We start from the raw sequence: 64804 nt of genomic DNA, 5'->3' as shown, positions 1-64804 counted from the left end.
ATGAGGAAGAAGGGAATGAGAGACATAATATGTGGCACATGGGAAGACTGAGAGGTGATAATGACAGGGACAGCAGAGGCCAAAACCAACCTAGAGTTTCTGGTGGCATAAGAAGAAGAAGAAAAAAAAGAAAGAGAAACAAAAGAATGGACAGACTTTGGTCCTGGATGGGGAAACAAGGAGGCAAGGAAACAAGGAAGGGAAACATAAGCCAAGACAAACCATGGAGGCACACAGAACCTGTGGCTGAGGATGTACTGGAGAAGGTGCCTTCGAGAAGGAAGGATCTGTGTCACAGATACAGTCCCAGTGCTGGGAAAGAGCAAATAGGAATCCTCCATTCAAGAAGAGGAGAAGAGGGGACAACATGCTTTGGGCATGAAAGAGCAGGTGGAAGGACTTGCAGGGACTCCCTGAAACAAGACATGGAGTAAATGAAAAACAGAGCTGCAGTGGATGTAGCAGACGGGCCTCACAGGCTTCCTAAATTTTCCTTTACATAGGACCTATCTTTGCTCTGAGTTGTTGCTGACAGAGACTGGGTAATAGCTCCAAAGGAAACATTTGTAAAAACTGGGATGAATGAGATCAGTTATATCTCTCAAAAATAAATCGCCAGTTTTTTAAACCATAGATAAATAATGAAGTCAATAAACAATTAGGTGGAAGAAAGCGATTGGCTTGGTAGCTCTTTTTTGACACAGGTCAGAATACTGTGCACATCACACTGAACTATACTGGTGTAGGTAACTAATGTATATCACACCAGCGCTAACAGTAGAGGGCTCTAGGCTCACAGTTTACAAGCCTATACTGAAAAGGCTTTCTGTCAAAAGGGTTTCTTCCAAGGCACTTCGAAGTGAGCCACATTGTAACTATTGCCTTACTTTCAAATCATTAAGATAAACTTCGCCCTTACTTACTCTTGAATCTACAGGTATCCATTCCACATAACATACCAAGAGTTTATACATCACTTAATTATTTATTTTTTTTCTTCTTATCTGACCATCTTTGGAACACAAATAAATTGCAGCAGAGAAAGCATTCCCTTAGGACAGAACTTATTCCAGCTGTTCAAAAAACATTCAAAGGTTTTGGGTCTAATTTCAATAGTGACTGTCAGCAGTCCTTCCGTGGGCATTTATACACTTGCTCCCCAGTCAGGACTCCTGTTATGTAGCCTAACTACAGCATGACCAGCTTATTTTTTCCCCCTTTTCCACGCAGCATTTTAAAACTCTGCAGTGTAAATAACAAATCATTAATAATCCCTTTTCAACTATGCTCTGTAATTATCAGTAACATAAAATATGACCTGAAATTATATGTCTACTCAGATTTACTGCCTAGGAGTCCACTTCAAGTAATTCGTTTGACTGTTAAAGCACGACAGCCAGCTTTCAAGCCACATCACGTTGTGAAAACAGCTATGGAAAGACATGGAATTGTTTGTGGCACAACCCAGGAGCAGGGCTGATAAAAGACAACTCAAGAATGGAAACCACACTTGATAATAGCAAAACCCAATTCAGAGCTGGGAGCTTGCTTCCTCTTCAATAGGTTCTGTTCTACCATTGCAAAAAAGAGCAGCTCTGTTGCAACCAGACAAATTAAAATACAGTTTTATCATAGAACGGGAGACTAGTTCTATTTGAACATTATTAATGTAATAATAAAACAATTATAAATGCACAGAAAGTACATTTTTGCAAGTGATGCAGTGCTCATGACTATCACATTCTGTTTTGCTCCTTACTGTTTCAAAAATAATTTTCCTTCTTGAGTCTCAGATTTCTTTCAGCATTCATTATAACTCTTATTTATAACTACAATTGGGTTATAAGGAACTAGCAAAGGTTTGCACTGTTACAATAAGTGTTGCTACTAACAATTATTCACATAGTTAAAAATCTTTCAAACAGACAGAAACTTACTCTGTCAGCTAACTCCTCTCCTGCTGTTACAGCCATGCATGCAAATAAAATCTCACTTTTGCCTCCCCCTGTTTTAAGAAAGCAAAGGCTGTCCAGGCAGTCAAAAATGGAGCCATTAAACACAAGCAATTATAGACATCTCATGCACTAAGTCTCACAAAATGCTGTAGACAACTGCATGAGTCTAGTAGCCAATCCTGAAACTGAATCATTGCTTCTGAACTTGCAACAGTCTAAGCGCAAGGGTATCCCCATGGCTGTTACTGGTTTTCACTGACTTCAAAAAAATAAATGCTAGAAATATTTGAAGGGAGCCTGACTCCAAAGTAAAATTGGAACTGGCCTATGTTTTGGAGAATATCAGATGTGGACCCTGCAGCTGTTCCTTCACTAAGCAAGGAGCCAGTCAAAACCTCTCATTCCATTTTAGCTGATCTCTAGGGGGATTTGGGGCCAAACCTGAGCTTTATTGCATGGCTCAATGTCACACCTACCGATGCGCATGACTGCCAGCTGCAACACAAGCACAATATGAGAACTGGAAGACAAAATATGACAGTAGGTGATATAGAGTCTACAGAAAAGGCATAATAAACGCCATCATGGAATGACCTCCTGCCACAGCAGAACTAACTTTCTTATTCATATTAGTCGGTGGTTGCTCCGTATTCTGGAGAATGAGATTATTCTACCTGATGCAGCCCTATCACTTTAATGCTATTAATGCTTTTGTGCTTAATGACCTCATTCTAATGGGAATTCAGGTCCATTATTCAGATAGCTGCTATTTTACAGGAAATGAGCATTATAATTGCACTAAATTCGCGTTGACTGAAGATAATGCAAAACAATACTGAATCACATACCTCATGGCAAGGTGCAGTTGCATAGCATTCGTAACAGAGAAGTTGTCACAGGTACACTTGATCTAACAGAGACGTGTAAAAAACCTTTACCTTCAGCAAGGAAGCTACGGTATCAATACTATCCATCCCTCAAGTAATCCTAGACAGGATTTTAATGACCAATATTTCAACAAACAGTCTCTCAATCTCAGTTGAGATTCCATCAGAAGTAATTTTTCAACCTAAACCATTCCAATATACTCTGGGCTTTTGTAAAAGGAAAAAAAGTTTGTTAGTCACTGTAGATGTATATTATGCTGTTACAGATTCTATATTTATTTATATATACATGTCTGTGTGTGTGTGTGTAAACACCAGCAAATTTTTATATAGGACAAACTCATCAACAATCCTACCTCCCATTTATCTTTTATCTTCAGTCTGAAATCATCAGCACCAGAGGATTCACACACACTGCCTGTTAATTCAGAGCAATTACTAACCAGAAATAACAGAGTAGCCTGCAATTTTCTTTCAACCTAGTAAGCTGGAGGTCGTAAGGAAAAGGCATCTCTGAAGCAAGCTTTCCAGTAGAATACAAACATTGAGCAGAAAATTCACAAAATTCACAAAATCTGACTTTTTACATAAACATAAACAAAGAATAGCCCCTTACCGTGTTAGCTTATCATTGATCTATTAGATCTGGTCTTAAATTCTTTCCTGAAGAATTCCTCTATGTCACTATCTTTGTGAGAGGAACAGTGGCCTTGAGAGAAAAGGAGGAATGCCACCAAAAAGGGTATGAACTTCAGCCATCAGACCCCACAGATTCACATGTGCCTTTCCACCAGTGCAAGAACTCACCCATGAAAGGAAGCCCTTCCATAGCAGTGAGCGACCAAGGCCTCAGTTGTATCTTCGTAAAACCAGCACAGTCCCTGCTGAATCACACCCTGGAAAAGAGAGGAGACTTCTGTGGGATCACTAAAAAAAGCCAGGTAGGAGAGGGAACACAATAAAAAAGCACAACTCACAGGAATACTTAATCTTACAGACTGCCTTTATATGTTAAATGCAGAGATTTATTTGTGCAAAAATCTGGGCCAAACCTTTTGTTTATACTTAAACTCCTACCAGATCTCCTGTGACACAACCGCACTATAAAATTGATTTAAAACACCAGCAACTTATTTGGCTCAAGGAAGACTTCAGCTGATTAAAAGACTACATGATCTACTCTAATCTGCCCCTTCTCAGCACTCCAGGCTCGGAGTACACTGCAGGGACAGGGCGAAGAATAGCTCAAGTCTGCTCAACTCCTGCGAACCTCAACTCCTGCGAACCTCACAAAGCTCATGAGCTCTTCTGCCTCAGTTTCAAAGAAGCCATTTTTGCAATCCCAAAGGAGAAATTCACACAAACCAGCAATCCTAAGCCACAAGGCCATCAAAGCTAGCTTGCAACCCAAGAGACACAGAGAAACCTGTCAGCATGACACTGACGTAACTGCAGTGGACATGATATTAACAGGATCTCAATTTACCTCACAGGAAAATACAAATATGCCCTGTGACTAATCTCTGAGACTTTCAGGAAACTACAAAAATGGTTTGGAGACTTTTTTTACAGTTCATCTGCCCCAACTGAAAAAATTACTGAACATCCCAAATGTCAGCACACCTCACTTACCCAATTGAGGAAGCACATTTGAGCAACACAGGATGGTTAGAAATAAATAAATAGACAAAATTTACCAGAAAGAGACAGAGACTTTCTCCTACCTTGGTTCACTCATTCTGGTACAGTCACATTGGTGTTATTCCATGATTTTTCTAGCATACATGACAGGAGCATCAGGCCTTCATATGCTGGGAATCAAACCCAAAGCAGAGCATGAGGATTACGATCTTTCTTGCATTTATGATACAAACAATAAAGAAGGGACCATCTTTCTAAAGCCAGGTTTATTTTTTCAAGTTGTCAATTCACTTTAAGTTATTTGAGATTAATCTCATCTGGTGACCTGGCCAAGCTAAGCATTCTGAAACTGCCAATAATAAAGCTGCCTGATAGTAAATTGCTTCAATCCTGGCAACTGTGTTTTTTTAAAAGCTTCTGTCAAAAATAGCATTAATGAAATGCATTACCAATAATTTCTCACACATAATTTAGTCACAAATGCCATTAAATAATAAAGAATCAAACCACACCGTGCCCCACATGGATCTTTGAAAACTTCCTTTACAAGGGCTCAGAGTAAACAGTACGAGATGAAACAAATTTATCTGAATGTGCCACAACCTGTTCATCCATGATGTAAAAGCGTTTCAGGAGGGAGGAAGGAGAACAACCACCCACTGCCCTCAGAGAGCTTTTCCCGCTCAAAACACCACCACAGCTGTCACAAACCTTTGAAGATAATGCTGCAAAAAGGCAGCAGCATGGGAGCTGTGAGGGGCCGGGCAGAAGGAGGTTGCGTCCTTCCCAGGGCCTAACCCAAAGTCACCGAGCTCCAGGACTGTCCTCCTGAGAAATAGTGAGAAATACAACATAGAGAGGCCCCCCCCTTCCCGAGGTGGCCTTCAGGTACGCCATCTTAGAATGACAGGGCCACCACAGGACATGGGGTGCCAGCAGCAGGAAACACCTTGCTCCCGGGTAGCTGGCAGCTGAGCAGCTAAGGTGGCCGGCCTGAGGCGTGCCACGCTCCCCGGCTGCCGTCGAGGCTGGGTAAAGCCCTGGGGAGGATGTCTGCCCGAATGTGGGGTGTTTCCTGCCTCCCAGAGAAAGTGCCGCCCTTCACGGGGGGCCGCCAGGCGCGGTTTACCTCAGTGCAGCCCCCGGACAGAGGGGTGACTGGCACCAGCCAGGCAGTGCCCTGTACCACACACGCAGGGCGCCGGCAGCTCCGGGGATGGCAATTCACCATCATCACCACTTCGTCAGGAGAAAGGCAGTGAGGTATGTACCTGCAGCAGTACTCTTACCTCTTCGGGAAACCTATTCTGAGAGGACTTGGCAAGTTTGCTGCGTTTCCACTCGGGAGACAGGAACCAAAACCGTGCCTGAAAGGCCTGGGACTTTTTTTTCCCCCTTTCTTTTAGCTGTTCCTTTTTTTTTTCCCCCCACGACAGGAATTTGGGGTGGAACAACCCCCATCCCCTCACACAGGCAGGCACCACAAACGACATTCCAGCCTTTCCACCCCAAAATGACTTAGCGGAGCACAAGCTAATCCGCCTCAGCAAGGCAACCCGTTAACTCATACCTGAGATTACATGTAGAGGGTGGAAAAGCGCTGGTGGCAAACTGCTTCCCAACACCCCCCCTGTCCCGGTAGGGCTGGCCTGGCCCTGCCTCAGCCCCGGGGCCGGCCTCCCTCGGCCCTGCCTCAGCCCCGGGGCCGGCCCCCCTCCACCCCTGCAGCCCGGGCACGGCAATGCCCTGGCTCCCTCCTATATCCCCTGTGGCAAAGTACACACCCCGCGGTATTTATACAGGCGGTATAAATACACAGTATTTACACAGAGGTGAACAAAGCAAGTTACCCCACCATTCTCCATAAAGTCCAGTTTCTAACGTCACTGGGATTTGGTACAGGTTTAAGTTTTTTTAAAGGTTAAAAGAAAAGAGCGGGAAAAATGTCTCCAGCTGATTTTTGAAAGGATGTCCTTTTTCCAACCTCTTTTGTTTTTCTCATGGATGATCCCGGTTGTCTGACACAGCAAAGTTGTATAGGTACTGCATTTTACAGCCATCTGTGTGCCTTAGCAGATGCTCCCCCGGCTCTGCCTGGTGCACATTTCTGCTCTGTTCACAGGGCCTTCAGGCAAGGTGGAGGAGCCTGTTAATTTAGACAATGGGCTGAATCAGGACAATATAGGAAAGGCTCAAAGCTGTACATATTCCCCTCCGGAAGGTGTGCCAGACTGTGTTCTGGCACTGCTGAGAATCTGATGTGTCACACCAATGAATTCGGGTATCCTGATTGCAAAAGTAATGACTGTCAAGATCAAACAGGTTGCTTACAAGGAAACAGCAGCATGTATGCAAGGATAGCCTGCTTGTCACCTTACTAAAAGAGCAAATCTATCCCTGCTTGTATTTCTTGAGGCTATGTCTGTCATGTTATTTATTCTTTGTTTCATTCTTAATATCCATTGTATCATGCAGCTTAATGCATATTTGTACTGATGATTATATTGCATTTCTTCTGTTACATGATATAGGCTGTTTCATTCTGTTTACTGACATGTATATGTTTTCTTAAAGTTTCAAAATCCATATTTTAAGCATATTATTTGTTTAAATAATAATGTGTATTTATATTTTAAATTAAATCCATAAGCTTTCACTTTTCTGAAGAAACGATGTTATTAGTCTCCAGGAAATACAGCTAGCTGCTTTCGGAATCACACAAGAAGTTTCACAGCTGTGCATTTGATTTATTCACCTATCAGCAGTTGCATAGAAGATCATTGGTCTATCTTGTCAAACTTAAACTTCTGTACAACACAATAGCAAACAGAGTGTTTTGCTTGAGACAAGAGGTTATTTTGTTCCTTTCTCCCAAAAAGTTGTGTGTCGTCTAGGATGTGACTCAGGTATTTCAGCTGTGTTAGGCAATCTGCATTGATATATGTATGAACTCTCATATTAAATGTACTTTCTGTGGTTAGCGCACAAGGATCCCAAAGGGGACAGGATCCCCAGGGAAAGTGGAGATTCGTTGTCTGTTGTTGTTTGCTATTTCAACCAAATTTTTTCCTCTGACTTTCAGTAATCAGTCTGGACCTACTTGTACCATTACTTCTCTGAAGTCTATCCAGCCTTCTCTCTCCCAAATGAAGGTCATAGGAAAAAGAAGGTTTGCAGATAGAGATAATGTTTTATTGGCTCAGCTGGCATAATAAGAAAAATTAGGCAAGCTTTTTGGCACAGAAGCCCTCCAGTCAGCTTCAAAAAAAAGTGACTAAATATTTTCCCATCAAAGAGTTATTTCTTAGATAAGTCTACCTAAGGAAGTGGTGAAATCCAGCCAAATCTTTCTCTCCTATCCCATTCAGCTGAAGCCAGAAGGACTGCATTTGCACAGTCAGGACAGAATTTGGCCCACAGTCAGCTTCAGGAAAACATTTGCATCACTGACACTTGAAGAAAAATCCTGCATTATTTTAGCGATACATTTAAAGGCTTGCTTTCTCCATGTACTTCTATTCCACTATAGACACTCTAAACAACTAGTACTACTACTGTAATATATATATATATGTTGCTAGATGTAAAAGGGACTTGTAGGACTCACTCCCACTAGCTGTACTGGTGCAACATTGTTTTTTTACTTCAAGTAGAGCATACTGTAGTGTTACATTTACATGTCTCCACACTGCATATAAGACACATACATATGCAACAACCATGTAGACAAATTCTAAACAAGCAGTCAGTATTTTACCTGTAAACACATCCCAGCAAGGCTCCTGGGTCTTGAGGGATTGTTCCCAGCAGAAAGAATTGGTCTCTCTGGTATTAACATCAGTGTGTTTGGGACGGTGGTGGTTGGTTGTTTTACTGAATCTGGTTTTATGGTAGGTTGTTTCAGGGTCCTCCACTTCTACCCATGCATGTGACACCATTAGTTGCTGGTAGCAGACAAAGTCCTTATTCTAACTGGAAAAACTGCTTTGCCCTTGAGTTCTGCAAAGGTTGAGAGTAGTTGTCATTTTATCCCTGATAATAAATCTCCTATTCATTTTGACAAAGGCTTAGATATTTAACAGGCGTCACACAAACTGAATCCATACAGAGCAAACAGTCAGACAGAGACTGCCATTGTGGATAAGTTATACTACCTTCAGCCTTGTGCCTAAAAATGTTCTTGAGGTGTGGTCTTGGCTCTACCCCAACACAATGCACATGCTGACAGATCAGAGCCTTATAAAATAGTTACTGGTAGATAAAGTAAATCCTCATCAAAAATGCACTCTGATGAAAAATCAACACAAGTAATCAAGACACTCTATTTGGAAGCCATATGAAGGCTACAGGAACACAGAACAAGGACTAGGAGTTTTGGTTGAAGTATTTCTGTAAAAATCATGCAACAGCATGAGCAGTATTCCTTTATAGGAGGGAACAAGTAGCTAGGAAAGGGTGATCCTACTCTGCCTAGTCTCTCTCCCTCCGTTTTTTCTTTTTTTCCCCTTCCATTGTCTGTTGTTTTTTTTCTAGTTTTCTGATTGCATTTCATTAAGAATATTTCCATTTTGGGGCTGTGGGGTACTGGTTCATAGCTCTGGTTCTTAGGTCAACTTAGCAACATTTTTGAGACTTTATGAAACTCTAAACTTATGAAGAGCTATGTTGGAACAACCGTGATTACTTATGTCTGTAAAGTCAGATTCCATTTAATACCCAATTCCATTCCACATACTTATTCAGAAAGGTAGTTTAAGAACATATGCATTTCAGAATAAACTAAATGCCTGCTTTGGCATTAGTGTTACCCTAACAGCTAAGAACCGCACTCACACGGACCAGGATTTTCCCGTGTTAGGCACTATAATATACTATGGTCTGAATCAACTCTTTGAAACCTGCACATACATGATTTGCCAAACTAGATTAGAGTTTCATTTTGTCTACATCTCACTGCATTGTCCTATTATTATTTATCTAGATATTTATTAAGCCATGGTGGTGCTTGTAGTAGAATGGTATAGAATTACTCTCTGCTGTGCTGTACAAACATGAAATGTGAGAATTCTTAGAGATTTAAGGTAATATAAAGACACGGAAGAGAGGAGAGAGAGAACAGTAATAGGCATCTAAGGTTACCTATGCTATTTATGAAGCTTAAAGGAAACAGACAACTGCTTGCAACTGGGATTTTGCTAGTTATTTCTGTAGTAGTGTGGCCCCTGCTCTGCTAGTTTTAGGACAGTAGTCAGTGTTCATGGGATGAACAGTAGTCATCAGAGGGGAGGGATAAAGCTGACTAGGGACAGAAACTTTTCTTAAACTCCAGCAAGCAATGTCATTTAAAGGAGACTCTGAGACATAAGGATGTCCGCACACCACCTCCAAGACAAATAAAACTCAGAAGCATGACGTCCTTTCCATGACTTGCCCAGAACAGTACAGAAAGGAATTCTTTATACCAAGTTGTTTAACTCTTTCAGTCACAGAGGCCAGCCAGTATCTTTAGTTGTGTTTAATTTAGTTTACCTCCAGGATCTGGAGGTACAAATAGTTTTATTTTCCCATTCATGTTTTCACTTGCTACCTCACACATTCTTAGCTTCCTCACTCATCCATATGAACCCACTTCCCTCTGACACCTCTCTGCATTCTGTCTCCTCACTCATTCTTTCTAGCTATTCTCCCTTTATGATTCCCAAGTCCCACTTTCTTCCTCTCCCTTCTCTCCTAGTCAGTGCTCCGCTTTCCATCTCCCTTTGGCTTCTGTAAGAGGAAGCTGTCACACTCGTAGTCTAGTAGCAGCAACAGCAAAGGGCAAAAAGAAAAGGGGCAGTGAAGAGGAAGCTCATCTGCTGGCAACAGCTGAGCTGCGACAGGAAGTCATGAAGAGAATGAAAGTGGTCAGTCTTCAAGGTCTTTTAACTTCTATTTTAAGTTTGCTGCTTCTCCATACTGACTGCACCATGATCCATACGCCCTTTTAACTTAATAAAAACAACAACAAAGCCATAGAGATAGTGACCCCAAAGGCATCACATCAGGATCTCCTGCGCCACATATCTGTGGAGTATAGGAGGGCGTTCTTCAAAATTATCACTTTGTGCTTGCCCAGCTCTTTCCTTGACATGCTATGTTGGCCACTGCCACAGGTAGGGTACTGGGTTAGATGGACATTTCCTCTCATTTACTGTGGTCATTCTTATACTAAATGAACAGAGTGGAAGTAGGTCTTGTCTGGGTAAAACCAACACCAACTTACCTACTCTTCTTATTTTACGTTAGTGTTGGGGAAAAAACCCTCCAATATATTAGCAAAGCAAACAGGTTTTTATCAGAAAGGTTTGATTCTGTTTCCCAGTATCTAGTTTACTTTTCTGCTGGAGCACAGAAAGTTTAAGAGTTTGATTTGGCATCCATTAAATGTTTTACCACACAACAGAAAAACCGGGATCTCTAAGCTAAACGTAACACCCTAGGATGACATCAGCAGTTGTATGAAGAACTTGAGTTCCAGTAAATTCTAATGAACAGTGCTCTGCTTTTCAAGTGTAGTTGTCAAGACATGCTTTTTAAACAGAAGGAAGATCCCCCCCCCCAAATTCCCTTATGCTGTAACATGTTGATTTGTTAAATGCTATAAAGCAATTTATGCTCTTGCTACATTCTGAACAGCTGGATCATTCTGATTTAAATATTTCCACCTCCTCCTTCCAAAAATGCTTGGCACAAGTAGATCAAAAGTCTGTAAAATGTCAACTAAATGATTAAAAGTTTGACAAAGTCATAGTAATTGGAAAGAGGGTCTTAGCATGGAAAATGTTGTATAATTGCATCTGGCAGTGCTATAAGATAAAGATACAGGAAAGATTCAGGAACAAATCAAAACTAGAGTCAGTCATGTTCTAGCTAACGTGTAACTGATGGTTCAATATAATAATTCATTACCCAACTGTGAAGAATAGAGGATATCTAAGGTTAATCACTAAAATACAAGTGCAAATTCTTATGTTTTAGCAAATTAGCATAATTTAAGAAAAATATGAATTTGCATAGATCTTTGTCATCACTTTCATTATCTGGTTCTCTGGACCACAGAAAAAAATACCTGAAGAGAGTTCTTTTCCCAAGGTGTTCTTCATTAATCAATTCAGATAATCTTCCTGCCTGTAAGGCCACAGGAACAACTTTCCCACATTAACATTCAAGGGCCATTGAATAAAAAAGGTCTGAGGAAAATGATTTTTTAAATAAGCTTTTGTGTAGAACTGACTAAACTACTTACATAAATATACTTACGTTCCTTTCTCTTTATAAGCAAATATTAGCCAGGATAGTGACTAATTAGCAGGTATGCCCAAAAGAAGAACCATGAGACTTTCCTGACATTCTATTCTATTCTCCTTGGTTTCAAAACATAACATACCAAATGCTTTGCTCCATTCAGAACGTTTATATGGTTTTGATCCACAAATATCCTAGCAAATAATTCTAGAGCCAGATGTCGTCTTGGGTACAGCTAAAGTCTCTGACGTACAGAATGAGCTCATTCAGTTCTTTCATGAGTGGTCAAACTGGAAATTCTTTCCCAAAGTCCTACTTGTCTTTGATCTTGATATATACAGGATATTGCTTCCATTAGGAGCAAAGTAGCACAAAATGGAAAAACTCACTGGATTGTCAAGGGTGTATATACAGCATGGTCTGTGGTTGAGACCACCTTAGCCTTCACAATTAAGATGTGTCTTATGTTAATCCAGCAGTACGATTTATTACATACAAGAGTCCCAAAAGGTTGCCTCACAGTTGACATGATTACGTTCAAACTGAATACAATGGAAAAAACTCCTTATCAACTTGAAATGGAGCAGAAAAGAAGTCAATTTATCTCTCAAATGTATAAATTGTGCCTAGAAAGTCCTTGAGTTGGCCAAGTTTGTGACTTGAAACTTTAAATGTTACTTTGAAATTATCTTTTGAAATGTCACAGGACCTTTGTACCAACCTCAGGGCTGCTGTGATACTGACTTGTGAACCGAAAAGGATAGATGTAAGGCATTGCATATGCCTCCATGTATGGAAGGACATGGCAGAGCTGATGTTTGGCTTCATCTGAGCATTACTCAATACAGTCAAAGCAGGAGGTGAAACTACTTCCATGAGTGAGACAAGAGAGGACTAGTTCCTTTGCTCAGATTAGGACAACCCAAAAGATACTTTAATTTGCTCCTACTGCCAAGATATAACAAAGTCATTGCAGGTGGAAGACCCCATTCCTACCCTCTGCACACCAAAATCTGGGAAAAAGGGTTAGCATTTTTAATTAGCAGTTTTCAATAATTAGGGTTTTTTACTCCAGTAGCAACCAGTATCAAGTTCCTGTCATGTGAGTATGTAAATGTAGAATTTATTAGTTCCTTCTTGAGACATTTATAATAAAATTATTTTAGCCAGGCAAAAGATAGAAGGGAAATCAGGCACAGGGAGGAATTTGCACATTGGCATTCTGCAAGGAAATCATAAAGCTGTAAATAAATGCAAGGACTCCTTACTCTCAGCAAACTGCCATAGCCACTTCTGTAAGAGACCATAGCCCCACCAGATTCCTGTTAATGATCACACACCTACTTTGATTCTGAATTAGAGCCAATTTATTTTGATATCTTTTCTAATAACATTTCTTGCAATATACATCAAGATTCTTCCTGTGAATTGTGTCCTATGCACATTCGTACTCAGACATAAGCAGAAATACCCAGCTTTTGTTTCCTAAGTACTTTGAATGAGTTGCAAGTGGCTTGAAACAGTTCAACTGCTTTACCTACCCCATCAACACATGGGTTGGGAGAGCCTGACAGGGTGTTTAAAATACTTCATCTTAGTCCTAAGCACTGGGTATATGAATTTAAATATTATGCTCTACATAGACAATGAGCCATACTATCTCAGGATAGTATGGGTATGGTATACCCTAAGAAACATGTGATGAAAATATCTCTATCCTCCTTTTTTCATTATGATGGGAAATTTCAAGCACTTCTATATAATGCTATTTAATAAGCTACTTTGATATTTACTCATGACTTAGATGCTATCAAAAGAATAGAGTTAACAGGTTTGAGTAGTTACTTGCTCTACAATAAGCTGCAACTGGGAATTGTTGTTATCAGAGCTGGAAGACATGTCTTTATTGAACACGACCATACTTCTGCTTCTCCAATTCCTTTCCCAATATTTCCTCTTCTTTTATACCCATATTATACCCCTCTCCACTTCCGCTTTTCAGAAGGGCAAGACATGCTTCTGCAGCCAGAAACAGTGACTGAGAAAGAGGCTCTTCAGCTGTACACAGCAAGCATATGTCCAAGGATCTTCTTTGCATGAAGGGTCAGAAAGCATTAGATGCTCTTATGTGGAGGAGTTTACGAAGCAATAGGCAGGGTCAATACTGGAGTGCAAGTAGTGGTGTTCCAAGCAGCACAGGTTGAGTTTAAAAGGAAGTTGGAAGGCCATTTGGTAGGACATTTAGGTGAATACAAACAGCTTGGAGTTACAGAGGTGGCTGTTTGCTGTCTGTGGGTAACAGTGGGATTGAAGAGTTAGGCACAGGAGTGAGGGCTGCTGTAGAGTATGCAGCTGAGGTGCATGGAAATGCATCAGCAAAGAAAAAATGGAGTGGTGGAGAAAATTCACAGCAGTGTGTAGCCCTTCACACCATTGCCTGCTGTTTCCTGACAGAGAACCAACAAGCTCAGCAATGAGATGGCAGCAAGATTTTTATTCCCAGGGACTGGTTTTCATGTTAAAGTCTACCCTTCCTACATAGGATCCAAACAGTTCATACCTTAACCCACAAATTTGAAGAGATTCTCTGTGCAGTGACATGAGTTTCATAAAGGGCCTGTGATGGGCAGGTATTTGACTTTCAGGATCTCAGACCACCTTGTCAGCATTGTATAACCTCCTGTCTTCACTAAGCCACTTTAATACAACAATATCTGCATTTAATCTGATTCTCAAGCTTCTTATCTGTAAGCAGAGTACCTGAGTACCTTTATCTATGACATACAAGAATGTAAATGAGATCAGAATCTTGCTCATGATGTTTAGAAAGCTGCAAGAATAGTTTTTACTGTTCTTTGCAATGTTTCTACAGATCATTCAGCACCATTATTGAATGTGGTCCTAAAATACAGTTGAGTTTGGATGAAACAAAATTGCTGAAGTTGTGGAGACTCCTTTCTTCTTTACAGATGTATGACACAGAAATGAGAAGAAATTAAGCCTGGTCCATTTAAAATTCTCTTTGGGAACTGGAAACCAGAATTGAAGAAACAGACCCCATTACAGCTATCAGGATCACCTCCTTCAGCAGTTGCAGTATAGTTATTATGGTAAACTAGCAGAGCAGCATGCACATACGTGCATACACCAAAAGGTTATGATGTGCAAATAATAAATAGAATGGGTGACTTGCAGCCTCTCCCAGAGCAAAGCTTGACTGCGTGAGATCCATCAACATTCTGCTTTGACTGGCCCTTAAGTACTTTAAGCAGAATGGCAATTAATTTAAACCAAGTGCGAGCTGCTTTGCATATTCTTTCTGTTTGCAAGGAGCAATACTCAAAATTAAAATTCACCTCAGCAGTAAAAGAGTAACTAATTAATACAGCTCTATTACTCTGAAGCCTTTTGCTGCAACTAGAAGCAGTCAAACAGTACAGTCGGAGAAACACCAGGATTCTTACCATGAATTGTGTCCTATCCACATTCATACTCAGGCAAAGAAAAACTACTCAGCTTTTGTTTCCTAAGTACTTTGAATGACTTGCAAGTGGTTTGAAACTCAGTTCAAGTGCTTTACCTACCCCAGCAGTAGCAGGAAGCACTTTGCTGTCCCGTAATTCTTGCTTGGTCTTAACATAAAGGATGATGCTGCAGTCTGTGGAAAGCAGAAGCTTGCTTTTATGCCTATTCCTGCCTAGCTGCTTTGTCCGATTAGACTGAGGCGAGAGAAATAACATCAAATTCACATCCATTCTTTGCCTCTCTGATTCTGTTTACTGGCTGCAGAACATACTCAGAGAGCAGACGCTGCACTCGCCACCAGGCTGGACTGTGTTTTGAATGTCTAGTCCTTACTAGTGTTTTGACAGATAACATACGGCGAGCATTGTAACAGGGTAATACAGCCACAGCTACATGGCTCATAGCATCTCTCCCCCATGGATATGGCAGCCCTTGTGATGACTTATGTACAGGACAATGCCTAGGGATTCAGAAAATCCTACTTTTAGGAAGCATTTTGATGTAAGATGACTATATATAGAAAAAGGTATTAAACTAGAACACTGATTCCCTGTCCCTGAGCAGACAGAAGCACATTTAACAATCTTATGAAGACTTTTAAATATTAGAGAGGAGGTCTGAAATTGAAATAGGAATGAGTAGGAAAAGAAAGACTGAAACAGAATTAGTAGGAAGGGGGAAAGGCTTACAGGCGCTTGTGCAGCATCTAGATGTGTTACAAGAAGACAAGGAGGGCTTGTATGAAGTCCAAGAATCTCCCTCCAAAAAATTTCAAGCTGCAAATATGTTATCTATCAAAGGTATGTTTTCAGTTCATGTACCCAAGAATTTGGAGAAACAATAGATTATCAACCAAAAAAAAAGATTGATTCCTGTAATTATCAAAACTTTAGCAAATAATAAGATTCATGATGGATAATCTTGCACAAAAGGTGTATGAAATTTTGGAGCCAGGTCATTCACTGACCTGATTCACTGTGGGGGTCATTAGAGTGCCAAGGCTGGAGCAAGGGAGGGAGTGGGCATGTCTTGCCAGTGCAGGGAAAAAGGAGATAGCAGCAGCTCTGCTTTAGGTGCTTTTGAGCTTCTTGGGAACCACATCTTAACTAATGGGGTATAACAGGAGGTCACAGAGGAGAACAGCAGGAGGAACTGCTGTGGTCGTCTGCACTGACCATTAGCATCAGCCATCCCAAAATAGATGGGCTCTGCTGCACACTTGGTAGCTCACAACAAAACTATCTATGTTGAGCTTTTTTATGCAAATTGGGCTATGCCAGGAGTCTGCATAATACTTTTCTCAACTTGTAGATTTGTCTCATACTCTCTATTGGTGGTAGAGAGGGAAAGAGGGAGCAGAAGAGCCATGAACTGAAAACTGAATTGTTGCATTGTTGTTTGTCTGCTCAGGATGGATGCCAGGTAACGTCCACTAACCTGAAGAATAGGGCAGACAAGGAGATCAGGGATCATAAGCTTGACTCCTTAGGCAGAAGTTCAGCTGAGCCTCTAAACTCAGTCAGCACTACAGACAGGAGTTGAACTTAAAGCCTGGTCCCCACATACAGTCTTCAGACTGAACTTAAAGTTAGCTACCAATATGGGCATAAACTTAGTCTGTCAAGTGTTGAGGATATGTGCAGCATTAATGAGCATACTCAAATCCGAACAGTTTTTTGTGGAACAGATGCAGAAATGACTCATCAAATATCACTGAGAAAGTCTCACAATACAAGGAAGAATACACCAAAATGTGTTCAACAACAGATTCTGAAGTAGGCAAAGAAATGCAAATGAAAACTTGAGAGTGCTTTGGAAAAAGAGAATCATTAAACTGAGGGGCTACAAGCAATTACTGGGGCAGGAGAAATAATTATACCAAGCTTGTGAAGAAGAAAAACAAAAGGAAAAAATGAACTATATCAAGTCCCACCAAGGATTCAAAAGGCCAGATTTGGCTCATGTATGTTATTAGTATCCCACAGAATAAGCAGTTTATGAAATGAAGAAAAGATGCACAGGCAAGGCAAAAGCACAATAACATATAGTATAGCGAATGCCAAACAGGTAACAAAGCATCAGTGGTGATATTAGTCCAGAAAGGCATACTCAGTGCTACGGCAGAAGAGAAAAACAAAACTGAAATCCAGCCAGACAAACCAAATGAGAGCTATAAACATCATCCTAACACTGTGAGAACCAAGCAAATACTGAAGGTGAAAAATCTACCAGCTGAGTTTTCAGATAGCATGTACAGTGGAAAAGTTATGCTTTCAGCTGAATTAAGTGCACTATGAACCTAAGAATGTTAAACCTGGTAAAAATTATTCACCACATACACATCTTCCCAACTTAAAAAAATAGCTCCCATCAAAAATACTGAGCTAAGACAAGACATGACAGCTTTCTGGCAGCAAAGCTATTTAAAGTTTTTCCAGATATTTTTAAAGGATGGCAATTAGATAAAAAAGAAATGATTCAGCCAGTACAGCTGAGTACTCATATAGTTAAAGCCCAGGAGCAAGAATCACAATGAGAAAGAAGGTGTTGAGCTCACCTGGGTTATGTACTGTCCATGTAGAAGTCAAGCAAGCTGTGCGCTTAAGAGCTATTACATTTGAAAACCGCAACACAAATGACCACATTTCATTAATTCAATTTGAAATGCACAGAAGCCATTGTTGCCAAGGTATTAGACATTAGTTTCATTTATTTTCCTTGCATCTTTCATTGTCTGCCAACAGTTCAAGATACCAGTTACAGACTCCTCTTCCAAATGCTTTAAAACAGAATCAAGGAAAGGGAAGACAGCACAACCGTGCACTTAAGGTGTCATTCTGTAATTAAGGAACTATGACTAATGTCACTGACAGATGAGGCAAGTTACTTCATTTCTTCTAACCTTCACTACTTGTAGCTCTCACTTGTTCTGCATTTAGACAATCTAATCTCCACAGCCAGAGTTTTCTTCCACATTCCATAGTACCTTGCATAACTAGTTCTAAAGTTACTGTAACAAACTCAAAAGTGATAACAACCATATACAACACAGAGCTCATCTGCCATTCCCTGTAAGAGTTTAACACTCTCTCCACATGCTTTTCACAGTGAGGCTGTGTGCAGCTTTGTTTTCCATGGAGAAACCTCTCTGAGATATCTCAAGTGGTGTGACATGTTCTACTAAACAGAAAACAGACTACATCATCTATTCCAAGAACCAGGGAAAGGAGCCTATGGCCAGAGTGTGTCCACCATTTTCTTCCACAGTGGCAGTGCACATATTTATTAGGCAGAAGTTAACAGGCCATTGAAAAAAGGGTGGAGAGTGTGCATGACTCCCTGGGCAGGGCTGGAAAGCAAAACCCAGGTGAGTCACCTGTAAACTGATGGAAGGAAAGAATGGTTGAGGCTATCAGAGAAAGGTGAGAAAAGCATGAGCAGGACAAGCCAAGGAGAGCAACTAAACCTCTACAGAGCTAGGTGGAAAGGGTGTACCTAATCCTCTGCTTAAATTAATGCCAACTTGATTTACATTAATTGCAGACTGTTGTTACTTTACATTACTTTCCACACCACAATAAGTATTCTCTTCTCTGACCAATCCAACTATTCATTTATTTTCCCAGTTCACATGGCAAGCAAGGACTTGACTGATCTGAGGCATGATGCAGCTTTACTTGGGTCCCAACTATCTCTGGTTTATCACACTTGTGAGGAGGTAGAAGTTAGCAATGCTAGTGGAGTTGTAATTTGAACACAGAAGGCAGATGAATTCTGGTTTCATTAATAGCCTTAATACTACCACTTCCTAACTTCTGAATGCTTGCCTTTGCCACCCTCATATTCTATGATTTACTTTCAGGTTGTAATTATAGTGTTTATAGTATATATGATATCGACATTTTATCTGGCATTTGAAATTTTAGTTAAATTGGTATAATCAATGTCTCAAATTTTGTCCCTACTTCTATACAAGAAACGAAGAAGAAAACGTAAAACTGGAGAGATTATATCCATTGTCAGAATTATGGGTCAAATAACACAAATATTGGATTTAGTGTTACAAGAGGTACTTTTAGTGACCAATCCATTGGTATAGATTTTTGATACAAGATCAAAATAAGAGTCAGAAGAATATTTGAATATTTGTCAGCCCAATCCTTGGCTGTTGTAATTAGTTTCCAATAACCTCCCTTAAAATGAACTGGTCTATATCAACACCACAGATCTATCCTAAATTAATTTCCATGTTATTTGACACCGAGATGTCAAGATAAGCTTTTGGGTTTCACACAGCATTAAAACCGAGAAAAACAAAAATGCAGGAAAGAAACAAAAATGCTTTCAACACCTCCCTGAACATTCCCTCTTGCAAACACAAGCGCTTTGTTTTAGTGCCAGGCAATACCAAAACTGTGGTCCCTTAGTGGATTCCTGGTGTACATTAACAATAAAGACAGCTGCTTAAGTTTCACTTATTAAAATACTTCAAAACTTGCTTCTGGGATTTCCTTCCCCTCATACAGCTGGAGAGGAGAACTTGCTCCTCCCTACCTATGCAGGTAGGCTCTTTTCACTGTACCATCTGGGAAACTCCAAAGTCCACCAACTACTTTTTTTTTTTAATCTACAAGAACCACTTGGAGCAACCACCCACGTGACCAATGAACATGTTTACTTAAACCCTTCTGGGTTTTGCAATACTCTTGTCTACAGGTATGATTCCCCCAGCAATCAGTAAAATCTCATAGCCTGATAACTTCCAAAATTTCATAAGCCACCTAACAGAGTGACCTGCGTTTCTTCTGTACCTGTTTTGTTATTACTAATTTCACCTGTTCCTTGTGGTGGAGAGGGAGGAAGAGAAAGAGCCTGTATGGTTGGATAAACCAAAAACTGGAACATCATTTGAATGTCACTACTCCCTGGAGATCAAAAATTCCAGTCTGAGCAGTAGCAATCATAACAACTCCAGAATATATAAAGTTTTGAGAAAAATATCTGAGCAACATCTCTTGAAGAACACCTTCTAATACAACTGGGACAACCTTCACAACAGCTATATAATATAGTGCACTGATAAATGCTTAGTGAAGTAGCCTATTCAAGTTTGACATGCATTGTTCTAGTCCCAAAGAGTTATAATGAGTGAAAACTAAAAGCTATCTTAGAATAAGAAAGAAGTGTTTGATATTAGCACTCTGCTTAGCAACAACTCCGGTAAAAGAGACAGGACAAAGGAAAAAACAGCCTTGACCCCACTGGTGCACACCTAATCATCCTCCTCACCTTCATCAGATGAGTATCAGAAGCACTAATGGCCCCCTCAGAAAACTCCTCCCTTTATCAGTAGTCCCTTGCTCTGGTATACCCAATAGGAAACAAGAAACTCTCTCCAAATGTTTTAAAGTAACACAAGAAGATCCTGGTATTCTGTTATTCCTCTCATACAGAGGTGGGTGCAACTGAGAAGGGAAGCAAGCTCTGCTACTTCTGACCGTCACAAATAGCCCATTGCTGAAGGTTTATGCCCATTAGTTGCTGAAAGCCTAGTTTGTTGGGTGGCTTGTTTAATTGCTTAAGTGAGACTAGTGTATATTTATTTAATACAGCTAACTGGTCACGTAAACAAGGTATCATTTACCTTCTCTATGTACAGATGAATTTATATTCTTTACGAGTACTGGTACAGAGTAAAACAACATTCTATGGGCAGGAAATCCAGTCTTTTCTTTTCTCCTGGTCTGCCGAAGCATGAAGATACAGATCTAGGGTGTGTAGACAGCTTACTATTGATTATGAAGATGTAACTTCATTAAACATCCTGGATATTTTGACAGGGAACATGTTTCATGCTATAGCAGACCAATAAGTTGACTTAAGTACCCTAACTTTGCCATAGTAAGCTACCACTGATTTCAGTCCAAAAATCAAACCCAGATAACACTTCATAAAGGAACTCCTTTTTTGTTTATTTTATAGTACTAAATGAGTGAGGATCTAATATATTTAGTGCTAAACAAAAGTGGAAATAAGGGCTGAACTGAAATAAATTGAAAAAAAATGACACAATTCAGTTCAGTAACACCTGAACAGAGTGTTGTATTATACTCTCCTATTTTTTTATGGAAATATTTTAAAATTTGTAATTTCAGGGTAGGATTTTGATAAGAACCCAAGGGAATTAGGCATCCAGCTGTGATCACATTTTACAATTAGGACACCTTCCTGACTTTGTCTCCTTCCCCTGCTTCAGCAGAAATGACAAACATCAGTACAGACTGCTGAACTGAATCTTACCAGACATGCAGAAGACAATACTGTCCCATTTTATGCAAAGAAAGTCCTTTCTGCATCTCTACACATCCTAGTATACATCTTTTTTTTTTTTCTCCTTCTCCTGTGGCTCCCCCACCCCAATTATATCTCCCAGGTACCTCTTTCTAAATCCCCCACTGAGCAGCAGCTCTTACTCCATTTCTTATGATGACGATTTTTGGATCCATCAGCTATCTTCATTCTTGTAAACTGGCAGGAGGCTGAAAATGAGGATCAGCTGAGGGCATATGTTATGTGTATACCAAGTGCTGAACTGTGCATCATTTTTGCCACTAACTTTGAACATTTTTGTCCATCTTTTACCGTATTAAAGTAAGGTCTATTGACCAGAGCAACCTATCTCCGATGCCAAGCTAAAAAAGAAGGATAAAGTGACATGAAGTAGCAATACTGTCTGTGTTTATTGAAGTATACATTCATTCCTGCTTTTGAAATGATAATCCAGTAGAACGGCAAAAAGCCAATGTTCAGAAAAAAAAGTACGTTAAACATTTACTGGCAAGCCTTATAGGTCTGATTCATTGCCTAATTCTCTAATTTATAATCCTCATAACTCCTTGGATGTGAATGGAATTACACAGGAATGAGACTGAAACAATGTGATCATGGTCGCAGGCCATAATCAAACATTTTTTTTCTCCTGCAAAGCTGATGTAAGGCTGTCTGACTGTCTGATATTTTCTACGAGAAGGCAAAATCAGATTATGCAGAGAATTCAGAAGCAGATTTCAAGGTTTAAGCCCATCTCTAATAAATGTAGGATACAGTCTAGGTGAAGCTGGTGTAACGTTCCTCAGATAGGTGCCTAATGCTTGTCAGGGCCACACAGAAGGATTTCCATGGCATACGCGCAGTGTGACTGTATGATAGTGCAGGACCCTTCAGGGTTATTAGTCTGTTCTTTTTACAAGAAGATTAGCTGCCCCAAGAGGCATGGAGTGACTTCCTAATGCTGGGTCCCCACATGTGAAACACTCCACACCGCCTCAGACTTCAGAAATCAGTGGCGTTTTTTGCCAAGGAGCTGCCTGGCATCAGTTACAGTAGTGAAAAACTTAGACTAGTTACTTGCGTGCCATCTGCATAACTGTAAAGAAACACCAAATTAAATTTGTTCCAGGACCTGTTATTTGTGGAGGAGGAGATGTGTTTTATTTGCAATCATGTTTCTCTATTAGACTGAACCTTAACAGAATATGCAGACGTATACGTATATACTCCTCCCAAAATGTAAATACCATTGGCCAGTTTCTGAGGAAGGAAGAGCATCCTCTGTTTACCTGTTCATTTGCTAAAATCCCCCAAACCCCACCTTTCTAGACTCTCTGAATCAATCTGGGACTGAAGCCAAAGTCACCTACTATATAAGAGGGACAAAGCACAGGTGAACTACTTACTCCTCCTGACCAACTTCAGACCCGATATCCTTGTGCCAGACTCCACTCAAGATGGGGTTTGGCAGGGGGATATGGGTACCAGAATGGGCTTTCCTGTTAGCAGTTTGCTGTATCCATCAGATGGGTAAGAAGTTCTCTTTTTTATTGGGAAAAGAAAAAATACTCTGTTTAGATCTAGTAATACATTTTAAAGAACTATACTCATGTTATTGTTTCACTTAACCGATGGTTGCATTCAAACAAGATTTCTTTATATCAGTTTTTTTTCCGATTTTCATTAAATATTTAATGACTGGATTGATTTAATTTAATATTGCCTCAAACTACTGCATATAACTACATTTGGAAGGTAGTCTTGAAGATCAAATCAAAAAGAGCCATTATTCATGTCTTAAAATGTCAGTTTTTCAGTATTGCTTATGCCTTTCAAAAGCATTTTATTCCTGTTGCATTTTGTATTAGGATTGATTATGAATGTTATGGTTTTTTATGAAATTTAAAACACTACATTTTCCAGTTGCTAGATCAGACCACTCGTCAATCTTTTCCAGTATCTTGTCACCTACCACGAGCTAATACCAGATTCCTGAAGATTTCTTGCAACTTCTTTTACAAAAGAGACTAGAAGGGGGTGTTCATGTGGCAATGATTTGCAGTAACGAATTGTGCATTGATAATACCCTATGCAAAATATTTATATAAATTACTAATATCAAGTGTGAGCAGGACTGGGAGATTTATCTGACACATGCAATCCATCATTTTGTATGGGTTTTTTCCTCCTGTCAATAGTATATCCATCAGGGCTGGTCTTGGCAGTTTTTATTAATATGAGTAGTTGTATTAAGTCAATGGGACCACTCAAATTGAAATTACTTGCATGAGTACAAGCGTGCTAAGTCAATCCCATTCATGTACAGTAATTACTGCCCTGTCAGCTAACATTTTTAAATCTTCAGATTGCCTATGTAAATTTATCTTGCATATCATTTTTAAAACATTGGCAAGTGCAAATATAATTTTAGGCTACTTTAGAGATTGTGAAATAAACACTAAAATACCAGCAAGTTGATTTAAGCACAAAATACAACAGTCACTTAGAGTATAAGCTTATGTTTAGAGTTACGCAATGTCAGTCAAAAGCATCTTCAGCCATTGATTCAACAAGAAAGTTATTTGTACTGTGCAATGCTAATCTGATAAATTGCTTCGAAAAATCAGTAGTGGTTAGACAGTGTCCAGCAAACTCCTCTTTATTCGAATCACACTCTGTGAAAAATATTTTCAGATGTCCTGAGTGACTAAAGAATATTGGCCCAATTGCATGCCATCTCCACAAACATTCTGTACCTGGCTTTATATTTTGGGTCAAATACTAACTTTCATAAATTGATTGTAACAATAATTGCATATGTGGATTAGCAGCTGGATATAGACTTAGCAAGGTGCATCCAGAAATATTCTTAATAATTAGGTCAGTTCCCAAATTATCAAATAGTAAATTATCTTGACTATTCTTACAACTGAGAGACACTTACTTTTATAATGGTCAACAATGTGGCATTGTGCAATTGCTAAATAAACCGATGAGCTAGAATTTCCTTGGGAATGATGTATTTGCTAAGTACACAAAAGCCCCTGCTGTTTCCTTGAGAAAAATTAACAGACCAAAATACATGTATATGCAGTTTTGCTGTTAGAAAGGTTCTCATGCCAGAATAAACAAACATTCTATGATTTTATGCCTGCTGAGATTCCTATAGATGTGTTGGGTAAGAGCAAATTCTGGCCTATTATTAAGACTTACAGAGGCACTTGTCTCACCTGACAAGTATCAATTTGTCTCACCTGATCAGTATCAATTATAATTATATGAATGCATTTACCTAATGACTTTATCTGTGATACTGAAAGACTAATGGGAAATGGAAAACGGTTAAACTCTCTCCTGAGTTACTTCTTTGTACATCACTAGTGGCCACACATAAAGTTAAATGAGAAAAGAATTAAAAGCTTAGGTCTGAAAGAAACTGTAGACACTGCAGCAACTTCTAGGTACAGTGAGGCTGCCCAGAACCTTCTCCTCCAAAGCCAGCAGTCTCTTGGGGACCTCTTTGGGAGCGGGGGCTTGAATCCCTTCAGACAGGCATTCTTCAGCTCTGGGATCAAGTACTCAATCTGCTTACATGGTGGGCACAGCCAGAAGTTACATTAGAAAAATAATTTAAAAAAGAAGGTGCTCCTGATTCGGTTATTTTTAAGGCAAAGGTAGTTGTCCAGCTTTCATGGAGGTATCTGGGCTGAGGTTCTAAGTGGAGGAAATGCTCAGCAAGGAATGTAAGCACCAAAGGGGACTGGGGTTTATGGTACATCCCTGACTTCAGCATTTCCCTCTCTTCTACCAATGTGGCTCCCTGTTCAGTGAGATGGGTGTTAGGGATCCAGTTCTGAGACAGTGAACTCTTCTGACCTATTGTATAAGGAAAAAGGGGTCTTAATTTAGGACTAAATTACATAGATAGTTCTTCCTTGACTGAGAAATTCGCTACACACCTAGAGTGCTCATTTGCATAATCTTGATCAGGATTCAGATATTATTAATTTCATCACCTAAATCCTTTGAGGATTTAGACTTGACAGGTTATAGGTACATGTTAGTCAACACGTTCCAAGCACGGTTATCACAGGCAGACAGGATTCAATCCGTCACAAAATAACATTGTAGCCATTTTTCTTTTACAAGAAATGCCTGCCATATTTACTTACAAAAACAAGAGCTTAGAGCACCAACCCAGGAGCTCAGGGTCAGTCTTCTTCTAGGCATGGAAATGTTCAGGTCAATATTTGTCATCTCTGAAAAGTCTTTGCCAATACCTCCTCTCGTATGGTATTGCTGGGCCATGCATGGAAAGGAATTAAAAACTTACGGAGTCATGACAGAGAGAAGGAGAACTCATCTGGAAGACAGTTCATGTAGTTGATCCTGTAATCATTTAACTGGAGGTACAAAAATAATCCTTGAAGCAAGGCACAAGAATAGGACAGTTTTGATGTAGCTGAGTGCCCTAATCATGTGGTCACATGATCATGGCCTATTTTTTCCTCTTTTGTCACTGTCCCACTGTTTTCGGCACTGTGTCTCAGCTTCAGGTGGGGTAGCAAGAACCCTTGGTCAAATAGACTTACAGTATGATGCTTAAGGTTTCCTGTAGAGAAGGTGTGACTTTGAACCGTCTCAGAGCAAGAAGAGGATTAGAACAGGAAATCTGGTTCTTTTGGTTACTTCTCCGGGGTTACTGCTCAGGCTATGGGCCCTTGTTCTATCACTCAGATGCACCTTCTTGCATCCAGCTGTAAAACAAATCTGGATCCCTGATTGAGGCTTTTAGATTTGCTCCAGAAGGAAAGGCCCAATGCTTAAGCACTAAAGAAACTGGAATATAAGTAACTGCAGCCATGACTCGATCAAGCCCTAAGTCTCTTGTTTCTTTCAACCAGTTCTGTGCTTTTTCTTATTATTACCTAGCTACTACACAGCAATTTTAATAAATGACTTTCTTACGTTTTGTGAATTCTTCCTGTAATTGTTTCAAATATTAGTGAGATTTAGCGCAGCACTGAAATAAGGGCTATGATCCAGGCATTAGAATCCCTTGTAGTGAGCTTTAAAGGAAACAAAGAAAGCACATATACATGAAATATTATTTGGATTTTAAACTCTGTGTATTTGTAATAGAAAGTCTCTTTCTATAATTACATTTTACCTCTTTTGGGGGCCTGTTTCATTTTTTCTGATGGAATAAAGGACTCCCCCCTTTGTCTAACAGAGATGTATCATCTGGGTCCTTTGATCCTACCTAAATGCTTCACTTAAAAAGTTCAGATACAGAATGTTGTACTTAGTATGCTTTTTACAATTTCTTCACAGGAGCCCAGACTGAAATCCAACAGGAAAGAGGAAGCAAATACACTGAGGTTGTTCAGCAGAAACAAAACAGTACGTTCATTTATACTGTGTATTTGTATTTATTTGCTACATCTCTAGTAAATAATAAAAATGTCTAAAAAAACCTCCTTAGCATATTGCCGGTAATATGACAAATAAAGATAAATGTGTATTAACAAGCCTCTTTATATATAAGAATAGTAATATTTTTATTAGATACCAATTACATTAAACATTAAACAGAGAGCAAAGGGGATAATTAAAGTTTTTATTCCCTCCTTAGAAAGAGAAGGTGTAATGGGAAGGCAACTATGCTTTTGTACCAGTAACAGGCTAATTTAGTACAGCTTAACCCTCGGTATTTTTCAGTGTGTCTGAAGCACTCCAATATGCAGAGCTGTGAATTTCTGCCTCTCCTGACACTATCCAGAGTTTCATAAAAGGGTCAAAAATTAAAAGGTCGAAAACGCAGATCATCACAGTTGAAAGCAATTTGTTATGATTTAACTGTCCTGATTTTGAACTTTAGTACACACTTTTAACCTGATTCATGGGCTGTGTAAAAGAAAAGAGGCTTAACACTGTTTCATTGGATCTGGCATATCAACTTTCTAGTCCTTTCTAGGTCAATTTTAGGTGCAGGTTTTGGTATTGTTATACTAGTTTTTGTTTTCTTTCTTACTTTTTTCTAGCTTCTGCTACAGTTCCATCTAAGGTGAACATCATCCAGCCAATGCTGACAAATCCAGTAATAACACGTAAGTAAAGGAAACGAAATGTATTCAGTAAGTTTTCAATTTTAGGGGGTGTAGACAGAGGAATCTAATACAAATAGGGAAAAGCAGTGGTAAAGGAAGTCATGGATTATTAAAAGGAGAAAGAGGGTGGTTAAGAAACATAATATTGAACTGTTAGCTGAAATGTGGACAACTAATAAAGCTCCAGCTGAACATAACTATAACCATTTATAGGGATATATAAGGTGAGTAACAGATATAAGACGAGTGAAGATGAAGATGAAGTTTATAATGGCTAGATGGACAGAAAATAACAAATGAAGGCAGGCGGGCAAAAACTATTCAATGACAAAATGAAGCCTTGGACAAGTTGATTTTCACCACGTTAAGGCTGGAAATTTTAAGTCATTTTTTTACAGCTAGTTTTAATTCACAGCTTCCAATCCTGCTCACAACGGCCGTGTGTGCAGCACATGGGGCAACTTCCACTTCAAGACCTTTGATGGAGACATATTCTCCTTCCCTGGGCTCTGTAATTATGTTTTTGCATCCCATTGCAACACACCCTATGAGGATTTCAACATCCAGATTAGGCGCATAGTGGTGGAAAATGCTCCAACGGTCAACCGTATCACCATGAAACTTGAAGGTGTAGCTGCTGAACTAACAAAGGATGTTGTCGTGATCAACGGTAACAGGTAAGTTCATTAATAACACTTGTTTGGTAACCACAGACCTTTTTTTCAAACTTGCCAAGTACTTTGGTGTATTTGGGGGGAAAAAATTACGTGTTCTTCAATAAATTTGACAATTTTACTTACACAAATAATGAATAAGTTGCTATTAATTCCTTTCACAGTAAAACAATCCTTGCCTTAGAGATTACCTCAAAATAAAACTTGGATGAAAAATCCAGAGAGGCTGGATCCAAATTCAGATCCATATTCGATGACATTGGACCATCTTATTTTTTAATCACTTTTCTTTCCACACAACTGCATTATTGTAGAATCCCTACAGATGCCGGATACCACAAGCCATTTTTTTTTCTCTTTATCAAACATCTGGATCAGAAAATACTTAGCATTCTTTCTGCCTTTTTCCAGAGTTCAACTGCCATACAGCCAATCCGGAATTACCATAGCAAAAAGCAGCATTTATGTGAAAGTTGCCAGCAAAATGGGTATTGTGTTAATGTGGAATGAAGATGATAGTATCCTGGTAAGAACTGCTCCTGGACCTGTCTACACCTTCAGAGACCAGAGCCAATCTTTGATTAGGCCAGTGCCTATCAGTTTAGGGGGTTACTATACTATTGCCTTCCCATCTCATACTGTTGAGCAATTCTTTCTTAATAAAGGTAGGTTTGCTTCCAGGTAGTCCTAAAGAAAATTACATGGATTTACTTCCGGTGGATAGCAGACATCTGCTTAAAATAGGGTGAAAAAAATCACTTTCATTATATCTTTAACATATTGGTATTGTTATAGGGCTTACTTACCCCTTCAAATACCATTTTCTAGCAGAGTTTCACTCTCTCAGGACTTCGCTTTTGCTGCAGATTTGATTTTCTTTCTGAAGAATGAATAGAGGGAAAGAGGCTGAGAGCAATATAGATATTACAGTGAAAACTTAAGTCTGCATCAATGGCATCAATAGCTTGGACTCTGCATTGTAGATCAAATTGAAGCCAACTCTTCATTCTGTCCCCCACGTTTGAATTAGATTGCTAAATGAAATTACATGGATCTGATGAAAAATACTTAGAGGCAGCAGGTGCAGGTGCTTTCAGTGGTCATGAATATATTTTAGAATGTTTATACTGACTTCTATCAACTTACTGTCCATCATTTTAGCTGGAATTGAATGAGAAATATGCCAATCAGACCTGTGGACTTTGTGGGGACTTCAACGGCTTTCCAATTTACAATGAGTTCTATTCAAACAGTAAGTTTTTTAAATAACAAAAATTGGTTTCTGGAGACTCCAACATGCTTTTTTAGTATTCATTTAAATCTAACATTATCAGCATTCCTCTTTCTTATCCTTTTAAATGATTTACCCAGAAGATAGGATTCGATGTCCGTTGAAAAATATGTAGTACAAAGATCAGATAATGTGATTTAATACTTTAAGTATAAATATAGTACTGGTGTTAACAACTGATTGCATATTTCTTGTATGCCATGGTTTTACTTACCTAATCAGCTAACCCCATAAAAACGGGCCAGATTTTCACTAATAACATAAATAAATATAGAATTACATTCAATAAAACAAAAGGCAATTGTATTGTCTAATCAGTACATTTATTATTTCAGTTCTGTCTTAAAATTGGTATATCTACATTTGCCTGCTGAATTGCATAATCTTTATAAGATCTTACCTTCATCATTCTACCTATTCCGAGCTTGAACTTTTTCCTAAACCTTGTCTCACAGCAGTCTCTATTGACCAAATCCCTGTTTAGATTCTTTTCTCTCTTCCCTGCATGGGCTCAATATAATCTGAAAACAGTTTGTTATTTTTCTAGTAAAAAATCTTAGTTTGCATCTAGATGTAATAAGCTGAGAATAGTTTTCTAATCTTTACGTTTTCCAGGGTGCTGTGCAAGGTAAATTGAGACAGTGATGTAGTGCTTCCTTTGGAAGGGATGATGATCAAATTTAAAGACTTAAGGGAACTAGCTGCCTTGGCCAGTCTTGAGCAGAATTCTTGAGAGGAGAAAAAGATAACAGGCAGTTGCATTGAACAAAAAACCACAGCCTTCATTATTAAACTTCTTTTGTACAGATATTAAGATGACAGCCTTGCAGTTTGGGAATATGCAGAAAATGGATGGGCCAACAGAACACTGTGAAGACTCCCTTCCTACCCTGCCACATAATTGCACTGATAATTTTGTAAGGATCTTATGACTATTCTTTTATTTTTCTTTCAAATTTATCTGTACCCTTCTACAGCTTCAGACAGGTCAACAGGAAAAGCCCTCAGGTGACAGTAACTTAAAGAGGGATATAAGATTCTATCAAAGAATAACTATACAAAGTAACAATACCAAAAAAATGGTCCTTTCTATTTTCTGGAAGTTGTTTAATTTTTTTTTCTCCCAAGGATGACATATGCCAGAAAACATTGACCAGCTCTGCATTTGAAGAGTGTAATGACCTAGTTGATGTTAGAGAGTACATTATGGCTTGCCAAGATGACTTGTGCCTCTCTGAAGAGTCTAAGAATGCCTCATGTATCTGTGACACCTTTGCTGAATACTCCCGGCAGTGTGCTCATGCTGGTGGGCATCCTTGGAACTGGAGAACCTCAAAACTGTGCCGTATGTATCACTGGAGATAGCCTTATTTTATGCTTAGTAATTAACAAACAACAAGTTCTCAAATGATGCTGAGGATGCATGAGAAAATACAGGCCATTCAAGACTGTATTCTCCAGAGGGTTCTGATGTACAAGTTCCAGCATGAAGACTTCAGCAAAAGAACTAAGGGTTTTAATGCAAACTGGATTAAAAACTATCAAACACATGGATACTCTAATTGAGAGTCAAAGTGTTAATTAATTAACTGAGACAGTAAAAGAAGCAAATAAAGGAGAAAGAAGAAGAAAGAATGAGGCATACTTGCTCGTTTGTAATCCTGTTTCTCTCCTGTTCTCATGGTGGCTACAGCATTATTATTCTCAGTTATTAACTGATTGGGTCTTCACAGGTGTTTGGCTGGTTAAGCACTTACTTATCTCCTCTTGCTTGGTAGAGAGGAGTTTGCACCAGTGTAATCTTCATAGAGATTTGCACTGAATTAAACACATACTAGATTATGGGGTGTAGCTGTTGATACTGTCACCAGCATTTGCTCCAAAACAAAACCCCATGAAGTACTGTTTGCCCTTCCAATGGTATCTGAAAAATGCAAAAATACTAAAGCTTTAGGAACTTAAGTCTTACATTTCACTAGCAATTCAGGTATTCATGAGAAGGGTGCCTTCAGTAGAAACACAGGCCTTGCTGACTTTGTGGGGTCATTACCTTGCTGTCCCCAGACATCCAGACATTGAGCCGGTTCAACATCTGACAGTCATGGAAAGCACATCTCAAAAGAAAAATACAGATCTAGGTGATTAAATCTGCAAATTTTGAAAGCTGGTGGTGGATCTGCAGTTTAGTGTGGTTTTACGTCTAGCTGAAAAACTTAAATGCATATAAATATTTTCATATGCAGTGAACTAGAAATACTTTTGACTGAAAAAAAATCTCTCCTCCTTTAAAATTGCAGCCAAGAAGTGTCCTTACAACATGCAGTACCAGGAGTGCAGCTCTCCCTGTGCTGACACATGCACCAATCCTGAACGATCTCAGTTTTGTGAAGAACACTGTATGGATGGTTGTTTCTGCCCCCCAGGCAAGTTCTTATGTACTCACATCTCTGATCTCAAAGAACAACAACAGCTTACCCGTAGGATTTGGGCAGGTTCCATGGGGTTTAAGCCTTCTGTATTTTCATTTTTCACAGCTGTAAGTGACAAGTATTTGTCATGTCTCAGCTGAGAAAAGATGCTGAATTAATTGCCAATACATGTGCAATATTCAGAAAGCAGGAAAGCAGAACAGCAAACAGATCAAGACCAGTCTCTCAATAAGCCACCTGTGCTACAATGAGTCCCTCTTTCAAAGCAGGTGGAATTTAAGAATACAAAGGTCGAACCCTTCACTGTGCAAATTGGTATAGTCCTACTGTACTCAGCATAGGTATGTCCATTGATGACAGCTGCAGTTCTGTCTCTAAGATGATATTTAGGATTTGTAAAAAAAATGGCGTATAGGAAACGCCTCTTTAATTGACCAAGGTTTTGTCTTTTTTTTTAATCTAGGGACTGTATTTGATGACATCAACAATTCTGGCTGCATTCCCCATCAGCAGTGCTCCTGTGTTTACAATGGCAACACCTATGCTACAGGGACTTCTTTTTCAGAGCAGTGGCAAACCTGGTAACCTTTGTTACTTTGCTAACTTACTATTTCCCCTCATATATTTAATGAGTTTAATGGTTTATTATATGCAATTGCAACATTGGTAATTGATATGTGTATTTAACTGACCGCTACAGTTCCGAAATAGCCCTAAAGAACATTATTTGTTTTATTTAGCAACAGCTTTAACTAGCTTTGCACTCTAACTCAAGGTGATCAAAGCAAGGATTTACAATGTTTAGCTTTCTCACCAGCCAATTAAAATGCTTCCGCTTTGTTTATTTTGTTCAAACATTTGGACTTCTCTAAGGAGAATGAAGTTGCAGTCATTTATGTATTTGCAAATATTTATTTTCTCTGGAGAAAGCAAGGGATGACACAATACAACCTCGATTTCACAATTATTAATCCTGTACCTGTGCACTACCACATCACCTTAGAAAACAGATATGCTCTGCATCAGGAGGAGACGTGGGGTTACATTTCTGTTAGTTTCTGATACATTTGTATAACAAAGCAGAAGAGATTTTAATTTGTCGTTGTACTTCATGTTAGCTGCAAAACCCAAGTAATTACTCATCCAATACCTGTTGCTGGAGAGGTTACCTGTTCAAAGAAGGAAAACAATTAAATAAGCAAAGTGAATGCATACTGGAGTCATTCCTTCTACACATGTTCGTAATGTTTCGGGAAGTCTTAAACCTAGATTTACCATGTGTCAAACTATGGCTTGAAGGGAAAAACAGTAGCACAATAGCTAAACCTGATGTCACTGTAATTCCTGTTACTCAGGACAACTGTTAATGATTTCAGCTAACTTTATTCGCTCTCTTCCAGTACCTGTAATGGAGGCCGGTGGAGTTGCCAAGACACGTCATACCCAGGAACATGTTCAGTAGAGGGAGGTTCGCACATTACCACATATGATAAAAAATACTATGATCACCATGGAGACTGCACTTACGTCCTTTCTAAGGTGGGAATCAGATATTGCTAGGTCATAAAGCCTTATACACTTATAGAAAGAAAAGGTGATCTCAATCAACGCTTTTGAAACTTACCTCTTTTGACGTACAGACATTAAATTCCCTCTCACTTAGGCAGATGTTTACTAGAACATATGCTGCCATTCCAATGACAATCATCAGTTAACTATTAGGATGTCATGCAACAGTATGTGGTGTTTACTGGGGAATTTCCAGTTCTGTGATGTAGTAATTGCTGAAGAGCATTGCCTTTTTTAAGAACTTGCTTAGTCTACATTCTTCAGTGTGATTAATCCAGCCTTCTTACTGAGTTGCATGATTTTTGCCATGCTACTGTATTATACGGTATTGGCCCAAACGGTGCAAGTCTGAAAAATCACACCAGCAGTTCAGTAAAAAATAATGCTGTATGTTACTGTTCTCCTGAAAAATGTTTTATCTGAATTTTTTGTCTAACATTGATACCATCTACAGAAAGATGAGAGATACTGAGAACTGAATCAAACATTAGAAGTTGGCATGAATAAAAACTCTAAATATGGATAACATCAATAAAATGCAAAACTAGATTCTAATTCTCTCTTTTCTAATCATTACAAAAGGCAAAAGTGAATCTTAGGCCAAAGAAGGCCTGGGATTTGGGAGAGTCTGGATCTTCTCCAGAAACAGGGATACTTTTTCAGAGTTGAGAGAAAACTTTACAGGGACAGCTTCTCTAATTACCCTTTCATGAAATAACTGTTGGCATTTTGTTTCAGCACTGTAAAGATGAAACATTCACCATCCTGGTAGAACTACGCAAATGTGGCCTAACAGACACTGAGACATGCTTAAAGACAGTGACCCTCAACATGAATAAAGGACAAACTGTAAGAATGCAAAATAAGGATGGGAAACGACTATTAAAAATATGGGGAGCAAAGACACTAGGCCTTAGTCAGGGAACTGCATTTCTCTCTCAAATGGTCAGCATATGTGATAAATACATGTTATTTTTAATCAAGTGAAAATAAATTGATTTTGTTATGAAAATCAGATCAGCCCTAAATTTGGCTTTGTGGAAGTTCATTAAGAAAAACATTGTACTCACAAAGCAGAGAAAAGCTATTTTCTCTGCCATTTAGATGGAAGAAACATGAGCTTTTGGGTTAGAAACTGCAAGTACAATAGTAAGGCAAGTAAATCATCACAAAGATGTGTTCAAAGAAACTAAGGTGATGTAATTCCCTAAGGACTTGAGAAAGTCTCTTTAAAAAGAATTCTTTTATGGCAGGGCAAATTAGTAAAGTGTACAAAGTGGGAAGAGGGAGGAGGTGAAATCAAAAAACTACCCTTTTTATTTAATATTTTTTAATTAATATCACTGGAATCATCACCATTATTACTCTTTGGCTACAGTTATCCTTCACATTTGCCTCTTGTTCCTCTTCCTTATCAGCTCATTGAGGTCAAACCTGATGGTGGTGTGTTTGTGAACTCGATCTACACCCAGCTGCCCATTTCAGCAGGTATTTTTTTCTCTAACAGTCTGTAAGCAATAAGCTCAGAACTTCTTCAATTCCACAGTGCTTATTTTCTTAAACTATGGAAGATAAAAGGACTGTGAGTTGTTCAAAACTTGCATGTTCACACCTCGGTCCTCTTTGGGATATTTCCTGAGTCACACAAGTGCTTTTGAAGTAGAAGTGGGAAGTTTGGTGTCATAAAGAAATGGGTGACAGTACAAGCATAGGCAAGAGTTCAAACAGAAGCTAACAGCATTTACACTCTCCTGATTTGATCGCTTCCTTTGTTTACTTCCTTCTCACTGCCCAAAATTGAACACAGAAGACATGTTTACCTCTTTTACCTCTTCTCTTTTTTTTTTTAACTTACCACCCCTGTGCTCACGCTTCCTCAGACAGAAATTTGCTTTTTGCTGTCTCAATAACTAATGATTCTATGCAATACCTCTGACCTTCAGATCTGCTTAGTTTCCCTCTCCAACGGAGGGAGGGCTCCAATGTACGCTGTACAAGCTTAGAAACAAAAATAGAAGTATTCTTTTTAATGCTTAGTGCCAGACAGTTTTTCCTTCTTACTCTCTTGAAAAGAGTAATCTCCAACTATTTAATGTTGAGACAGCAAATAAAGTTAACAATTTGGTAGCTACAAGCAAATTCTGAACTGTAAATTTTTATTTATATTTCTGATTCATTTTCATAAAGATTGGCTTTATTTCACCTCAGAATCTGCAACAATTGTGATAGAAATTCAAGAAGAATAGTATAATGATGCACTGTTTCTAGAATTTGACCTCATTCAGAAAGTGATGATTCTGTTTTTCATCTGTAGCTAATGTCACCGTGTTCAGACCTTCAACATTCTTCATCATCATGCAGACAAAGTTTGGCGTCCACCTTGAAATCCAAATCACACCCATCATGCAAGTGTTTGTGCGACTGGATCCTATTTTCAAAGACCAGACCTGTGGTAAGTGAATGAAATATAAGAACATCTTGCTTAATGTCTTTTGTCTAGTATCAGCAGTATAAACTTTTCACTGCTTTTCAACAGGTCTCTGTGGAAATTTCAATGATAACCAAATGGATGACTTCAAGGCCATAAGTGGAATAATTGAAGGAACAGCAACAGCATTTGCTAATACATGGAAAACTCAGGCTTTATGCCCTAATATCCAGCACAGTTTTGAGAACCCTTGTGCACTCAGCATTGATAATGGTGCGTGTTTCTTAGAATTTTTTCTAGGTTTATTTTTTTGCTCATCCCTAAGGAAAACACATCCGTTGGAAACCAAAGATAAGCGAATAAAGACTTATATACTTGGTAAAAACATACGTCTGAAATCAGGAACAAATACTCAAAATGAAAGCACTAGGGATAAGTAGCAAAGTAAAGGAAGAGTTATAGAAACATACCTGAAGGGAACTGTATGGTCATTAAAAACAAAGAGGATGTCTAAGCTGACAACTTGGTGTCAGAGGACTGGATTGCGGCAGTATCTCTGGAAATCTGATATTCATCCCCTTCAGCGAGTCCTCCTCTTTGGTTTTAGGAACCTTAGCCCACAAGCTGAGTGAAAAAAGACAGGAGAGGGAGAGATTTGATGTAATTTCTGAACTGGCTTCATAGACCAGGGCAGTGTGTTTTTGTGACTAATGAAATATGAAGAGTAATGTGCATTTGTATTGTTTGGTCTCTTTGCAGAAAAATATGCTCAGCATTGGTGTGGACTACTAAGTGATAGCAAAGGACCTTTTGCTGATTGTCACTATGCAGTGAATCCCTCTGTTTACCACACGGTACTTTGTTAGACTGTTTTTCCCTTTAGAAACAATAGAAATAGGTTCATTACAACTAGCTACCAGATAAGGACTGTTCCAGACATGGTTATTGTTTTACGCAATGCCTGTATTTTCATTTCTGTACTGCAGCACTTCCTTCTTTCAACATGTGTTTCTGTTTGTGTTGTAACATTACCTTATTTCAGTTGTCAGTCTTGGCTTCAAGATCCTGACTTGCTTGCAAATGAAAAGGCAGCTATTTACTCCTGGATGGATATACACATATAGTAGGAAGTGTGCGTAAAGGCACGTCAAATGCTTGTTTCATCATTAATAACTTGTAACTCATTAATAACTACTTGACACAGAAAGTGCATTAGCTAATTATCATCATTCTGTTATCAGTGTCTTGCCAATCTTTCTTCTCACTATGCATCATTCAGGTATGGACACTGGTGAAATGATGTGTCTAGACTGCGTACTGTGAATAGGGCTTTGTATGTTGTTGTGCAGCATCGTAAATATGGTTCAGAGGAACACTTAGCTGTTAAATGTATAACAGCCTTTAAGACCAATAATAACTTTCCCAATAATAACTGCAGACATTGACTGAATTTCCATTACCTTCATTCTCCCCTGCCAGGAAACTTAGACAAAGACTGGAAAGTGATAAAGCCATGTTAGTGTTGTCTATGAGTGAGCGTATCTGAAGAAGGATTAGAGCATAAGACCAGAAAGATAAGGTTCATTTTTTTTTAGATTGACAATATTACCAGTGCTTAGACTTTATTTTTCTCTGCTTTCTTAGAACTGCATGTTTGACACATGTAACTGCGAAAATAGTGAGGACTGTCTGTGTGCAGCCCTGTCTTCCTATGTGAGAGCTTGTGCTGCAAAAGGAATCCAGCTGCGTGGATGGAGGACTGATGTCTGCTGTAAGTACTCTTAACTATCCCCTTTCTTAAGAACACACATCAATAAAAACTGTGGATCAGAGATTATTTTATACTGTTTTCTAGACAAATACAGTAAGTGTTGAGGAAGGGATTTGGTTAAGTGCACTTCTGGAAGTAATTCTCTGCTGTTCCCTTAGAATCAATCCATTGCTAGCAAGAGTGACTACAAATAGATGGGAGACATAGCTTGCTTAGGAAAGAGACTGCTGTTATGGAAGTGCCTCCACCTGTTTCTGTGTAATTTTGAATTTCACTACAGCTTTAAGTATCGTGAGTTATTGTAGAGAAAATGTGACATTAGAATAACAGTACCAGTAATACTAACCAGAACACTTGCGAATGAAAAGTCTCTGAAGCTACATGCTGGGTTCCACTGATCCAGTAGGTCTGTTTTCAGCATACCAGGAGACATTCATCTTGTCTCGTACTTCAAAAGGTTTAGAAGTCTTGACAATAAAAGGCAGCGCCAAATGGAGGTTTCTTTCTGAAATTTCATTTGAAAAAATATTTTTTTCTTTGCATACATCACTTATTCCACATGTACAGTAGCTTTTCAGGTCTAACTCTGGAAGTATTCAGAAATACATCTACATGAAAGATGCAATACAGGCAGAGGTGTACAGTATTGTTTACATGTTTTTCTACTGCCTATGGTTTCTTTTTTCCCACCAGAAACTACCATCTGGAATTAACAAACCTATTTTATTTTCCTCTCTTAAGCAAAATACACCACCTCATGTCCCAAATCCCTAAGCTACAGCTATACCATCTCTTCCTGTCAACCAACTTGTCGGTCTCTGAGTGAGCCTGATGTCACATGCAACATTAAGTTTGTCCCAGTTGATGGCTGCACCTGCGTAAATGGAACCTACATGGATGAGAGTGGCAAATGTGTGCCTGCTAATGAATGCCCCTGTTACTACCGAGGATCTCCCATAGCATTTGGAGAAGTTGTCCATGAAAATGGGCTTGTATGGTAAGTGAATCTTTTGCAAAACATTCAAGCAATACTGTATGTATTTTCTGATTAGAATCTACTACGTGTAAACTGGTCTCACCCTGCCTTGCCTGAATTTAAATACAATGCTTTCTCATTTTTTTCAACTTTATTTTCAACTTTTAAGAATGGTATGTATTCCCCTGAGCTGGAAGACAGGGACGGGGAGCAGAATGAAGCCCCTATAATCCAAGGGGAAATGGTTAGTGACCTGCTACACCACTTAGATATACACAAGTCTATGGGGCCAGATGGGATCCACCCAAGGGCACTGAGGGAGCTGGCAGAAGTGCTCACCAAGCTGCTTTCAATTATTTACCAGCAGTCCTGGCTAACCAGGGAGGTCCCAGCTGACTGGAGGTTAGCAAATGTGACACCCATCTACAAGAAGGGCCGGAAGGACAATCCGGGGAAATACAGGCCTGTCAGCCTGACCTCAATGCCAGGGAAGGTTATGGAGCAGATCATCGTGTGGCATCACCAGGTGACCAGGCCCAGTCAGCATGGGCTTCTGAAAGGCAGGTCCTGCCTGACTAACCTGATCTGTTTCTATGACCAGGTCACCCGCTTAGTGGACGAGGGAATGTGTATGGATGTTGTTTACCTGGACTTTAGAAAAGCCTTTGACACCGTTTCCCACAGCACTCTCCTGGAGAAACTGGCTGCTCATGGCTTCGATGGGCACAGTCTTTGCTGGGTAGAAAACTGGCTGGATGGCCGGGCCCAAAGAATGGTGGTGAACAGAGTTAAATCCAGTTGGTGGCCAGTCACAAGTGGTGTTCCCCAGGGCTCAGTGTTGGGGCCAGTTCTGTTTAATATCTTTATCAATGGTCTGGACAAGGGGATCAAGTACACCCTCAGTAACTTTGCAGACACCACCAAGTTGGGTGGGAGTGTTGATCTGCTGGAGGGTAGGAAGGCTCTGCAGAGGGATCTGGACAGGCTGGATTGATGGGCCCAGGCCAGTTGTATGAGGTTCAACAAGGCCAAGTGCCGGGTCCTGCACTTGGGTCACAACAACCCCATGCAACACTACAGGCTTGGGGACGAGTGGCTGGAAAGCTGCCAGGCGGAAAAGGACCTGGGGGTGTTGGTCGACAGCCGGCTGAATATGAGCCAGCGGTGTGCCCAGGTGGCCAAGAAGGCCAACGGCATCCTGGCCTGTATCAGAAATAGTGTGGCTAGCAGGAGTAGGGAAGTGATTGTCCCCCTGTACTTGGCACTAGTGAGGCCGCACCTCGAATCCTGTGTTCAGTTTTGGGCCCTTCACTACAAGAAGGACATTGAGGTGCTTGAGTGTGCCCAAAGAAAGGCAGTGAAGCTGGTGAGGAGTCTGGAGAACAAGTCTTATGAGGAGCGGCTGAGGGAACTGGGGTTGCTTAGCCTGGAGAAGAAGAGGCTGCAACTCCCTGAAAGGAGGTTGTGGTGAGGTGGGTGTTGGTCTCTTCTGCCAAGTAACAAGTGATAGGACAAGAGGAAACAGCTTCAAGTCGTGCCAGGGGAGGTTTAGTTCAGATACTAGGGAAAATTTTTTCACTGAAAGGGTTGTCAAGCATTGGAACAGGCTGCCCAGGGAGATGATTGAGTCACCATCCCTGGAGGTATCTAAAAGATGTGTAGATGTGGTGCTTAGGGACACAGTTTAGTGGTGGACTTGGCAGTGTTGGGTTAACAGTTGGTCTCGATGATCTTAAGGGTCTTTTGCAACCTGAATGATTCTATGGTTCTATGATATTTCCACATTGATAGAGCAGCTGTATTTAGGTGCATTTCCTATTTAATTCCATGATTTTTCAAGCATAAAATTATGACAGCACCAGCAAGGAGAGGTCTTATGAGAAAGTAACAAGCAGAGACATACACTCATTTCAACCTATGATTTTTCCTCTTAAGCAATAATGGATATCATATGAAAGCAGCACTGGTAGTGCTATTGAGGGAAATTCTTTCCTGAGACTGCAAAAGAGCATTCTGAAATTCCTTCAAAAATTCTGAAGCTTGACAAGAAGGAAAAAGCTCTCAGTCTCAATACATGTTTTGAGAGGAAAAAAAAAAAAATACTTTTCCCTCTCTTACAGCACTTGCATCCAGGGAAGACTGAATTGCATTGGAGAACCCAAGCCAACTCCAGGTAAAAAAAAAATCTTCCACTTATCTTTTTCTCTGTGCCAGATTTTGGACAGAAAGAGTTGAAAGAATTGATTTTTCTTAATAGATTTTTAAGTAATAGAAGTGTTTTTCATTTAGCTAGAGTGCAACAGTTATCATAAAATGCGGGAATGAACCTACATTAATGATAAGACCACTTTCTCATAAAGATTTTTTTCTGAAATACTGTGGGTTTTTTTCTGGGAATTAAGTGCTCTGAAGTGAATCTATTTAGCAGATTGAATAGGGACAGCAGTCCCTACTAACTGAAATACACAATTTCCAAAGAATTTCTACATGGTTTTGATGGCTACAGCTGTGGGATAAACCCTGTGCAATTTCTGACTGGTCTCTCTTCTTTCCTTCCTCTAGTGTGTGAATCTCCCATGGTCTACTTTGACTGTAGAAACATCACTGCAGGAACAACTGGAGCAGAATGTCAAAAAAGTTGCAAGACTCTGGATATGGAGTGTGTAAGTATGTCATGGCTGGAGGAAATGGTGCTTCCAGGTTTTGTCTGTCCTCTTGGTGCTAAAGTAATTGATCTACCTGATCTACTCTAAATCTACAACACAGATACTTTGTTCTTATAGCAAAAACCCTGAAATCATGTTATGAAGAATTAACAATGGGACCCTTAGACCAAAATATAATAAAGTAACATCCAATTTAATTAATAAGATTAATGTCTACCTTTCTTCAGCTACTGTAGGTAACAGTAATTAGTAGTGAAAATATCTAGGGCTCTGCCACACATTTTACTTCTTTAGGAGAAAATTACTGGCTATAAACTGGCTAGAATAAATCATTCTTTCTCATACCATGATGCAATTGTGAACTTCTTGCACATCTAATTATATTACTCCACCTAGCTGCATGGTAGCCACGTGCCATTTCACAAATAAGTACCATATGAGATAAACAGATTTCAATGTAACTCAACCAAACTGAAAAAAAATTACTTATTTTCTTTTTAAAGCTCCATTCAACCACGAATCACCCACTACAAAGCACAAGGTTTCTTCAGCTAACGCAGAGCAAGAATTCAGATTAATGTATTTCAAATTTCACAGACTCCAGCAGACCAATCAGGATTGGCGTACATAAAACATTTCTCTTTAACAGATTTATATTCTATTAAATCAATGGCTAATAACTTCCTTTTTGTTCCATGGTCCTATAAGTACTTGGTAGTCCTCTCCCATTTAAGCTGGGCAGCAATAAGACCATATAAAGACATTTCATGAGAATTTAATCTTCCTTTTTCTGTTGTGATTACTGCATTCTGAAATTATATCTTCCTCTTGACTTTTCCAGTATAGCACGCAATGTGTACCTGGCTGCATGTGCCCAGCTGGGCTTGTGTTAGATGAGAATGGTGGTTGTATTTCTGATGAGAAATGTCCGTGTATTCACAATGAAGCCATATATCAGCCTGGGGAAAAGATCAACGTTGACTGTAACACCTGGTAAATATTTCCTGGGAAGTAGCATTCCTGCTTCCACTGTTTGCCTTTCCAAAGATCTTAAATAGTACCAGCAGTGAGGAAAGATTTGGATTGCACCTTTCATCAGTTGATGGATCTTCTAGTTTTTGATTAAACAGCATGAGCAAGTTTCTTTCTGATGTAGGCAGATGGCCAAAGCACAGAATCGGAGGAAATCTTTGGGACTACAGTGTTCATTCAGTATTATCCTATTTTGCGGTTAGTGCATTCAGAATAGCAGAACAGAAGTTTGCTTTAATTCTTTACATGAAAAATGTAAAAGACTATCTTAACTCCAGAATCAATATAACATTTACCAAGGATGAGTTGCCAAACAAACACTGAGTTGTTGTTCTACACAAAATTAAATGTTTTATTCTCATTCCTAGTGTATGCAAGAATAGGAAGTGGGAATGCACCGAAGATCAATGTCTGGGCACTTGTGCTGTTTATGGAGATGGTCATTATAATACCTTTGATGACAAAAGGTTCAGCTTCAATGGAAACTGTGAATACACACTAGTCCAGGTACTGATAATTAGCAATAGTAAATGAGACATCTACAAAAAATCATGTCTACAAAAATAATATATTTTTAAATGTTATTCTCTACCCAGGACCACTGTGGGAAAAGTGGCACAGCCAATGGGACCTTCAGGGTTATCACTGAAAATATTCCCTGTGGCAACACTGGGACAACTTGCTCAAAATCTATCAAAGTTTTCTTAGAGGTAAGAAGGTTTTGCATATAAACCAGGTTTTTTTCTGTATCTGTTTAGGGCTTAGGAGAAGCTGAGATATCCATTGCTTCAAGGAAGTTGGAAAAATATTTTAAAAAGCAAATCAACTTGTAAATTAAGCGTAAATCAGATTCAAGTGAAATATTTGGTAGAGCTTCTCAAATTTCTCTCTTTTCCATTTCCCGCCTTATCTTATACCACTCTTGGGCAAACTACAGATATACAGGAAAATTGTCTTTAGCAGAAATTTAGTCTATCATGTCAGAAGATTATTTTATTCTGTGCAATGTAGTTCCTCCATGACTACCAAAACACCCTTTTTTGACCTATGCCATTAAAAACACCTTTTTACCACAGTTTCAGGAACCTGAGATTTGAACTATATAGTTTTGATTTATCGCATTTGTATTATTTGTTTTCATTATATAAACTATTCGTAGTACTCTTAAAAGCAGAAAAAGATATTTAAGAGCACAGCTGCAGCTATTGAGTTACTTTCTAATCACCTTTTCCTTCTGTTTCAGAGCTATGAACTTATACTTTTGGAGGAGCATGTCAGTGTTATAAAGAGAGGACAAAATCATGAGGTGCCATATACATTCCGCTATATGGGTATTTACTTGGTAATTGAGACCACAAGTGGACTGATCCTCATGTGGGACAAGAAAACCAGCATCTTCATCAAGCTCAGCCCTGATTTTAAGGTGTGGAACTAGCAGTTAAATGGCAATTTACAGTCGGGATTTGGACTAGGTGTGAATTTTATTGAAACCCTGCCAAGATCCCAATCAGGTGATGTCTCTAGCATTCCTGCAGAACATCCCCTGTTGTTTTTCATTCCTTTGGTGCCTCAGGAAGACATGACATCATCCTGCTGCTGTTCTGAGCTCTGAAGGCAGCTTTCAGTGCCTATTTGGCCTGACAGAACTTGAGTTGGCAAACCGCTTTTTTGGACTTGACTTTGTTAAAATTACCCACTGAACCTTGGTAAAGGTTATCAGACCTTATGAAAATTACATAACTACAATGTGTAGAAATCAGTTGAGTAGTCTTGATCTTGAAAGTAATCTGTTGTTTCGGGTTTCCACTGACGCACAAATCAAATTATCATACTTGAAGAACAAGGAAGTGAAGCATTATGAGTGAAAGCCTCTTGTAAAAGGCTACCATATATTTTTCAAGCATAAATCTACACAGGTGATAAAGAAAATGTATTCCTGTTGTCATACTCCTTCTCCTAGCTTATGATATATAAGTACTAAAAACTGTAGTAAATGAGGAATTTGCTACCTTATTGTGTACCACAGTGACATTTCAATTAAATATATAAATTAAGTGTAATTTAGAACTAGATATATTAATTTATTTCAATATCGCAGGTTCTTTTGCTGCCTCACCCACTGGCACTTTATAAAAAAAGTAGTAATATGGAAAGTATGCACCTCAGATTCATAGAGAAAGCATAGCATCTACTATAGCCTATCACAGTTTTACAGATCTATAAATTTAGAATGAGGGATATTTCTGGATGTGCAAGGAGAATGTCATTTCTTTTTATACCTGTGAGCAGTAAAGACTCAATGAGTAGACTATGTGGCTGGACTGATAGTATTTATTACAGCTTTGTAAGGCTGGTTTTTATATGTACATCTGTTGTATAAAACACAGGTTAAATTAAAAGCTTAGTTGGCTAACTGCAAGTCCTCGTTTCCTTGTTAAAGACATACCTCAAAGACAGAAGGTTACAATGACAAAGATGGTTTTACTGTTCAGATTTAAAAGAAGAGAAGTCAACAGCAGTATCCTTCTCGCCTTAGTAGTCATGTTCTGTTGCTGAAGAAACAAAGGATGAAGATGTTCAGGAATGTTAGAACGGAGTGGCACCATTCTAAGAGCTGAATTTCAAGTATTCTTTCAGTCTCGGATGTTGTTTCAAGTTTTCTCACATCCATTACTATTTTATATACGTTCTTTTGCAGGGCCAGATCTGTGGCCTCTGTGGAAATTATGATGGCAACGGCATCAATGACTTTACTACAAGGAGTCAGTCTGTGGTAGAGAATGTCCTCGAGTTTGGAAACAGCTGGAAAGTATCCTCTACATGTCCTGATGCTTACAGCGTGAAGGACCCATGTTCTACCAACCCGTATCGAAAGTCCTGGTCAGAGAAGCAGTGTAGCATCATCAACAGCAACGTCTTTGCCACCTGTCACTCTCAGGTATTACCAGGGCAGAAGTCTACTGTGGAAAGACTAGGTCTGTGTATTACTGAAGCTGCTATCCTCATACATTTTAACATGCATGCCTAATTCATTAGCATGTTTCACTTTGAACTGGGTCAGGAATACTTCAATCTGAATCCTGCTCAATGGGACAGATTTATAGTCCCTGCCTGTAAGAAAGAAAAGGACATTTAGTTCATAGGAAATATTGACCTACAAAGGAATATTCCTACACAGGAAATATTCCTACAAAGGAATCTTAATTTCATAATTACTGTGTATTTTCTTGTAGTGTGACTTGAATAAAAATTCTCATATACCATGTACAGAACACAGCCTAATGAAATAATAACATAGTAATGAAGTATCAGCATAGCCTTTATCTGACACTAAGTACATACTAAAATATGAAGGGTAACTCTGTGCTCTTCTTATTACCTTAGTTGTTTCCACTGTCAGAGACCTTCATTTTCAAGTTCAGTTGCCTAATATTGCTTGGGAACATGGATCTAATCTTCCACTAGGACACAAGTCTGGGTGTCTAAAAATCTGTCAATACGCGATTTGGATGTATCATCTGGCATCACCTCTGGTGTTTAATGGTGTATATAAAGAAATTACTGATGTAGGCCTTTCTTCTGAGATATTACAATTTTAAGAAAATTACCCTAGCAAAGCTAAGAAAGAATTTAGAAGGCAGGATGTATAGTAGTACATTTATTTTTAATAACAGGTTGAACCAGCAAAATATTACCAAGCATGTGTGACGGATGCTTGTGCATGTGACACTGGAGGAGACTGTGATTGCTTCTGTACAGCAGTAGCTGCCTATGCTCAAGCATGTAGTGAAGTTGGTGTCTGCGTAGCCTGGAGAACCCCATCAATCTGTCGTGAGTTTTATGTCATAAACACTTCTTCTGAGAACGTTGTGAAATGTACAGTGCCTTGCTGATGTCCTTAAACACACACTCTGCATGTCTTACATATGTGCATTGTAATCTCACTGTGTAGACTTCTCACACTAAGCTGTTTTGATGGTCACACAATTTCACCTATTCATTCACTATTTTCAAGACTGTCCAAGCAGCATTTCAGGGATATGATGAACAGACATGAGTCAAAAAAAGCTCTTATTTTTTTCTGAACATGTCCAAATTTCTGTTTCTCCTTAGCACTGTTCTGTGATTACTACAATCAACAAGGGGAATGTGAATGGCACTATAAGCCTTGTGGAGCCTCCTGTATGAAGACCTGTAGGAACCCAAGCGGAAAATGCCTCCACAACTTGCCAGGTTTAGAAGGTAAAAAAGAGCTGCAAGTACCTTTAAGTGGGCACATTTTATTATATTTTTAATATTCTTTAACAGAATGTATTTCCCCCATCAGCTGCATTTGCACCATTCAGTTCACTTCAACATCATTGCATCCGCATGAATGGAGGCAGAGTAGGGATATGGGAATTAAAAACATCTCTACGACCAAGTCCTTGTGGGTGGGCTCTACTGATGCTAGTACTCTGCATTACTTCCTAGAATTATTGGAAAAAATTAAGTAGTAGAAATTACGACTGTTAAAAACAAGACCTGCAAGCATGTTCTGCACAAATAAAACTTTAGCTATTCTATATAAACTTTATATAAAACTATTCTATATAAACTTTATATAAAACTATATAAAACTTTAGCTTATTCTCACCTTTTCTACCTTCTGTATGCCCTTTTCCTTCCTTCAGGCTGCTACCCTAACTGCCCGCCAGACAAGCCATATTTTCATGAGGATCAGATGAAGTGCGTCAGTCTCTGTGACTGTTATGATAATGAAGATGGAAAGATATATAGACGGGATGAATGTCGTTTATGGTAAGACTTAACATACCAGCCTAATCGTATACAAGGAAAAATGATCAAAACAGCAGTGGGAAATTGCATGTTCCTGTTACATGACAGGACTAGTTTATGCTGCCTGTGTGAAAATAATGCCTTACTGTCTAAAGCCTGTTTTCTTATTATATTAGTAGTAGGAAGTTCTTATGTGATTTTATATTCTGTTGAACTTGTTCCTGATTATTTTGTAAATCCTCAGCATAAAGATACAACAAGAACAGTAAGTCCTTTATGACCAGGCTTTCTCTATTTCCCATTCCTATGGCAGGAAAAATATTGTTCCAGGAGTATAGATATCTAATAGGGGTCTGCTTCCAAGGATTTTATTACATTCTTACACTACTTGTAGTATTTAGACTCTTTCCCTTTTTAGCCTGCTTTTAGTACAAAAACATTGCAAGTGCAAGGAAAGTGATAAGGAGGAAAGAAGGAAAGTCTTCCATAAGACTTCTACCTGTAGCTTGGCATAGCATTTAGCTTCACTTCTACTTATAAGTGTGGGTTTAATAAAAAAAGATTTTGGAAAAAAAATGGCAAAAAAGAAGCCAACATGAACTCGACACTCAAGGAATAAACACAAATAAAGTGTCCTGTCTTTTGATGCTAGTATCTGGCAGAAAGATGACTAATAAAATTACCTCATAATCAAAAAATATGGGTTTTTAATGTTTTTTATTTCAGTGAATGCACATCAGAAGGTTTACAGTGCAAGTTTGACGATAAAGGTAAGACATCTAAGAAGATTTATTAAGAAAATGAAATACTGGATATTATCTTTTCATAGATGCCTGACAATAAACAACTTCTGAATTACAGCATGCCACTGCATTTACGAAGGGAACAGCTATAAATATGGTGAACTCATCTACAGCACCACAGATGGAACTGGATGGTGTTTCAGTGCAACATGTGACGTCAATGGAACAATAAACAGAAATATCTTTAGATGTGGCATGTCTACAATCCCGTTTACATTTTCTACAAGTCAGCCCACAACTACTGCTTCAGGTATGCATGAATACTCTTTAATATAACTAAAAAATCTCTGGAAGGGACTGAAAATTGCCTGAAAGAGAGAGCCTTTTCATCAGCTAATAGCATATAATTTTACTTGAAACTGATGAATTCTGCTGGAGCCACCAATTCATCCAGCAGCTTCAGCTGCTAAAGACGACCATAATCAAGGATGTAGAAATGAGTACAGCATTTCTTATAATCTCAGTCTCCACTGTTTCACCATGGTTTTTCCAGGGGAAAAAAATAATAGAGCTTATTAATCATTGCTCCCTGGAGAACCTCCTCATTTCCTTGCAAAGAAAACCCAACAGTTCTAGACCAAATTCTGAAAACATAAAAGGCAGTTACTGCCATTTTAAGTAACTGACCACAGTAGTGTAAACTGAAGGTAAGAAATCTAGTTTGAGGGAATGCTCAAATTATTTAAAACCATTCTTTGCAACCTTTCTTAATTGTATTTAATACTGAATCAACAGTTTCCTTCTGCTTCTGCAGTACACCTCTACATTATTCCTGCAGTTAACTCATTATAGTGACCATGTAATTTTGAGAAATTCTGAGAAATATTTGCACAAAATTATACAATTCTACAGCAAGAACTAAATATTCAACTTTAAGTCTTCTATTAAGTAGCATTCATATGAAGAAAGTGGTATATATTACACATGGTTATCTTTATAATGCTAAGAATATGAAAAGAAAATAAGTAGAAAATACTTCTTAGATTATATATTTCACATATATTGTATATATGTATTCTATATTATACTGGATTATATATGAAATACATATGTGTTACATATATATTTTATATTTATAAATATTCTACATGTTATAATATTAAAATAAGTAGAAAAGTTATGAATGTGTAAAAATATTTTAAAGCCTGTCTGGTTATGCAGTTAAGTGTAAATAAGTAAATAAGAGACAATACCAAGGAGAATAAAACTTCCTCTTACTTACAGCAATCGTGAGATCACGTTATGCTAGGTATTGACATTCCACACAAAGGGCATCATATTAGCTATATTTAACTACAGTTTTTTAATAAATGTCACATAAAGTACCACTAGAAAAACAATACAGATATTAGACTAAAACCTACATTTGAAATTAATATCAAGACTGTCAAAGCAAGTTCATTAAAATTAAAATACTACATTAAAATATGTAAAATTGCATACATATTAAAATGTATGGAAGTTAAATAATTTATTCCTGGCACATCCTTTAATAAGAACAGACAAGACATATTTCCTCCTTTTAATTACAGAAGTGACAACTGCAACGCCAGTGACAACTGTATGTGTAAAGAACGTATGTGCATGGTCAGAATGGTATGATTCCACACAGCCTGAAAACAAAGAGGACAGTGGAGATTATGAAACATTTGAAAATCTCAGAGGAAAAGGATACAGCGTATGTAAAAACCCAAATGGTGTTCAATGCAGAGCCAAAGAACACCCAGATACAGAAATAAACAATCTTAACCAAACAGTACACTGTAGTCAAAGCAAAGGATTAATATGCAATAACACAGACCAACAATCAAAGCACTGCTATAATTATGAAATCAGAATATCATGCTGCAGCTATATACCATGTTCAGAAATATCAACTATAACACCAACAACCACAGAAGAATTGACAACTACTGCTGTAAAATCAACACCATTTACGTTACAGACGAAGATAAAACCAACAACAAATACTAAAGAAACTGAAGCACAAAAAACCAAAATACCTACAGTATCACCGAAAACAACAGAGAGCACGACTCCTCTAACTTCAGTTACAGCACAGACATCACAAGTCTCAACAGCAAGTTATCAGACAACATCAGCTCCAGGAGAAATCATCACGGTGGCAACGCAGCCTACAGCATCATCGACTACGGCCTCCACTGTCCCCGAACCAAAAATAAAAACCACCACTGCCACCACAGTTGTCCCCAGTACCACTGCCCCACCAACACAAGGCACAACAATCATCACTACCACCAGCAATGCCAGCACCTCCAGGACCACCGAGAGAAGCACCACAACATCCACAGCCACGTCTGCTCCAGCAGAAACCTCCACTGTGGCAACCCAGCCTCCAACATCACCCACTACCGCCTCCACTGTCCCTGAACCAAAAATAAAAACCACCATTGGCACCACAGTTGTCCCCAGTACCACTGTCCCGTCAACAGAAGGCACAACCATCATCACTACCACCAGCAGTGCCAGCACCACCAACACCTCTCTGCCTCTGACAGAAGGCACAACCACCATCACCACACCTACAGTGCCCACCTCAGCAGGCAGCAGTGCCAGCACCTCCAGGACCACCGAGAGAAGCACCACAACATCCACAGCCATGTCTGCTCCAGCAGAGACCTCCACTGTGGCAACCCAGCCTCCAACATCACCCACTACTACCTCCACTGTCCCCGAACCAAAAATAAAAAGCACCACTGCCACCACAGTTGTCCCCAGCAGCACTGCCCCACCAACACAAGGCACAACCATCATCACTACCACCAGCAGTGCCAGCACCTCCAGGACCACCGAGAGAAGCACCACAACGACCACAGCCACGTCTGCTCCAGCAGAAACCTCCACTGCGGCACCCCAGCCTCCAACATCACCCACTACTGCCTCCAATGTCCCCGAACCAAAAATAAAAACCACCACTGGCACCACGGTTGTCCCCAGTACCACTGCCCCACCAACACAAGCCACAACCATCATCACTACCACCAGCAGGGCCAGCACCTCCAGCACCACCGAGAGAAGCACCACAACGTCCACAGCCACGTCTGCTCCAGCAGAGACCTCCACTGTGGCAACCCAGCCTCCAACATCACCCACTACTGCCTCCACTGTCCCCGAACCAAAAATAAAAACCACCATTGGCACCACAGTTGTCCCCAGTACCACTGCCCCACCAACAGAAGGCACAACTGTCATCACTACCACACGCAGGGCCAGCACCACCAACACCTCTCCACCTCTGACAGAAGGCACAACCACCATCACCACAGCCACACCTACAGTGCCCACCTCAGCAGCCAGCAGTGCGAGCACCTCCAGGACCACCGAGAGAAGCACCACAACATCCACAGCCACGTCTGCTCCAGCAGAAACCTCCACTGTGGCAACCCAGCCTCCAACATCACCCACTACTGCCTCCAGTGTCCCCGAACCAAAAATAAAAACCACCACTGCCACCACAGTTGTCCCCAATACCACTGCACCACTAACACAAGGCACAACCACCACCACCACACCCACACCTACAGTGCCCACCTCAGCAGCCAGCAGTGCCAGCAGTGCCTTCAGGACCATCGAGAGAAGCACCACAACGTCCACAGCCACGTCTGCTCCAGCAGAAACCTCCACTGTGGCAACCCAGCCTCCAACATCACCCACGACCGCATCCACTGTCCCCGAACCAAAAATAAAAAGCACCACTGCCACCACAGTTGTCCCCAGCAGCACTGCCCCACCAACACAAGGCACAACCACCAGCACCACACCCACACCTACAGTGCCCACCTCAGCAGCCAGCAGTGCCAGCAGTGCCTTCAGGACCACCGAGAGAAGCACCACAACGACCACAGCCACGTCTGCTCCAGCAGAAACCTCCACTGCGGCACCCCAGCCTCCAACATCACCCACTACTGCCTCCACTGTCCCCGAACCAAAAATAAAAACCACCACTGGCACCACGGTTGTCCCCAGTACCACTGCCCCACCAACACAAGCCACAACCATCATCACTACCACCAGCAGGGCCAGCACCACCAACACCTCTCCGCCTCTTACACAAGGCACAACAACCATCACCACACCTACAGTGCCCACCTCAGCAGCCAGCAGTGCCAGCACCTCCAGGACCACCGAGAGAAGCACCACAACGTCCACAGCCACGTCTGCTCCAGCAGAAACCTCCACTGTGGCGACCCAGCCTCCAACGTCACCCATGACCGCCTCCACTGTCCCCGAACCAAAAATAAAAACCACCATTGCCACCACTGTTGTCCCCAGTACCACTGCACCACCAACACAAGGCACAACCACCATCACCACACCCACGCCTACAGTGCCCACCACCAGCAGGGCCAGCACCACCAACACCTCTCCGCCTCTGACAGAAGGCACAACCACCATCACCACACCAGCATCAACAGTGCCCACCTCAGCAGCCATCACCACTGTCAGCACCTCCGAGACCACAAAGAGCTGCCAGCAGCGCTGTACCTGGACGCAATGGTTTGACTTGGATTCCCCTAGTCCTGGTAGCGAAAATGGAGACATAGAGACGTTTGCAAAAATCCGAGCTGCTGGGTATGCACTGTGCGACAAGCCACAAGACATCAAGTGCCGTGCTAAAGATTACCCTGATAGGAGTCTGGACAAATTGGGACAGACATTTGAGTGCAGCGTTGACACTGGGCTTGTGTGCCGAAATAAGGATCAGATCACAAAGTACCCCATATGCTTCAACTATGAGGTCAGGGTGCTGTGCTGTGACCGTAAACACTGCCAGACAACATCAGCACCTCCAGGCACCACTGCAGGCTCCTCTACCAGTGTCTTTCCTGCAGAAACCTCCACCGTAGCAACCCAAACTCCCGCACCACTAACTACCACCTCCACCCTCCCCAAGACAGCAATGACAACCACCACCGGCACCACGGTTGTCCCCAGTACCACTGCCCCACCAACAGAAGGCACAACTGTCATCACCACCACCAGCAGGGCCAGCACCACCAACACCTCTCCGCCTCTGACAGAAGGCACAACCACCATCACCACACCCACACCTACAGTGCCCACCTCAGCAGCCAGCAGTGCCAGCACCTCCAGGACCACCGAGAGAAGCACCACAACGTCCACAGCCACGTCTGCTCCAGCAGAGACCTCCACTGTGGCAACCCAGCCTCCAACATCACTCACTACTGCCTCCAGTGTCCCCGAACCAAAAATAAAAACCACCACTGCCACCACAGTTGTCCCCAGTACCACTGCCCCACCAACACAAGGTACAACCATCATCACTACCATCAGCAGTGCTAGCACCTCCAGCACCACCGAGAGAAGCACCACAACGACCACAGCCACGTCTGCTCCAGCAGAAACCTCCACTGCGGCACCCCAGCCTCCAACATCACCCACTACTGCCTCCACTGTCCCCGAACCAAAAATAAAAACCACCACTGGCACCACGGTTGTCCCCAGTACCACTGCCCCACCAACACAAGCCACAACCATCATCACTACCACCAGCAGGGCCAGCACCACCAACACCTCTCCGCCTCTTACACAAGGCACAACAACCATCACCACACCTACAGTGCCCACCTCAGCAGCCAGCAGTGCCAGCACCTCCAGGACCACCGAGAGAAGCACCACAACATCCACAGCCACGTCTGCTCCAGCAGAAACCTCCACTGCGGCACCCCAGCCTCCAACATCACCCACTACTGCCTCCAATGTCCCCGAACCAAAAATAAAAACCACCACTGGCACCACGGTTGTCCCCAGTACCACTGCCCCACCAACACAAGCCACAACCATCATCACTACCACCAGCAGGGCCAGCACCTCCAACACCTCTCCATCTCTGACAGAAGGCACAACCAGCATCACCACACCTACAGTGCCCACCTCAGCAGCCAGCAGTGCCAGCACCTCCAAGACCACCGAGAGAAGCACCACAACCTCCACAGCCACGTCTGCTCCAGCAGAGACCTCCACTGTGGCAACCCAGCCTCCAACATCACCCACTACTGCCTCCACTGTCCCCGAACCAAAAATAAAAACCACCACTGGCACCACGGTTGTCCCCAGTACCACTGCCCCACCAACAGAAGGCACAACTGTCATCACTACCACCCGCAGGGCCAGCACCACCAACACCTCTCCACCTCTGACAGAAGGCACAACCACCATCACCACAGCCACACCTACAGTGCCCACCTCAGCAGCCAGCAGTGCCAGCACCTCCAGGACCACCGAGAGAAGCACCACAACATCCACAGCCACGTCTGCTCCAGCAGAAACCTCCACTGTGGCAACCCAGCCTCCAACATCACCCACTACTGCCTCCAGTGTCCCCGAACCAAAAATAAAAACCACCACTGCCACCACAGTTGTCCCCAATACCACTGCACCACTAACACAAGGCACAACCACCACCACCACACCCACACCTACAGTGCCCACCTCAGCAGCCAGCAGTGCCAGCAGTGCCTTCAGGACCATCGAGAGAAGCACCACAACGTCCACAGCCACGTCTGCTCCAGCAGAAACCTCCACTGTGGCAACCCAGCCTCCAACATCACCCACGACCGCATCCACTGTCCCCGAACCAAAAATAAAAAGCACCACTGCCACCACAGTTGTCCCCAGCAGCACTGCCCCACCAACACAAGGCACAACCATCATCACTACCACCAGCAGTGCCAGCACCTCCAGGACCACCGAGAGAAGCACCACAACGACCACAGCCACGTCTGCTCCAGCAGAAACCTCCACTGCGGCACCCCAGCCTCCAACATCACCCACTACTGCCTCCACTGTCCCCGAACCAAAAATAAAAACCACCACTGGCACCACGGTTGTCCCCAGTACCACTGCCCCACCAACACAAGCCACAACCATCATCACTACCACCAGCAGGGCCAGCACCACCAACACCTCTCCGCCTCTTACACAAGGCACAACAACCATCACCACACCTACAGTGCCCACCTCAGCAGCCAGCAGTGCCAGCACCTCCAGGACCACCGAGAGAAGCACCACAACGTCCACAGCCACGTCTGCTCCAGCAGAAACCTCCACTGTGGCAACCCAGCCTCCAACGTCACCCACTACTGCCTCCACTGTCCCCGAACCAAAAATAAAAACCACCATTGCCACCACTGTTGTCCCCAGTACCACTGCACCACCAACACAAGGCACAACCACCATCACCACACCCACGCCTACAGTGCCCACCACCAGCAGGGCCAGCACCACCAACACCTCTCCGCCTCTGACAGAAGGCACAACCACCATCACCACACCAGCATCAACAGTGCCCACCTCAGCAGCCATCACCACTGTCAGCACCTCCGAGACCACAAAGAGCTGCCAGCAGCGCTGTACCTGGACGCAATGGTTTGACTTGGATTCCCCTAGTCCTGGTAGCGAAAATGGAGACATAGAGACGTTTGCAAAAATCCGAGCTGCTGGGTATGCACTGTGCGACAAGCCACAAGACATCAAGTGCCGTGCTAAAGATTACCCTGATAGGAGTCTGGACAAACTGGGACAGACATTTGAGTGCAGCGTTGACACTGGGCTTGTGTGCCGAAATAAGGATCAGATCACAAAGTACCCCATATGCTTCAACTATGAGGTCAGGGTGCTGTGCTGTGACCGTAAACACTGCCAGACAACATCAGCACCTCCAGGCACCACTGCAGGCTCCTCTACCACAGTCTTTCCTGCAGAAACCTCCACCGTAGCAACCCAAACTCCCGCACCACTAACTACCACCTCCACCCTCCCCAAGACAGCAATGACAACCACCACCGGCACCACGGTTGTCCCCAGTACCACTGCCCCACCAACAGAAGGCACAACTGTCATCACCACCACCAGCAGGGCCAGCACCACCAACACCTCTCCGCCTCTGACAGAAGGCACAACCACCATCACCACACCCACACCTACAGTGCCCACCTCAGCAGCCAGCAGTGCCAGCACCTCCAGGACCACCGAGAGAAGCACCACAACGTCCACAGCCACGTCTGCTCCAGCAGAAACCTCCACTGCGGCAACCCAGCCTCCAACATCACCCACTACTGCCTCCAATGTCCCCGAACCAAAAATAAAAACCACCACTGGCACCACGGTTGTCCCCAGTACCACTGCCCCACCAAGACAAGGCACAACCATCATCACTACCATCAGCAGTGCTAGCACCTCCAGCACCACCGAGAGAAGCACCACAACGTCCACAGTCATGTCTGCTCCAGCAGAGACCTCCACTGTGGCAACCCAGCCTCCAACATCACCCACTACTGCCTCCACTGTCCCCGAACCAAAAATAAAAACCACCATTGCCACCACGGTTGTCCCCAGTACCACTGCCCCACCAACACAAGCCACAACCATCATCACTACCACCAGCAGTGCCAGCACCTCCAGGATCACCGAGAGAAGCACCACAACCTCCGCACCCACATATTCTCCAGCAGAAACCTCCACTGCGGCACCCCAGCCTCCAACATCACCCGCTACCGCCTCCACTCCCCCCCCTTCACGAATTACAAGCACCATAGGCGGTACAGCTATTCTTAGAACATCTGTTTCTTCTACTGGACCAAGTCCTGCCACCACTTTTTTTCCTACAACTTTCACTACCACAAGCAGCCCAGGTATGTCATTCTTTACCTCTGGAAAGGTTACAAACTATTTCAGTAGAACAACCTTGGTATCATTGTCTTTTGTTTCTTCTGCCACCGTCATCCCTATTTATTCCAATACATAAACCACTTTGTCACCTATCTGTCCCATTGCTATTAGTATCTGTGTTAGGCAAGTGTGTGAGTGGACCTCATAGCTTGATATTACTTATCCTGAGCTCAAGGGAGACAGTGGTGACTTTGAAACTTTTCAAAACATTAGAGCTAAATGTCATAAGATTTGCCAAATCCCAGATGATATTCAGCGTATAGCTAAAAGATTTCCACAGTCTCTGCTTAGTCAAATAGCTGAATGCAACAAAAATGCTGTCTTGATGTGCTGGAACGTTGAACAGTTCTCTTCAATATGTTAACAATTACGAGATCAAAATCCTGTGCTGCAAACTAAAGTATGTCTTGTGCTCGACAGTAGCTACAAGTGGTACATCACAATCAAGTCATGTTACAACGAGCACTTCTACAATCTTCAGTTCTTCCCCCAGCACACCTGTCACAACAGAAGCAAGTACATATGTTACATCAAGTGCAACAGCTCCATGTTTTTGCCATGTGTTTGGTAATTTCTTTTCTCCTGGTAAGTGCCTTATTTTATGGTTATAAAAATTTTCCTAAGCAATATAAACCCTTAATACTCTATTTAGTTAAAGATAACCACTCAAAATCATCTAAACGTAGAACTTCTTACACACGAATACACTTTATATTTTCACAATATTTTCTTGGGGTTTTCCCCTGTGTATTTTCATTGGTCTTTTAATTTCTCCTCCAATTTTCTCTACAGGGGAAGTGGTGTACAACAGAACCGATAGGGCTGGCTGTAATTTCTACGCACTTTGCAGCAAGGAATGCGAAATTGAGCCGTTTCAGGGGCCATGTCCTTCGACAACTCCTTTCACTTCAGCCGCCTCAGAAACTACAACACAAGCCGCCTCATCCACAGAACGCGTATTTCCTTCTGTCTCACCAACCACAGCAACATCCCTCACAACTCCAGTAGAAAGAAACTGCACTGATGTCAGTCCTCCACGAAAGGTGGTTCCCCTCATTATTTTCTAATATATCCTCATTGCAAAACCAGCCCAATTTCTGTCCTCTAATAACCAATTCAAATCAACTCGTACGTATTTTAACAAAGTTGATCATGTTATGAATGACCTGAGAGCGCATAATTCTTCAACCTGGCATTACCAGGCTTTTAAGTAATCTGGAGAAGGAAAAGCTCACAAATACCATGGCAAAGACTTTTTTTTTAATAAAAGACATCTAAATGTCACAGAAATAAGTAGACCAGCTATGAAAGCATTAAAATCTCATTCCTTCTACATGGAAGAATTCTGTGATTGTTCTCAGCTTGCCTGCTCTTAAGGCCTGAAATCATATGCTAAGAAAACTCTAATCTGAACCCCCTACCAATTTTGACAGTCTATCTCAAGATGACCCAGAACAACTAGGGTGAGAGAGCATTTAAGAATAAATCATTTACATATTTTCAGCCTGGAGAGAACTGGACAAGTGAATGCCAGCAGTGTGTCTGTGACCTCATCACTAGTACCGTACAATGCGAGCGGCTCCCATGCCAAACAGTTCAGACACCAATTTGTGACCTAGGATTTGTTACCGTGCCTGTACTACCACCAAAAGACCCATGTTGTCCTGAATATGAATGCCGTAAGTATTAAAAATACATATATACACACCAGGCTACACGCTCTGGTAAATTACATTCACACTTCTGTTAATATCTAAGCAAGTTCTTCATGTATCACAAAACCAGCAATACCTTCCTTAAATTGTTCTGGCTCAGTGAACACGCATCAATTTTTGGCTAAATATGCATTAGAAGTTTATTTAAAAACAAAATGTTACTTTCAATGAAGTTTGCTGAGAGAATTTGAATGGGTGGGATAGCAGGATAATACTTTGAACCTTCAAGAGGTCTATGTAGCTCAACTATCGCTGTATCTGTGATCATAAACATTATTAATGCATTTTATTTAATGTTATTAACGTAACATTGGAGCACATTAAAATTAGCATAACTGTAGCTAAACTAAGATGCATAAACATAAGAATAAGCCAGCAGAACACTTCTCAGTTAACTACAAAAACAAGTAACCCGAAGCAATAATTCAAAGTGAATTGTAATCAGTAACTGAATTGTCAATGTATGAAAAGTAATAATTATACTTATGCTGTTGCTGAATGATCATGAAAATTCAAAAATCCAACAGTTGTATATGCTTATATATATACATAAATTTTTATATACATATATTTTTATACACATATATTTATGCAAAAGAATAAAAAGAAAAAGGCAGCCATAAATTAAGCCTGAAACAGGGAGATCAAAACAAAGGAACAGCCAAGTTTGAAGTAGTTCTGTGAAAGACATGAATGGGCTCTGCCACATTGTCAAATTATTTATATGACCACAGTAAGAACACCTTTTCTCCGCTCAGACTCAATCTTCCATCCAAGCCACGTTCTGAGAGGTCATAAAGAATCAATAACAAAGGCAGCTTTGAAGGTTACTGGTTCAAAGAGAAAACAACGCATTCAATTTGAAGTGAACCTGATACGGAAAAGGCAAAAAAGGGATTTTTCATGTATAGCTCAAGTTTGAAGCCATTCCTCCTCAGTTCTTCTAGCTAATTTCAAAGATGAAACTTTACTTAAACATCCAGCTATACTAAATAAGAGGTCTAAGCATGCAGGGGGGATTGAATTCAAAGTTTTCCATTATCTCTGTGTTACTAACAAACCTTGATAACATCTTCACTTCTCAGGAAGTTTTACAATTTGAGTTTACTCAGGAATTTTTTGTTTGCTTGTTTTTCAGAACCACTACCTGACATCTGTGTGATTAATGGTACAATCTACCCGGTGAGAATGCTATACTTACAGTGGTATATTGCTGGAAGTGAAATGTACTCCCTTTCTACCAAAATAAGCCTTTGAGAATGTTCTTTTCCCAGTGCATGTTGTTTTATCTCTAGCCCTTAATGGGAAGTTTTTTCTTTTCCTAACGTCAAAACCAAAATTGTCACAGAAGAGTTTCTCAACATGTAGCGCAAAACAAGAGTGTATCATTTTTAGTGATGTACTTTCTTTTTAAGCTCTCTCCCACCTCTGGAATTAATGAATTTTCCAAATGAGCTGATGAATAGCCCAAACTCAATCATTCTTTGAAATCAGCACAGAGAACCTTCAAAAATAAAGCTAGGATTTTTGCTTTAATTGATATCTAAATCTTTTGCTAAAATTGGTACTTAGGTCATTTAGTCAAAATTTAAACATTAGCACTGGAGCCTTTTGGGGATACATTTCAGAAAGACTAAAATCCATGTGTAAATTTGTATCTCTGCTTACATATCTGCACAGGTATCCAATTATTTTAATCTCCGTTTGTAAATTGTAGGTGTTTTATAACCACTGAACATGACTTACAGGGAAAAAAAATCTTAAACGGAGCATTGAAAAGCTGGGAAAATAATGAGACAGTACAAACCAGTCTTACCTGCATTTGATTAATTGACTTTTCTCTTTCATATTGCTTCATTTAGTTTCATCCTAATGCGTGTTTTCTTGCAAGGCATAAAGCCAAACAACTTTATTATGTTTGAAGAGAGCTGAACAACTCAGTCGCATTTCAACAGCCTTCATGGTTCTCAGCAATGCTTTCAACTCTACTTATACATTACAGGGAAACTGTTTCCATTTGAAACTTTTTTTTCTGTCTTCCAGGTTGGAATGTCAATAGTAATCAATTCATGTAAGAAATGTACCTGCAGTTCTGAGAAAGATCCAGTGACTAAAGCAAATATTGTGCATTGTGAAACAGTTCAGTGTGAAACATCTTGCCCACTGGTGAGTTCAGATTGCCCAGGCTCCCCTCAATTACAGGAAGACTAGAATGCTCCATCACCAGCTCAACATACTTTCTCTTTCATCTCCTTGTGAGTAGGGTCATCAATATATGACTGAGGATGGAGAGTGCTGTGGGAAGTGTATTGAGGTAGCTTGCAAAGTCAAACTAAGTAACAACACTGTTCAGGTGCTCAAGGTAAGTATTCCTTTCATTTTCAGATCTCTGTATTAGCCCACGCAGGTTAGAACAGCTAGGAGTCAACTCATGTCGCTTACTAGTAAAAATCGTATTAACACTGAAATTACTCTGAGAACAACACACTAGTTTTCTGAATTGAACACTTACTTGGAATAACAAATTCTTGATATGTATGGTTCACTGGGCAATGGTTTCTAATTTGTGGTCTGAGTGTTCAGATCCAGGGTTTAAACTTTCAAGCTAGCCCCAGTTTACAAAATTTTGCTTTTGCCACTTGAAAGAAGTCCAGAAGCATCTGAGAATCTCTGAGGTGTGAGAACTTAATTAGCTCAGACATTTTGGAAGTAATCATGCTATACCTGATCACAATGAAAAAAAAAAATTCTTTTCTTTTAAAACCTTAGGTTAATGAGATCCTGCCACTTGATCATTGCAGCCATTACAAATGTGAAAAAATTGAAGATCAATTTGTTGCAGTCCAAACTAAAAAAATATGCCCTGAGTACGACCCAGGAGAGTGTGATCCTGTAAGTTTTAATCAATTCTTCATTGATTTAATGTACTTTAAAAGAACTAGGTGGGGGCAAGGAAGAATACAACAAATCACTTCCACTAAAGTTTCATTCTTAATGTCTTAAGAATGAAATTAATCTTGCTGTAACATTAGTAATAAGAAAAGCTTAGTATTTTTACATGAGGCTACAAGGATTCAGGACTTCTGTGGTGGGGACAGTAAGTCATCCATGGTACATTCAGTGTTCATCACAGAGGAGACTTCTGCCCAGTATCAGTAATGCTAACTCATATTCTTACTCATGATTGTCATCTGTGTATTAATACAAATCCTCCATCTTTACTTCTGCAAAGGATGAAGCAGAGACTACTCCAGATGGCTGCTGCAAAATATGTAAACGTAAGTAATGCTGTGTTCATGTTTTCTGCTTGAAGACCGCTGTATTCAACTTCTAACTATCTTTGGCTGGATGCAAGGATCCTTCACTCCCCTGGTTATCACTTATTCTATTTATCAAGACCCTGTGTTTCACTATTGATTCAAAAGGAAAGGGCAAATTTCTTTTCTGAATACTGAATACCACAACTCAAGCCACTAATGCTCAAGCCTCTGCATTATCTTCTAAAGACACTGTGCAGCTGAGATCAAAGAATAACCCGAAAACTTCAGATATATTACACAATATCCCCCCCACTGTCACGTACTGCAGAGTCTAATAATCAAACATCATGCACTTTGAAATTGTTTTAGCATTTTTAGTTCTGAGCTAGAGATTTAAAGTATATGTTTTTTCCCCCCTCTTCTTATGAAGCCACAAACTGCAAACCTTACACCAAGAAAACTGTGATCCGCCAAGGTGACTGTGAATCTTCTGAACCTGTTGAGCTGAGATATTGTGAAGGAACTTGTCCTGGCTCCTCAGTGTAAGTTCCAAAAGCTTAATTTAGCATCTCTATGGCTTTATTCACACTTGTGGTCTCTCAAGTCAATCAATCACGCTTGTGGTCTCTCAAGTCAATCAATCACCCAAGGGCACTGAGGGAGCTGGCAGAAGTGCTCACCAAGCTGCTTTCAATTATTTACCAGCAGTCCTGGCTAACCAGGGAGGTCCCAGCTGACTGGAGGTTAGCAAATGTGACACCCATCTACAAGAAGGGCCGGAAGGACAATCCAGGGAAATACAGGCCTGTCAGCCTGACCTCAATGCCAGGGAAGGTTATGGAGCAGATCACCTTGAGTGCCATCAAGTGGCATGTACAGGACCACCAGGTGACCAGGCCCAGTCAGCATGGGCTTCTGAAAGGCAGGTCCTGCCTGACTAACCTGATCTGCTTCTATGACCAGGTGACCCACCTAGTGGATGAGGGAAAGGCTGTGGGTGTTGTTTACCTGGACTTTAGAAAAGCCTTTGACACTGTTTCCCACAGCATTCTCCTGGAGAAACTGGCTGCTCATGGCTTGGATGGGCACAGTCTTCGCTGGGCAGAAAATGGCTGGATGGCCGGGCCCAAAGAATGGTGGTCAATGGAGTTAAATCCTGGTAGCGGCTGGTTACAAGTGGTGTTCCCCAGGGCTCAGTGTTGGGGCCAGTTCTGTTTAGTATCTTTATCAATGGTCTGGATGAGGGGATCGAGTGCTCCCTCAGTAAGTTTGCAGACACCACCAAGTTGGGTGGGAGTGTTGATCTGCTGGAGGGTAGGAAGGCTCTGCAGAGGGATCTGGACAGGCTGGATTGATGGGCCCAGGCCAGTTGTATGAGCTTCAACAAGGCCAAGTGCTGGGTCCTGCACTTGGGTCACAACAACCCCATGCAACGCTACAGGCTTGGGGACGAGTGGCTGGAAAGCGGCCCCGCAGAAAAGGACCTGGGGGTGTTGGTCAACAGCCGGCTGAATATGAGCCAGCAGTGTGCCCAGGTGGCCAAGAAGGCCAACGGCATCCTGGCCTGTGTCAGGAACGGTGTGGGCAGCAGGAGTAGGGAGGTGATCGTGCCCCTGTACTCGGCGCTGGTGAGGCCGCACCTCGAATACTGTGTTCAGTTTTGGGCCCCTCACTCCAAGAAGGACATTGAGGTGCTGGAGCGTGTCCAGAGAAGGGCGACGAAGCTGGTGAGGGGTCTGGAGCACAAGTCTGATGAGGAGCGGCTGAGGGAGCTGGGGTTGTTCAGTCTGGAGAAGAGGAGGCTGAGGGGAGACCTCATCGCTCTCTACAACTACCTGAAAGGGGGTTGTGGTGAGGTGGGTGTTGGTCTCTTCTTCCAAGTGACAGGACTAGAGGAAATGGCCTCAAGTTGCACCAGGGGAGGTTTAGGCTGGCTATTAGGAAAAATTTCTTCAGCTAAAGGGTTATCAAGTATTGGAACAGGCTGCCCAGAGAGGTGGTTGAGTCACCGTCCCTGGAGGTATTTAAAAGAGGTGTGGATGTGGCTTAGTGGTTGGAGTCAATGATCTTAAGGGTCCTTTCCAACCTACACGATTCTATGATTACCGAATAGCAACAAAGTTGATGTGTTTATATGATTCCAGTGAGTGGAATCAGACTCAATGGAAGCACGAACAGTTTCACTGTTGAAGAGGGAGGTAATTAAAATCAAATTCTTGTGTGTGTGGGAGGGAGGAAGAGAGGATGTAAAAAAAAAAAACCACCCCCAAAACCCACAGTAAACTCCAAAACAAAAGTCACTGGGGGGGGGTTCTGTGTGTCACTTTTTAATGAGGAGATATGTTTTCTTTTCCTGGTGGAACACAGGTATTCTCTTGAAGCAAACCAGATGCAACACGAGTGTAGTTGCTGCCAAGAATACAGCAGCCAAACAAGAGAGGTGACCCTGACTTGCCAAAATGGAACAAGCATAAATTATAACTATGTCTATGTGGAACAATGCCAGTGTATGAACGCATGCACTTCGAAGACCTCTACAGCACATAGTTCCCAGCTGAAACAATCTGCAGCATATGCTTCCCAATGGAAAACCAGCAGAAGATAGAGATGAACATTGCAAAAAGAAAGCAGAGAACCTAGGGAAGCTGGAATTGTGTTTTCCACAGAATAACTTGTGCTCCTTCTTTAACAGATCTTACTTCAGTTTCTGTTATCACCTTTTCTCATTTCTTCCTTGTAAAAAAAAAAATAAAAGTCAAATAATTAAATCTTAGTGGGTTGTTTTTTGAGCGATACAATATTGAAGGGTAAAAACAGATGACTGTGTAAAGTATCTTTATGTAAACTATGGACATATGCAAATATGTTTCCATTCCACCACAAAACTGACATTTTGGAAAAAAGGTTCAAGGGGTCTTTAAAAAACAAAACCAGAAAACATTGTAGCTCCATTGCACTTAACTCTTG

The 64804-nt window shown here is 40.9% G+C and overlaps 1 protein-coding gene across 1 annotated transcript; it reads left to right on the top strand.

The window, feature by feature from the left end:
* Positions 1-15926: 15926 nt before the first annotated feature.
* LOC104265050 (mucin-2) lies at positions 15927-64442 on the top strand. Its single transcript, XM_059826125.1, has 43 exons — positions 15927-16092; positions 26957-27025; positions 27667-27732; positions 28148-28409; positions 28818-28932; positions 29568-29658; positions 30505-30614; positions 30826-31042; positions 31995-32120; positions 32590-32707; positions 33527-33665; positions 34434-34544; positions 35114-35183; positions 36010-36147; positions 36232-36396; positions 36883-36977; positions 37768-37894; positions 38636-38891; positions 40991-41043; positions 41433-41533; positions 42378-42529; positions 42937-43075; positions 43165-43278; positions 43812-43991; positions 45267-45506; positions 46243-46399; positions 46682-46810; positions 47242-47368; positions 48074-48117; positions 49683-50772; positions 50893-51771; positions 51892-54693; positions 54814-56825; positions 57283-57447; positions 57655-57905; positions 58367-58541; positions 59716-59759; positions 60621-60743; positions 60841-60939; positions 61347-61469; positions 61810-61855; positions 62268-62379; positions 64205-64442. Exons 1-43 carry the CDS (start codon positions 15927-15929, stop codon positions 64440-64442), a joined length of 12036 nt encoding a protein of 4011 aa, XP_059682108.1.
* Positions 64443-64804: the final 362 nt, after the last annotated feature.

The sequence above is a fragment of the Gavia stellata genome, chromosome 17 (assembly GCF_030936135.1).
Source record: "Gavia stellata isolate bGavSte3 chromosome 17, bGavSte3.hap2, whole genome shotgun sequence".
Classification (NCBI taxonomy): Eukaryota; Metazoa; Chordata; class Aves; order Gaviiformes; family Gaviidae; genus Gavia; species Gavia stellata.
Note: the sequence above shows the minus strand (reverse complement) of the source record. Positions and strands in the feature narration are given on the sequence as shown.

Coding starts and splice junctions, on each gene's coding strand:
- LOC104265050 (XM_059826125.1), top strand. CDS start 15,927: ATGAGTAGGAAAAGAAAGACTGAAACAGAATTAGTAGGAAGGGGGAAA. Junction 35,184..36,009: donor CCAGCTGCCCATTTCAGCAG/GTATTTTTTTCT, acceptor TTTCATCTGTAG/CTAATGTCACCGTGTTCAGA. Junction 62,380..64,204: donor ACTTGTCCTGGCTCCTCAGT/GTAAGTTCCAAA, acceptor GGTGGAACACAG/GTATTCTCTTGAAGCAAACC.